The following is a 59,070-nucleotide window of genomic DNA, read 5'->3' on the forward strand; positions in this document are numbered from 1 at the left end:
TTTCCCAGGACATAAGAAAGCTGGTTGTTCACAGTTAAATTTCAAATGTTGTGTAACAATTAGTCTCGCAGCCTAATTATAATATTTAAATTGCCAATCCATCTCCTTAAAGTGAGTTTGTTACCGAGCCTCTATCACCCCTCCTCCATCTTTACGTGTCGGCAGGTTAGAAGTGTGATTGTGTCAGGATTCATGTTTTTGACACTTTAGCCTCTCAAGCAAACCATATTCTTCGGGGTTTTTTTAGTTTATAACTCTCCCCGTTAATTCTGTTTCTCCCACCACAGTTGTTGCCTGATCTGCTGAGCCATCCCCTACGGACAAGCCCTCCGTATACACAGGATCTGCTCGGATGAGGAGGATCGCAACAGACACCTCCAGACGCTGAAAGATGCCCTCATAAGAACAGGATATGGCGCTAGACTCATTGATCAACAGTTCCAACGCGCCACAGCGAAAAACCGCACCGACCTCCTCAGAAGACAAACACGGGACACAGTGGACAGAGTACCCTTCGTTGTCCAGTACTTCCCCGGAGCGGAGAAGCTACGGCATCTCCTCCGGAGCCTTCAACATGTCATTGATGAAGACGAACATCTCGCCAAGGCCATCCCCACACCCCCACTTCTTGCCTTCAAACAACCGCACAACCTCAAACAGACCATTGTCCGCAGCAAACTACCCAGCCTTCAGGAGAACAGTGACCAAGACACCACACAACCCTGCCACAGCAACCTCTGCAAGACGTGCCGGATCATCGACACAGATGCCATCATCTCACGTGAGAACACCATCCACCAGGTACACGGTACATACTCTTGCAACTCGGCCAACGTTGTCTACCTGATACGCTGCAAGAAAGGATGTCCCGAGGCATGGTACATTGGGGAAACTATGCAGATGCTGCGACAACGGATGAATGAACACCGCTCGACAATCACCAGGCAAGACTGTTCTCTTCCTGTTGGGGAGCACTTCAGCGGTCACGGGCATTCGGCCTCTGATATTCGGGTAAGCGTTCTCCAAGGCGGCCTTCGCGACACACGACAGCGCAGAGTCGCGGAGCAGAAACTGATAGCCAGGTTCCGCACACACAAGGACGGCCTCAACCGGGATATTGGGTTTATGTCACACTATTTCACATAAATATTTCTGCTTTTTTCCTCCTGAGTCTTTATCATGCGATCCTAGAATCAGAATTTATGTCACACTATTTGTAACTCCCACAGTTGCGTGGACCTGCAGAGTTTCACTGGCTGTCTTGTCTGGAGACAATACACATCTTTTTAGCCTGTCTTGATGCTCTCTCCACTCCCATTGTTTTGTTTCTTAAAGACTGGATTAGTTGTAAGTATTCGCATTCCAACCATTATTCATGTAAATTGAGTCTGTGTCTTATAAGTTCTGTTTGTGAACAGAATTCCCACTCACCTGAAGAAGGGGCTCAGAGCCTCGAAAGCTTGTGTGGCTTTTGCTACCAAATAAACCTGTTGGACTTTAACCTGGTGTTGTTAAACTTCTTACTGTGTTTACCCCAGTCCAACGCCGGCATCTCCACACTGCTGAGCATGTCCAGCATTTTCTGTTTTTATTTCAGATTTCCAGCATCCACAGTATTTCCCTTCAATGTGATTATTGCCCTGTCCACACGATCCCATTCACCTTAACTTAATTCCTCATACTAAGCGGTCTGTTCTAAATTCATAATTTTCATCAGACTAAACAAATGTTTTTTTTCAGACAAGTGGTTTTAATGCTGCAATAATCACAAATATTCACAGAAATTAGATCTTCAGAATCTATGGCAAGACAAACAATGGCATGTGAATGCAACTTGACTATTTCTACGCACAACTGTCTCGCTTAGTCTACCCAATGCAAGCATGCTGCCATCCAAAGCTCTGCTGCCCGTGTCCTTACTTGCCCCAAGTCCTGTTCACCCCTGTGCTAGATGACCTACATTGGCTGCTGGTTAAGCATTATTATTTTTTAAATTCTCACCATTGTTTTCAAATTCTTCCATTGCCTTTCCCCTTCCAGAATTCTGTAATCTCCTCCAACCCTACCAGCCTCCAAGATATCTGCATTCTTCTCATTTGGGCCTCTTAGGCATTCCTGATTTAATCCGTCCACCACAAGTGGTTGTGCAATCAGCTGGCTGGTCCCTGACAGTTTTTTTTAAAGTTTCTTTATTAGTAAGGCTTACATTAATGCTGCAATGAAGTTACTGTGAAATTCCCCTAGTCGCCACACTCTGGCGCCTTTGGGGTCAATGCACCTAACCAGCATGTCTTTCAGACTGTGGGAGGAAACCAGAGCACTCCGAGGAAACCCACGCAGACACGGGGAGAACGTGCAGACCTCACACAGACAGTGACCCAAGCCGGGAATCAAACCCAGGTCCCTGGCGCTGTGAGGCAGCAGTGCTAACCACTGTGCCGCTGTGTCGCCCTGGAATTCCTTCCATTAACCTCTCCACCCTATTAGCTCTGATTCCTGCTCCAAGATGCTCCTTAAAACCTACTTCTTTGACCAAATTTTTGATCATCTGCCCTAATATCTCCTTATGTGCCTCATGTCAAGCTTTGTCTTTTATGAAATGTCTAGGGACGTTCTATTATGTTAAAGGTACAGTATAAATCTCAGCTGTTACATGAGAAATGAGCAATGGTAATGGCAATGTTATATGGTTTGTATATAATGCTAATTCAGTGGGCGGACACAATCTGCGAGATCATCAGCGGGGGCTCAAGATCTGGCGAAACATGGAAATCGTGAACCTCACCACCGAGATCACGACCTCTAATTTTTGCCACCCCTCGTGTTAACCTGATTTTAATACATTTTAATAAATTTAAATGTAATCAAAAACCCCCACCGCCAGATTCTCCCCCCCACAAGATTTTTATACCTCGCCGCCATGATCACAACAGGTTCACCCAGACGTGAACCTGTTGAGGGGATCCCTCAAGGGGTGCAAAGGCCTGTATAGCCCCTGGAGGGGAGGGACATGGCCAGACACTGCCCTCGCAATGCCCCCAGCACTGCCCTGGCACAATTTGGCACTTTCAGTTGGCACTGTCAAGTTGGCACTGCCAGGTTGGCACTGCCAGGTTGGCACTGCCAGGTTGGCACTGCCAGGTGGGCGCACTGATCTCTGTGGAGTCTGTTCCCAGCTCTAAGAGCCCCTGCTCTGCTAGCGTGATGACGCAAACCATGCCCACTCTTTTTTTTGCAGTTAAAGGAAGAAGATCCAGAGAGAAAACTGTCCAGTGGAGCTGGCGACTTCCACACCAGTTTTCTCAGCAGAGCTGACACTTTGCTAAATACTCGTTTTATGTTTATCTTGCATAAAGAGAATACAGCAGTATCACAATACGAGAACATTGTCACACAACAAGGGAGTGCAATAATTCAGCATTTCTGAAGCAATGGAAAGTCAGCAGAAACTATGGACGCCATTTTCCAGCCCTGCCCGCCACTGGGATCATCCAGTCTTTTGGCTGGGCTACTGAATCTCCAGCAGCGAGCGGGTCCCACTGCAACAGGGCCGGAAAATCCCAGCCTGTGTCATAAAATTTATGAGACTGTGTAAAAAGTGGGAAAGTAGAGACAATGCTGAAATCAAGTGGCAGGACTATGGAAGTGATGTTGCATGATATTACATCGCAGAGGTGGCCAACTTGATTTTTCACTCCTGCCAAGACCGGGATAGGAGGAAACTTGCAGGGAAAATCCTGCACCCTGTAACACTGTTTTGATATTAAAAAGATAATGGGAAGCTTATGAAGAGCTTGAGGTTGACTTCAGGAAACAACATTTATATTCTGATGGTCACAATTCAGACCATTGAAACCCGAATAGCTTATTGAAGCCACTTATGTTATGTTGCATGTTATATATGGCGTTAATACTTTAAAAAGTGAAAGTTAAATTCCACCACATGGCTCAGTGGGAAGGGCGATTCCTGCCCCATGCAAACCAGGAAGATCCCAAGTTCAATCTCACATCTGTGAGAATACACCCCAGTGTTATTTTTCACGATGACATTCACTAGCTAATGCCAAACATTAGAAACAGAATAAAGTTCCTTCAGTCACACCTCCACAGTGTTTGTATTTGAAAGAAGAGCCGTAATTTAGCCTAATGCAATGTTTAGGGTTGGCATTTATCCAGCTCAATAGCTTATATATCACATCACGGGTAGTCAGCCTGAAAAGAAAGGTACCAAAATCAAGACCAATCCTGATGTGATAAAAACCTTCTTCATCACTGTTGGCTGTAAGGACCCTATTTGAAATTATTCTGAGCAGTTTCATCTAGATGCAGAAGATTGCACTCTTCTGCAGATAAAGCAACACTGTTGAGATTGGGCAGAGAGTCCTTTACTCTGCCTCAGTCTTGTGCTACATTTGATCATGACCAACTGGTTTCACAATTGGAACTTGCTCTATCCCCAGAACTGACATAAATCATCCAGGGTGACCTGCTCGAGGTAAACAAGATTATGAGAGACATGGACAGAGGGGATAAGGAGCAGCTGTTCCTCTTAGTTGAAGGATCAGTCACGAGGGGACATAGGTTCAAGGTGAGTGGCAGGAGGTTTAGGGGGGATGTGAGGAAAAGCTTTTTTACCCAGAGGATGGTGACGGTCTGGAATGTGCTGCCTGGGAAGGTGGTGGAGGTGGGTTGTCTCACATCCTTTAAAAAGTATCTGGATGAACACTTGGCATGTCATAACATTCAGGGGTATGGGCCAAGTGCTGGCAGATGAGATTAAGTGGGAGTTCAGGTGTTTCTAATGTGTTGGTGCAGACTCGATGGGCTGAAGGGCCTCTTTTGCGCTGTATGATTCTATGATTTTCACAGCATGTGTTCACATACTGTGCTTTCAGTGTGTTATTTGTTTTATTTAAATCAGTCCATATTAAAGATGGCTGCCAGATTCCAGAAGACAAATAACATCTCCACCTTTCTGTAATTTATTGAAAATACTCTGCAGGTTATGAAAAAAACAGCCTTACACAAATATACTTTTGCACGATATAATTTGGGTTATTTTTTGCATAAATAGCACGTGTCGAATAAGATTTTGGGCGGGATTTTCCGGCTGCACTCACCCCAGAACTGGAAAATCCGGCCCGAGGTCCAAAGATGTGTGGGTTAGTGGGTTGGCCATGCTAAATTGCCCCTTAGGGTCAGGGGGACTAGCTAGGGTAAATGCATGGAGTTATGGGGATAGGGGCTGGGTCGGTTGTAGTTGGTGCAAACTCGATGGGCCGAATGGCCTCCTCCTGCAGTGTAAGATTCTATGATTCCATGAGGTCAACAGACCTTTGCATGGTCCGCTCCCCCATCCGCTACGAATCCCGCGGCGGGCGGGAAGGGAAAATTCCACCCATTATTTTGAAAGGGAAATCAAGCGGAATTAAACCCATGGTCAAAATGGAAATCAATATAATTACAGGCAACTTATGGTGCTATCTGTAGTCCAATTAACATCCACATAAAAGGGACTGATACTTAAGGCTTAAATTGGATAAGTTTCCATTTTACTGAATCATATTTTTATTTGCCCATCAATTCACAAAACTATAGTGGAAAAATTACAGGTTGATTAATGTAGTTTGCGCATGCAAATGTTGTATGTTAACTTTGTTACAGTAGCAAACTCTAGTCTAAATTTACCAATTAGGAATGCTAGACGTTAGAAGATGCAGGAATGGCAGCTGCCCAGCCTTTAGTGTGGAGCGCCCATTATTGTGATTCTGTGATCAGCCTCAATACAAAAAGGAAAGTCCCTGGCTTTGTAAAGCCCCGTGATTGAGAGTTTGTCCATTTTAAGACTGGAAATTGAGTCTGCAGAACTTAAATGGCCAGCTCTTGTGGTTTGTTTTTAAGGCAGTGAGCTTCCTTGGAATTTCCCAACATCTGAAAGATGTTCAACAACATGCCCTACTTTTCAGATGATGCAGTAGAACTTGTGCCAAAGGAAGTGGCACGCAGGACAGCTGAGAACAGCTCTTTTTAGCTTGAAGTATCACAGGACCTTGATGTGAACTACATAACGAGAGTTGCACAAAATAGCTACCAGCTTGAATGCCACAAAATAGGCTACACATTATGATAACAATTATGTCCATAAATGTAGCAGGGTTCACTCTGCTTCCTGCCAAGTTGAAGCAGTTAACTGGAAGCAAGCATACAGATGAGCCCCCTACATTCGTGAACAATAAATAGGCAAGGATTTGGCCGTGGTGCCTCACTCTGATTTCTACTAAGTTTTGACCAAGTAATGTTTATTTTTCATGTGGACCAATTGGAAAAATCTAAGCTTAAGTGCTGGACGGCTTTGCTGTTGCAGAAATTGAGTTTGATAAATGAATATAATCTGTTTCGTTTCAAGGTCACAATTCTTTTGGCTAAAAAGTGAATAGAATTACAACAAAAAGAGTTGACAGAAAGACTGACAAACAAAAAGAAAGCTATTTATTTAATGGGAATCTCCAGGGATCTTAGGCATTAGGCAGAATTTTCCCTTCCCGCCTGACACGGGAATCATAGCAGGTGGTATACGGACCATGCAAAAGTCCGTTGACCTCGGGTGGGATTTCCTGTCCTTGGGGTGAGCGCGGCTGGAAAATCCCGGCCATTACCTCTGTGAGTAATTTCAATGTAACTAGCGAGGCAAGTGGAATAATAGTTTTGCACCCCGTCCAATATTACTGTACAATGAAGTCAATTATGTTATGCTGTGTGTTATAAATGATGTTGGTACAGTATTTGAAAATATAAAAGTTGAGTTTCCCCCCACGTGGCTCAGTGGGCAGGGAGGCTACTGCCCCATGCAAACCAGGAAGGTCCCAAATTCAATCTCGGAGTTGTGAGAACACATCCCCAGTGTCACTTTTCATGATGACATTCACTAGCTAAACTATAACATTAGAAACAGAATAAAGTCCCTTCAGTCACACCTCCACAGTGTTTGTATTTGGAAGATGAGCCATAATTTATGTTTAGGGCCTTTTAAGGCCAAGTTAAAGGGAAGGCGATGGCCTAGTGGTATTATCGCTGGACTATGAATCCAGAAACTCAGCTAATGTTCTGGGGACCTGGGTTCGAATCCCGACATGGCAGATGATGGAACTTGAATTCAATTTTTTTTTAAAATCTGGAATTAAGAATCTACTGATGACCATGAAACCATTGTCGGAAAAGCACATCTGGTTCATTAATGTCTTTTAGGGAAGGAAATCTGCCGTCCTGGACTTGCGGATAGCGAAGAGCATTGTCGGGCAATACAGCAGGATATAGATAGGCTGGAAAATTGGGCAGAGAGGTGGCAGATGGAGTTTAATCTGGATAAATGCGAAGTGATGCATTTTGGAAGAAATAATGTAGAGAGGAGTTATACAATAAATGGCAGAGTCATCAGGAGTATAGAAACACAGAGGGACCTAGGTGTGCAAGTCCACAAATCCTTGAAGGTGGCAACACAGGTGGAGAAGGTGGTGAAGAAGACATATGGTATGCTTGCCTTTATAGGACGGGGTATAGAGTATAAAAGCTGGAGTCTGATGATGCAGCTGTATAGAACGCTGGTTAAGCCACATTTGGAGTACTGCGTCCAGTTCTGGTCGCCGCACTACCAGAAGGACGTGGAGGCGTTAGAGAGAGTGCAGAGAAGGTTTACCAGGATGTTGCCTGGTATGGAGGGTCTTAGCTATGAGGAGAGATTGGGTAAACTGGGGTTGTTCTCCCTGGAAAGACGGAGAATGAGGGGAGATCTAATAGAGGTGTACAAGATTATGAAGGGGATAGATAGGGTGAACGGTGGGAAGCTTTTTCCCAGATCAGAAGTGACGTTCACGAGGGGTCACGGGCTCAAGGTGAGAGGGGCGAAGTATATCTCAGATATTAGAGGGATGTTTTTTACACAGAGGGTGGTGGGGGCCTGGAATGCGCTGCCAAGTAGGATGGTGGAGGCAGGCACGCTGACATCGTTTAAGACTTACCTGGATAGTCACATGAGCAGCCTGGGAATGGAGGGATACAAACGATTGGTCTAGTTGGACCAAGGAGCGGCACAGGCTTGGAGGGCCGAAGAGCCTGTTTCCTGTGCTGTACTGTTCTTTGTTCTTTGTCCTAACCTGATCTGTCCTACGTGTGACTCCAGAGCCACAGCAATATGGTTGACTTTCAACTGCCCTCTGAACAAGGGCAACTAGGGATGGGCAATAAATGCTGGCCAGGCAGCGACGCCCATGTCTCACGAATAAATAAACAAATGGAATGGAGTTCAAAAGGAGGATGACAACTGGCTCCATGGCTTAGGTTAAAATTGCCCCCTCTTGCCAGCAACAGAACAGACTCTTTGCCGTAATTGCAGGGATCCCGTCCCACAAGGATTCTTGTGCATTGCAACTCAGATAATTACAGACACTAACTCACTAATCTCCTAGTCGTCTCATATTTTGACAGCACAATACTAATTGGACATGCAGGTTATAAAAGCAGGTTGCTTGAGTAGGTGTAGTAAAATATAACCATACTGATCTTAGAGACCTTAATGGCAGCTACAGAAAAGAGCAGGGGGGTTTGAAGCCTCACTGTGTTCCCTGGAAGAACAGAACTCCACAACAGAGATCATTCTAACAGTCTCTGTGATACTACTGAAGCATGCTGGAGCCAAAAAAGAGCCACTAAAATGAATTCAACTTTCTGAGCTTTGGGAAGGGCAGCTTCATACTACTAACAATGGAGCTAAAAGGACATACAAAGCAGCTCAGAGGATTTCAGCTACTATAAATCAAGATAAGAGACATGAAACAATTTTAAAAACAGAATCCTGGAGTTTCCCTTCGATGGGCTTCCTTATTGTTTTCTAATAACAGTCCCATATTAACTGAAACATTGCTTATTTAGTTGTTCATTCATTTCTCACTGCTTGGTTTAATCAGGTAGCCATTAAAGGTGATGTAAGTATCAAAGCCATCACTGAAGATGGCGTTCTCCCGTTCTCCCTTAAACAAACGAACCCAGACTTCATCATCCTGTTTCAGATCTAACATGATGCTCTGGCTTTGCATGATGCTGCGGTCACTGGGCTGAGCATAGAGAATGACAATCTCCTCTTCATTCTTCATGATGTGCATGTAGGTTTCCTTCTGATTCCAGGTGTGGACATTCAGGCCAAAGTGATAAATGCCTGGGATGGAGCAGTAAAACTTCCCTGTGAACATGTTAAATTGATCGTACAGGTTGACATGCACGGTATCAAACACCAATATCTGGTAGTAATTGTTACTGTGTAGTTCTTTCTTTCGGCCAACGGAGAAAGCAGCGTAGTATACTTTGCATGGCTCCCCAAACTTTCCTGTATTTCCCTTTGCACCTTTTGAACCCGCTGGACCCCGCATTCCAGGCCCTCCTGGTTTTCCATTTTTGCCATAAGATCCTCGTAGCCCGTTATCACCCTTCTCACCTAAAAATAAATAAATAGTATGTTATAAAGCAGTAAATGATCACAGTCTGAAAGACCCGCTGGTTAGGTGCATTGACCCGAACAGGCGCCAGAATGTGGCGACTAGAGAAATTTCACAGTAACTTCATTGCAGTGTTAATGTAAGCCTTACTTGTGACTAATAAATAAACTTTCTTTGACCACGTATGTCTAACTGTATTCCTTTTCACTAGTTTAAGGTGCAACTATTGGAATCAAAAATTCAAGTTTAAGTGGAGTAATTATTAGATTCAACACCAATCTCCCTCTGTAAAGCGCTAATAGCCCAAAGCCCAAAGGTAGGGAAGTCTAAAAATAGATGGCATAGGTTTAAGGTGAGAGGGGAGAAAGGCAAAAGGGCCCAGAGGGGCAATTGTTTCACACAGAGGGTTATGAGTGTCTGGAACAAGCTGCCAGAGGCAGTAGTAGGGGCGGGTACAATTTTGTCTTTTAAAAAGTGTTTAGACAGTTACATGGTAAGATGGGGTATAGAGTGATACGGGCCAAACGCGGGCAATTGGGACCAGCTTCGTCGTTAAAGAAAAAGGCGGCATGGACAAGTTGGGGCGAAGGGCCTGTTTCCATGCTGTAAACCTCTATGACTCTCTGGCTAATAATAGTTCTCGATGATTAAAATAGTAGACACTGTGCTACCTCATCCCCCCTCCCCCTCACACCAAAAACATCAAGGGCAACATCTTCATGACTTATGTAATATTTTTCTTTAAAGTAGGGACCAAAAATGTTCCTTTAACAAATGTTCCAGTGGTTTCCTACAAAGTCAACAATTTATTTGTTCATTCACCTTTATTTGCTCTGAAACAGCTGGCTGATTTTGTGCTTTGCGTTGGATTTACTAACGTCATTTGTGCTATTTACCTGTCAAAAAAGATGAGATCTGTATACCCAGTGATTGATCTGGATTTTAATCGATGGATAAACAAAGATTAGAACAAGTCAACATGGTTTTATGAAATGGAAATCCTGTTTGACAAATTTATTAGAGCTTTTTGAGCATGTAACTAGTAGGGTAAGTAGTGGGGACCCAGTAGTATATTTGGAAAGACATTCAATAAGGTGACACAAAAAGGGCTATTACACAAACTAAGGGCTTTTAGAGTTGGAGGTGATATATTCGCATGAATAGAGGATAGGTTAATGGACAGGAAGCAGAGATTCGACATAAATAGAGCATTTTCAATTTGACAGGCTATCACCAGTAAAATGCTGGAAGAAGTAGTGCTGGCACCTCAACTAACTCAAACCTATAGTAATGACTTAGAGGAACTGACAGAGATCTGGCTTTGCTGATGATGCAAAGCCGGGTAGCAATGCAAACAGTTAGGAAGAAACAAAATGGCTCCAAAGCGATATAGGGAGGGATTTTCCAGCCACACTCGCCCCAAAACCAGAATATCCCGCCCAATGTCACTGGACCTTTGCATGGTCTGCCCCACCCCGCCCAATACAATTCCCGTGGCAGGCGGAACAGGAAGATTCCCCCATAAAGTGAGTAGTAATCCAGAGACCCAGGGTAATGGTCTGGGGACCCGGGTTCAAATCCCACCATGGCAGCTGATGAAATTTGAATCTAATATTTTTAAAAATCTGGAATTAAAAGTTCATCATCGTAAAAACCCAGCTGGTTGATTAATGTCCTTTAGAAAAGAAAATCTCACCTGGTCTGGCCTACATGCGACTCTTAAATGCCCTCTGAGATGGCCTAGTTCAGTTCAAGAGTAACTAGGGAATAAATTTGGAAATAATCATGGGGATAAAATGACAAATAGTGATCAGAAACGTAGGAACACTTATTTTAAAGTTTGGTGGGAAATGGGAAGTAAATTCCATCACTCATTCATTGCCATAGGAAGAGGTTGAAACGGCCCTCACATTTATCGTATATCAATAGAAAAATGATATGAGTGAAAGAAATAGATAGCTTGAATTTGTAGTGCCTTATATCTCCTCAGAATCTCTCAAAGTTAAATAAATAAATACCTTCGTGAAGTAAAACCTCAAGGGAGAGAAAGAGTGGTGAGGTTGTTGTGTAGACAAACATGGCAGCAAGTGTTCACTCAGTATGGTCCCACTTTACAACAAATGAGATGGGTTTCCAGCTAATCTGCACTAAGTGGTATTGATTGAAGGGTGAATGTTGGTTAGGAGAGGAGAAGAATTCCAACACCTTCTTCCAAACGTGCCAGGAAGCCTTTTACATCCCAACAGCTTGTCCGTAATGAAATATCTCATTGGCAAGATGGCACCTACGAAGCCTTCAGCCTGGATTATATATTCGAGTCTTATCCTAATATTAAATGATCTTAAGTGCGGTATCGTAATACCGATATACTTCAGGCCATTTCTTTAGCTCCTGTATTTTTTCCACTATTCTCGTTGTTTGGAAGTGAACGTACTTCAATTGTTGCTTGGAGAATTTGGAAAGTTTAAAATTTTTCCACTATTTTATGCTCACTGGTTTCTAAGTTTCCTACCGAGCAGCTGTCAGTTAATTAAAAACAACACATCCCACTGTAATGGAATCACTATGAAATAGTGTTTACACAAACAACATTTCCAAAACCAAGGAAAGAAGGCAGACGCACTCATTTGGCATCATGTCATATTTGCTGTTAGTATCAGTGAGTGAACATGCTCATCACTGGCATTTGGTTTTGTCACTCTGTTTTAGCATCACCTCATTTCATACACATTGTAACTGCTTCAGGTCATTTCCTGATTTGGTTCCATCCTTCATAGTTGCTTATAAGTTTTAAGTTTATTTATTAGTGTCACAAGTAGGGCTGCAATGAAGTTACTGTGAAAATCCCTAGTCGCCACACTCCGGCGCCTGTTCGGGTATACTGAGGGAGAATTTAGCATGGCCAATTCATCTAACCTGCACATCTTTGGAGTGTGGGAGGAAACCGGAGCACCCAGAGGAAACCCACACAGACACGGGGAGAGCATTCAGACTCCACACAGACAGTGACCCAAGCTGGGAATCGAACCCGGGGCCCTGGCACTGTGAGGCAGCAGTGCTAACCACTGTGTCACCATGCCACCCTCAGGATAATGTAGATGCCAAAGAGCCAATAATCTGGCACTTCATTGTTTTGACCTGTCCCCGCAAAACATTAAAAGGACCACAGAAGATTGGAGTTCCTTCTTCGATCTTGAGTTGTTTGAATATTTTAAGCAAACATTTTGTTGCACAACAAGTTGTCTTTTCCCCCACAGCCATGGCTTAGGTGCAATGTGATGATAAAGCCCCTGCCATTCCATATTTTGTTTAGAAATGATTGGGACATAACCCATTTGCTTTGTACTTTACAACTCACTATCACGGGAATGCACGTTATGGAAATGTAGACTTTCTGAAGCTGTGCTTGTTAGTGAGAGTTATAGAACTTTGTGGTAATATTGAAGACAAATTTCAGATATGCAGTTTGCAGCTTCACAAAGGGAGTCAGATAAAAAAGTTGGCAACCCTACATCTCACTGAAAAATGTTATCCTCCTTATCCCCAACAGCTTGGGCCCAAGCTTTCATACTACCAACTGCATTGGAACGGAGTCAGGGAATTTAAAATGGTGGATGTGACCCGACTCCACGTCCTGGCACCCCCAATTTGTGCTGGTGCAGGGTAAGGAATGAGGATGTGGGCAAGTGAGCCCACATCCTGCATTCTCAACCTGGCCGGCTCCATTGAGGGGAAGAGCATTTCCTAGCCCTCATAATTTTCATGGCATTGGATCAGCTGCTCCATGACTCAGTGTTCATGGACCTCAGAGGAATCATGAACCATAATCTATATTTGGAAACTTTTTGAAAGTTACGTTAAAAACATTTTACTCATGTCTCCCATACCCCCTCCATGCCAACCTATGTCCCACCCAGTCCCATGGCCCTTCATGCCATCCATGCCAACTAATGGCCCTACCATGCACATTCAACCAGTAAATACTGAGTACAGAACCATTGTATTCTACAGCACTTATGGTGTGTGTGAACTTGCTTTAGAAACACCCATTCATAAGTCTTTGGCAAAACAAAACTGATGCTCCTACAACTTTATAAAACTGTCAACCAAACCAACCATTGAAGTATCAATAACAGAAAGTTCACACTTCTTAAACTTATGCAAACAAATATGGGAACGTTGACAAAAGAGATCACAGAAAGCACAATTTATTATAACCACATAACCATTGTGTAAAACATCGTCCCAATCACAGAATCTTTTGATGGGAATCTAGACTCTCAGGAACTAACCACAACACCTCCAAAACAATCCAGAGTATTTCCAGACACTTCGCAATGTCTGAAGTTCATAAATAATATATCACCTGCAATTTAAACACTTGACTCTTTAAGAAAAGTTAGTGCAAGATCCATCCTGTCGCTTATTGTTCGCTGGTTGGTGAGTGATTGACTAATTTGTTGCCTGGACCTGTGTGGTCTGAATTTGATAAACTGACATCACATTCACATTGGGCTGTCTGTGTGATATCAGGACAGTATCATTTCACAGCTTTCTGGAGTAGACTTAGGGAACCCCAACTGTACCCTTTTCCTGACGCAAAGCTGCACAAAACCCACTGGAAGTGCCCAGTGGGCATCATGTTCGGGCAAAGTGGTGCTGGGCCTCTGCAGAGAACGTATTTCACACCTGAGCTCTTTTTCCTTAAGGACTGGATATGGTGGCATGGTGGCTCAGTGGTTAGCACTGCTGCCACAAAGCGCCAGGGACCTGGGTTCAATTCCTGCCTTGGGTGATTTGTTGAATTTGCACGTTCTCCCCGTGTCTGCTGATCGGCCATGCTAACTTGCTGTGTAGTGTCAGGGGGCTAGCAGGGTAAATACATGGGGTTACAGGGATAGGGCCTGGGTGGTGCAGGCTGCAAGGGCTTAATAGTCTTCTCCTGCACTGTAGGGATTCTATGGTAGAGGCTAGAAGTTCGGTTGATTCAGTTTACAAAATGAAACTTTGTTGATCTAGTATCTGTACCTGTTATCCATGCACATGTACATCATTCAGATCTGTGCTACTTTATGCCATTGCTGTGCTTATCTTCAATATTCTCCCATTCATTCAGATTCTTCATTCCAAGTCCGAGCAGAGTAAAATGTAACTTTTTGATTTATCTGATGAAAATTTCACAAGCTCCTTATTAGTGACCTTCAGGAGTTCTTGAGCACAAACTTAGTTGTATTTCTCACTAGCTTCTCCCGTTTCTGGAGGGGTAGAAGTCCTCGGCATAGTGCTCCAGACAGTAGACTCCATTATCACTTTAACCCTCACTTCATCGCTTTCTCACACACATCTTCTGTCTTTGCCACACTAAAAGAACCATCATCCCTTGTTCTATTAATAAGAGACAAAATGATGCTTGAGTGGTTTCATTCTCTCCAAATGCCAGTTTTGTTTTAGCAATAATTTGAAAATAAATTAAAAGCTGAAAATTTCCCATCTCGCCCGCCATGGGAATCGTAGTGGGTGAGACAGAAATATGGCGGACACATAAAGATTCAATAAGCTCAAGTAGTAATTCTGGTTTTGAGGCTGTGGTGAACCATCGTTGGTTCCCACTGGATAGTGCTGAGCCTGGGGCTGGCCAGTACTACAAGGATGTACATATGTTACTGTTGGATTGTGCTATTGTTGCTGTTGGGGTTAGGGTGGGGTTGTTACACCTTTGTACTGTAGTGTTGTGGCACATCCCAGTCGGGCTCCGCCTCCTGGGAGAGGTATAAGAGTCCCTGCTCTGGCCGGGACCCCTTCAGTCTGGGATAGTGTATATAAGTTCTGGTAGCTTCGTTAATAGTAAATAAAAGCCTTTCATTTACTGAGCTTCAAGCCTCGTGTCTGAATAGCGCATCAGAGGCATACATGGCCGGCAGGTTTCGTTCACCATCTAGAACTAAGCAGTACTTGAAAGTTACAAAAACAGAAAATGCTGGAAAATCTCAGCAGGTCTGACAGCATCTGTGGAAAGAGAAGAGCAACATAGGAGCGGGAGTAGGCAATTCAACCCTTCGAGTCCGCTCCGCCATTTAACTGGCTGATCTTATCCTGGTCTCAACTCCACTTTCCTGCCTGCTCTCCATAGCCCTTTATCCCGTTTTTGATCAGAAACATCTCTATTTCTTTCTTGAATCTAATAAAGCTAACGTTTTGAGTCTGGATGATCCTTTGTCAGTACTGGAAAGGTCAATACTCATCGACTTCACAAAAGAAATACACTTACCCACTGGCACTTTGGTTGACAGTGCATTCGGACTCCGTTAGGAAATACTTTTCGTCTAAAAGTAGGTTTATCTACCTTTTGCCTTCAGTTGATTGCCATTAAGCTAAATGGAGATCAATATCCTCCCTGATCCTAGATGATGATTCTGAGGTTGAAATGCAGACGGCTAACTGGGTCAGTCAGCCAAAGATAAGATAAGTAAATGGCAGATCTCCACTAAGCTGCATGGCCTTCTGCAGTCAACAGAGTTCAGACTGTTGACTGGGATTTTCCAACCCAGGATGGGATCGAAATTTATATTAACAACATGGAGACAATTTCACCTTTGATAATAAATATTTTTAACTTGTCTTTTTGGGGGAATATTCCAGAAAGTATTTCCTTCCTTCTGAAGAATAATGTGCATGACACCACAATGCAAAAATAAAATTGCGCAGATGAAGAGTCTGAGATTCACCTGACCAATTTTCTCGCCCTATGTACTGCTTTTGAGGCCCTTTTTTGGCATTCCCCAATATAGTGTGGAAATAGTCTTGTCTAAAACAGGCAAGCCAGAAAAGTAATGGATGCGATTTTCCCGCCCAGCTGCACTGGTCGGGTAGTGTAGCGGGGCGAGAAATTTCAACAGAAGACAAAAATCAGAATCACACCCAGCTTCCAGCCAGTTGCGATCTTCCCAGGCCATTTTTCCTGATTTAATCAGAAAATAGTTTAAAATGTATATACTCATTTAAATCTGTTGAGTGAGCCCGGGACGGAATTGTCCAGCCTCAACTAGCTTTCTGGCTTCATCGGTGGAGGTCCTTACCGGTGAGGATCACATAATATCCCCACCAATAGGGACCTGACATGATGGCCTTGCCGGTCGTACCGGAGGCCATTGAAGACCCCGGGTGGTTGGAAGCAGTGGGAGTGCTCCTTGGGCAACATCAGCCTGGCAGTGCCAGCCTGGGATCCTGGCACTGCCAAGGGAATGGGGCATGAGGGAGCGGGACCTCCTGGGGGCAGAGCAGATTGGGCAGAGCGAGATGGGGAAGGGGAGAGGTCGGTAGAAGTGGACGGAAGAGGGGTACTCTGCATCATGTGCGGGGGGTGGGGGGGGCAAGTGGTGGGGCAGCGATCACGAGACCAACAATCAGGGAGGTCTGTTGGGGGGGGGTTGAGGGGTCAGTGGGGAGGATCTGTGATGGGTGTCTGTGTGGGTGTCTGTGGGGGGGGATCTGTCGGGGTGTGTCGGGGGGGGGATGATCAGAGGGTGTCTGTGGCAGGCTCCATGGGGTGTATCAATGTCAGGGTGTCTATGGGGGGGTCTGTGGGGGGTTTGGTGATCAGAGAGGGGGTGGGGGGGGCGATGTGAGTTGTGGGAGGGGGTTAACAGATCTCCCATATACTCTGCAGACTTATACACAGTATATGGGAGATCAGGACACATACCTAGCCGTCTCAGAGCCGCAGGGCTCTGTACTGGGACCTCTGCTATTTGTGATATATATAATTGATTTGGAAGAAGGTGTAACTGGTGTAATCAGCAAGTTTGCGGATGACACGAAGATGGCTGGAATTGCGGATAGCGAAGGGCATTGTCGGGCAACACAGCAGGATATAGATAGGCTGGAAAATTGGGCGGAGAGGTGGCAGATGGAGTTTAATCCGGATAAATGCGAAGTGATGCATTTTGGAAGAAATAATGTAGGGAGGAGTTATACAATAAATGGCAGAGTCATCAGGAGTATAGAAACACAGAGGGACCTAGGTGTGCAAGTCCACAAATCCTTGAAGGTGGCAACACAGGTGGAGAAGGTGGTGAAGAAGGCATATGGTATGCTTGCCTTTATAGGACGGGGTATAGAGTATAAAAGCTGGAGTCTGATGATGCAGCTGTATAGAACGCTGGTTAGGCCACATTTGGAGTACTGCGTCCAGTTCTGGTCACTGCACTACCAGAAGGACGTGGAGGCGTTAGAGAGAGTACAGAGAAGGTTTACCTGGATGTTGCCTGGTATGGAGGGTCTTAGCTATGAGGAGAGATTGGGTAAACTGGGCTTGTTCTCCCTGGAAAGACGGAGAATGAGGGGAGATCTAATAGAGGTGTACAAGATTATGAAGGGGATAGATAGGGTGAACGGTGGGAAGCTTTTTCACAGATCAGAAGTGACGTTCATGAGGGGTCACGGGCTCAAGGTGAGAGGGGCGAAGTATAACTCAGATATTAGAGGGATGTTTTTTACACAGAGGGTGGTGGGGGCCTGGAATGCGCTGCCAAGTAGGGTGGTGGAGGCTGGCATGCTGACATCGTTTAAGACTTACCTGGATAGTCACATGAGCAGCCTGGGAATGGAGGGATACAAACGATTGGTCTAGTTGGACCAAGGAGCGGCACAGGCTTGGAGGGCCGAAGGGCCTGTTTCCTGTGCTGTACTGTTCTTTGTTCTTTGTTCTTTGTCTGCAGCCAGCTTCCCTGGTGAGCTTAGACTTCGCACATTCCTCCCCTGCAGGCATGAAACCCCCTACTGCCAAAAGAATTGACAGAGTGTGGGAAAATTGCATGGAGTAGCTCGCTGAAAAAACCGGGGTGAAACTTTTGTGACACTTGGAATTTTTTTGGGAAAATCCCACCTAATGTTTCCAATGCTGGATATTATTAAATCCAGCCTCAACAATCACAGGCATCATCAGAAATTCTTGCCCAAAATCAACAAACTTTTGGCTGGTCCATCATGGGAAAGAACAGAAAATCCCAGCCATAAACCCAGGGCGGGATTTTCCGGCCATGTCAAAGGCGACACCGCGTGCCGGATTCCCCAGCGGCAGGGTGGGCGAGCCACGTAAAACACCATAGACATCAGCGACACCAGAAGATCCCGCCCGTGGCCAATGGCTGGGCCGCCTCTGCCACCCAGAAAATCTCGCGCATTGACTCCACTGGCAGGCCGGTTTATCAAATACAAATAGCCTTCACGTTGGGCTGTACAATCCCCAAATCAGAATTAATGAGGTGCGACATTTCTGAAACCGCTAAGTGGTTTCCTTTGTTCTGGTGACTCACAGACAATAGCTCACAGACACAGAGTGAGCCATCTTAATAGTCTTTGTTCAGACAAAAACATCCAGTTTAAAATTAAGAAACAACAATGAGGATTTATTTTTATAAAAATATACAGTGTTAGGTTCTGTTGCGCCACAGTTAGTTTTGGGCTCCCCCAACATCGGGACCAGAGGTGGAGGTAGCCTGCTGACTAACACGCCCTTTTGTTGGCAATGACTTTTGCAGGCGTCCTCTGGAGGTCCAAGGCCAGGAGGACCCCAGCCTGCTTTGGGTTTCCTGCTAGAGACTGCTGCACTCTCCTCAGCCTGAGCAGATGGAGTAGATGGAGTCACAGGCAGAGGATACTGGGAATGCCTGGACACCAGTGGAGGGTGAATACTTGTCATCTGCCAGGCGCTCCTCCTCCCTTTGGGTGCCCAAGGGCCATTCCCTGACTTCTTGAGGAGAAGGGGCACCTGGAGGAAGGTCCAAGTGCCCCACCCCCCTCTCGTGTAACCATTGCAAAATCTCCCCATGGCTACAGCGATGGAGTGCAGGTCTGAGCACGTCTCCGGCACAGAGCTGGACCAAGTTCTCCATGGCATCTGCCATCCTCCTCATGGAGACTTTGGTGTGCTCACATGTCAGAGCCACTACATCAGACAGCATGCAGACAGAGTCTTCCCTCTGTTGAGGGCCTCTGACACCTCTGCCTGATGTTTCCCTGTATCTCGTTGATACTCCAGCCTCTTCTCCATGATCGCTTCCAGAGGCTCATCATCTGACTTTAACTTAGCAGAGGCCTCTTCTCCAGCAGTCCTCCGAGTGCCTGAGATCTTGACTGTCCCTGCCTCCTCCTGCTGTGGACACGTGTCTGTGAGGTGACCACCAGAGTGTGAGGCCAAACCTAAACTAAATCTATAAATGACAAGGTGTGTGTCTCTGGGTTGATGGAGGGTGCGAGTGAACGCTGTGATGGCTGCACCAATGCGAAGTTGTCGTCATCCTCCTCTGAAGCCTCCAGTGAAGTGGGGCTTACGTCGGGTGCAGGGACGGGCCTTACCCTCTTCCTACGGGCACCAGGCATGGAGAGAGGAGAGAATGAGTCACTACCCAGGCTCGCTCAAACTTGGCACTCATCAATCGCCTTGATTTTCCGAGGTTGTCTGGATTATGTCTGCTTCCTCATTGGATGCTTTGGGAAGGCTGACCTCGCTTTTGGCACAGGTACGGTCATGTTCCTCCCCTGCTAGCTCAGTAACCTGCTGTTCAAATGCAGTGAGGGTCAGGGACTCAGACTTCCCTCCTCCCAAATTGTCTCTCTCCATCTTCTCCTCTATAAAGACATATCGATGGATTGTGAACATGTATGATGAAAGAGCAGGTCACAGGTTCCTAATCCTGTGGCTGATAACTGAGCTTGTAACTCCCCAAATCCCAACCACCAATTGAGAAGTGAGAGGTAATATTCTCCACCTGTCTGGATGGGTGCAGCTCCAAGGACACCCAGGAAGCTGGACACCATCCACGGCAAAGCATCCCACTTCACTGCATCCCATCAGCACAATCAATATTTAGTCTCTCTGGCACACAGTGGCAGCAGAATACACAATCAATAAGATTCTCTGCAGCAAGTATCAAAGCTCCTTGAACAGCACCTTCCAAAGCTCTACCAGCCAGAAGAACAAGGCAGCAGACACATGGGAACAATACCGCATGCAAATTACTCTGCACTCCACTCCATGGCTGTGCACTCACTGAGCTGGGTGAAAATCCTGCAGTTGACCTGCTAACAGCATGGCACATAGACTGGGGGAGTTCAATATGGCAGCGTCCACCATCTTGTCAAGGACACTTGGGGGTGGGCAAGAGATATGCTGGCCTTGCCAGCGATGCCCAGGTCTCATGAGACAAACACTAACGAGTGGTGATGTGGATTGGGCGAGTCGGGGGTTCACTTCCCCTAGAGGCATGGATAGGGTTGACCTGTTTCCTGCACTGCAGGTCGATCCTCCTCTGCACCCACAGGCGCTGACCACCTGGTGAACTCCTCCCAGGCCGCAGTGGTCAGTTGGCAGAGCATCCCGGGGAAGAGGACTTTCCTGTACTGCCTCGAGGAGATGCACCAGGGATGTATCACTGACACAGAGGAGCCACGGCTTACTACCTTTCCTGCTCACCTTTCTTCCTGTCAGTGAAGGCCTATCCGGGTGCCTTTTAAATATGATGACCGGACCTGACAGGAGAAGCACCTGACTCCCTGCCTGCCCTGCCATGAGACTCGATGCAAAACACGCATATGCATGACTAATGAGGTGGGGAGCGAGCAATTGCAGATAAAAACCAGCCCCACTTCATGGCAGGAATCACTCTCAGTAACTGATCCTGTGCTATGCAATTCCCCGCATTAGTCCAAGTCTCTGTCCACAAAAATAATATAACTTCTCAAATTGCTAAATATCATTTAAGAAAAAAATGAATGCAATAAATTACAGCAATATTGCAATTGGAGGCCAATTGCAAGAAATTGTTTTTTAAATCTTTATTAAAATTTTTAAAATTCTAATAGGAGTAGACAGGATGGATTTGGAAAGAATGTTCCTGATAGTGGGGGAGTCCGGAACTAAGGATCATAGTTTTAGGACTGAGATGAGGAGAAATTTCATCACCCAGGGTGTGGTGAACCTTTTTCATCCTTGTGGTGTACTCCTGCTTCTATTTTCTATGTTTGGAAACACTTGTTAATAAACACACTATTGCTGTGTAAATTCCATGTGTGAGGGAGATGGGAATGGGGGTGAGGTGAAAGAGTGAAATAGACATAGAATCCTACAGTGCAGAAGGAGGCCTTTCGGCCCATCGAGTCTGCACCGACCACAATCCCACCCAGGCCCTATTCCCATAACCCCATGCATTTACCCTAGTGAGTTCCCCTGACACTAAGGGGCAATTTAGCATGGCCAATCCACCTAACCTGCACACCTTTGGACTGTGGGAGGAAACCGGAGCATCCGGAGGAAACCCACGCAGACACGGGGAGAATGTGCAACCCCCACAGAGACACTGACCCGAGGCCGGAATTGAACCCGGGTCCCTGGTATTGTGAAATAGCAATGCTAACCACTGTGCCACCGTGCTATCCCACATTTGAAGTATAAACGCTGTGTGCCAACTGTTGGGCCTGTTTCTGTGCAGCTGATTCTGTGTGATCCCGAATAGCAGTGGAAGTTTGTATGCTGAGAGGTGACATTACCAGCAGACTCATGGTAAAAGCATGTTGCTGTCTTTAGGGCCATCATTATTGTTTTCCTCTCTCTGTGCCTGATGAAGAATTGATATCAGTGCTGCAGTGAGTCACCCTCTCTGGAGAGACTGCCCAAGTACTTTTTCTATTTGTTTTCCATCCCCGATATACATTATTGATTGTGCAGTAAAGAGCTATGTGTCTAAATTTGGATGTGAAGATTCCGGCGTTGGACTGGGGTAAACACAGTAAGAAGTTTAGCAACACCAGGTTAAAGTCCAACAGGTTTATTTGGTAGCAAAAGCCACAAGCTTTCGGAGCCTTAAGCCCCTTCTTCAGGTGAGTGGGAATTCTGTTTACAAACAGGGCATATAAAGACACAAACTCAATTTCACAAACTCAACTTCACAAATTGAGTTTTGTGTCTTTATATGCCCTGTTTGTGAACAGAATTCCCACTCACCTGAAGAAGGGGCTTAAGGCTCCGAAAGCTTGTGTGGCTTTTGCTACCAAATAAACCTGTTGGACTTTAACCTGGTGCTGTTAAACTTCTTACTGTCTAAATTTGGATCTATGATTCCAACCCAAATTTTTTACTGACATCAAGAGCTAAAAGAATTGGTGAAGCAAAAACAGAAGATGTCCAGCAGCACCTGAAGAGGAAAAGAAAGCCTCGTATTTATTTATCACTTCTCATATCCGCCTGATATGCAAATCACTGATGAAATGTGGTCACTTTTGTATTGTGGGCATAGGCAGCAAGGAACAAACAAAGTGATAAATGACCAGTTAGCTATTTGTTTAACTCTTGATTGTGTTATATCATTAAATCTTTCTACTTCCATCTGAACAGCATTAATGTTTCATCCTGTAGACAATGCTAAACCCTACTGAAATATTGATGTGGATTTGCCGGCGTTGGACTGGGGTAGGCACAGTAAGTAGCCTCACAACACCAGGTTAAAGTCCAACAGTAACCTGATGTTGTGAGACTACTTACTGTGCCTACTGAAATATTAGCCTACATTACATGCTCAGGTCTGTTTTGGTGCTTCAAGCTTCTACCTTCTGATTCAGAGGTAAGAGTGCTGCCACTGAGCCAAGCTGACACCTAGATCCAGATTTGAAATGTCCCCAGTGGGCAGAAATTGGGTGAAGAGGGCAGCTACAATAGTCACCCTCACCCATCCCGTTTCATTCCCTATGGTTTTGAGCAGGTGGAAAGGACAAGCAGAGGAAGGAATCTGGATTGTGTTTTACACATGGCAATCAGTCATCAGAACCTGAGGTCCAATATCAACCACGGGTCTGATTGAGGAGAGATCTTTTTCACTCCTCCTTTTGGCAAAAGCTGCTAGGAACCAGAAGAGGTGAAGGAGTTTAAAATGTATTTTTCAGATGTCCTTGTGAACCAGGAGAGACAGAGGCCTCCTGGCCTTGCAAAGAAGCCTTGGGCCTCCCAGCAGAGAGAACGGATGTGGATCAGCTGCCTGCTGAATGGAGGTGGGTAGTGATTTGAAATAACCAAAGACCCTCGTAAGGGCAATTTTCCCACTGCATGAAGCAGCCACCAGCTTCAGGGAGGTAGCCTCCCTGCAGCTTTCCCAGGGCCATTGAAGCTGGAAGCTCCAAACCCCAAAGTGGGAGCCTGAGACAAGGAAGGCCTCACCGTGGCTCTAAGGGGCCATCCAGAGTGCCCTGCCTACCTGGTCCCTCAAGTTTTTAATTCCTGCTTCCCTATCCCAGTGGTGCAGTTGCCGAGGTTTCAGGGCTGCCAGATCTCTGATAAAACTGGCAGTGTCTACATCCCAGGTGCTATTCGGAATTGAACAGCAAGACCAGAGATGGCTAATTAGGAGGCCACCCCCGAAACAATTCCTGAGTACATCCCATTGACAGCAAGTACAGACTTGGGACCCTACGTGATCCTCATGTTGGGGTCCTAAAGCCTTTGGAAAAACCCTGACAATGTTTCAGAGCTGTGATCTCTCATCATCCTGCATCCGCCTCTCTTTTATAAGTTAGGTCAGCACATTTAAGACCAGAAGCTCAGTTGGAATTTCAGGAACTACAGTAGGAAAATATGACTCTATGCTACTCCCACCTCTTACTTCCATGAGAGAATAGCCTTCATTTGTAATTTTGACCTTACCTTTGAGAATCGTCAGATTGATTTGAGGGATAGCTTGAAACTCTGGTGGATCCTCGTTGTAGTGATGATAACGCTGCTTGCGGCGTGATGGGCGATCACAACATTGGATGCATTGGGCAGTACCAGTCTCCGCAGCCTTGCTTTTAGGCTGATTGGCTTCCACATTAAACCAATCCTGCTCGGGTTCATATACATCCGATTCAGTATCTGAATGATCTTGTTCCATTTGCTCAACGTTCGGCTTATCAGTCTGTGGCATTGGTGAGGTTCCAGTTAAGAATCCATCAATATATATCAGGCATACAGAGACTTCAACAGTCAGCAAGAAAGCAAAATGGACATTCATGTTCAACCACATTACAACCTGTTATAAAGAGAAAATAGCATTATGATTACTCAGAAACACAAAGAGAAAAGTAATTATCTGACATGACTGTAAAAGATAGACATGTACAAGAATGGGACTGAGAGAAATATCTTACGGGGGGAGGCAATGGCATCATGGCATTGTCACTGGACTAATAATCCAGAGATCCAGAATAATGGGGTCCCAGTTTCAAATCCAACCATGGCAGACGGTGAAATTTGAATTCAATAAAAATTTGGAATTAAAAGTCTAATGGCGACCATGAAACCATTGTTATAAAAACCGATCTGGTTGACTAATATCTTTAGAGAAGGAAACCTGCCATCCTTACCTGGTTTGGCCTACATGTGACGCCAGATCCACAGCAATGTGGTTGACTCTTAACTGCCCCTTCGAGGGCAATTACGGATGGGCAATAAATACTGGCCAGCCAGCGTCGCCCATGTCCCATGAATGAATTTTTAAAAAGGATAAACATACATTTTGGCTCTCAAATTAAACAGACATACACTACACTGGAATCAATATAGGGGTGGTGGGAGAGGTGGAAGGGGAGGGGAGAGGTTTGTCTGCATGTGGAGGCTACCTCCATCTTTTTGGATGATACCACCAGGGACAGCATGACGGTGAGGAAGAAGGCACGGTAGCACAGTGGTTAGCACTGCTGCTTCACAGCTCCAGGGTCCCGGGTTCGATTCCCGGCTCGGGTCACTGTCTGTGTGGAGTTTGCACATTCTCCTCGTGTCTGCGTGGGTTTCCTCCGGGTGCTCCGGTTTCCTCCCACAGTCCAAAGATGTGCGGGTTAGGTTGATTGGTCAGGTTTAAAAATTGCCCCTTAGAGTCCTGGGATGCGTAGGTTAGAGGGATTAGCGGGTGAATATGTGGGGATAGGGCCTGGGTGGGATTGTGGTCGGTGCAGACTCGATGGGCCGAATGGCCTCCTTCTGCACTGTAGGGGTTTCTATGATTTCTATGATTCTATGATGAAGAATGCAGAACTTCAGGAATACAGTGCAAGGATGAGAAAAGGAACCACTGCTGAAGATACTCAGAAAGTAAAACAAAGCATAGGGCACTGCCACTGTGCTGGACATTGGAGAGGTGTTGGAGGAGGCTGATGTGGTTGACTGTGGTATATATAAACATTTCACTTACTTTTGCAATTGAAGCTAATCACTCACACATGCTCAGTTATTGAACAGCTCTCCTAATGGGTCAGTTGTTAAAACCAAAGTAGAGTGAAGTCATCAAGGTTAGAAAATTCTTGGTTTAATTCCTGGCCAATGCTGAATTATATGAGACCAGATCTTCCAGTCTCAGCATGGTCTGAGACTCGACATACCCTAGAAGCAATGCTACAGAATCCCTCAGAAGTCCCAGCGAACTGACTCCATGAGAATTGCCCAGGGAGTTTAATTTTCCAGTGGACAATTCCCCTGCTCCCTGGAATCATCCAAAAAAGTCTCCAACTCCGAGTTAGAGTCAGGAACTTTGCACGGTTCCGACTTACTTACCTGGATCCTTACCAAGGAAATGTGGCAATGATGTGGAGATGCCGGCATTGGACTGGGGTGGGCACAGTAAGAAGTCTCACAACACCAGGTTAAAGTCCAACAGGATTATTTGGAATCACGAACTTTCAGAGCACCGCTCCTTCATCAGGTGACCCTGAAGTTTGTGATTCCAAATAGACTTGTTGGACTTTAACATGGTGTTGTGAGACTTCTTACAGGAAACATGGGACAGAAAGAGCCTAGTCTAACTCCTCGGTAACTGCACAACTGACCTCCCAGCCCCACCCCTAATCTCTCACACTCTGACTGCCCCAGACTCACGACTGACCTGAAATGACGAGCCCCGACCACCCAACCAACCCCCCTTACCCCTGCCTGACTCCCCCTTGACTCGTTCTGACTAGACCCCGACTGAACCTTACTAGCCCCCACCACCTTCCCCCGCTGACCCCTCAAATCACCTCCAGACTCAACTGCCCCCTGACCCACCTACCCATTCACCCATCTGCCATCTTACCCACCTGCCATCCTACTCATATACCACTCTACTCACTTGCCATGCTACCACTGAACCCACTTGCCACCTCACCCACCTACCATCCTACTCAGTTGCCATCCTGCCCACCAGCCACCCTTCCACCTCATGTACTTGCCGCCATGCCACCCTACCCCCTCATTCACACTATGTCCTGACACACCTAACCCCCTTATCCATTTATCTTACTCCCTCTACCTCCTCCCCTACTTACCTCACCACCCTATGCAGTCAACCATCTTCCCCACTCTAACCCCTCACCAACTCTACCTCCTTCCCACCCTCACACCTCATTCCCTACCTTCCTATCCACCCTACCCTCTTACCCATCTGTCGTACCTGCCCAACTCGCTCACCCAACCTATCAACTTACCCACCTGCCCCTTGACTCACTTACCTTCTCTGCATAGCTTTTCAAAGAAGCTTTGGGACATTCAAACTCCTTACTTACCAGAATAAGGCAGCTTGTGCCATAGAAAAGGAGCATGGCTTGTCTTCCCCCGTCAATCCAATGCTATGAAGAAGCGGTTCCTTTTCTACTCATCGCATTTCTAGAGAAGCTGGGATCAGAGGTTTTGGCCAGAAATGTGGAGCTCTGGCCTAGTGGAGAAAAATAAAAGCAAAGCAACAATCCGATGGTGATTGTCACTCCTCAGAAGAGGCGGCCACAATATTAGCTGGAATAGTGGGAACATCACCACGATTGGTCTCAGTTTCACTGGGTTGGGAAGAGAAAACTATTTCAAGTTCTCACTTCTTCTCAAATAACCACTGTGAGATAGAGCATGCATGTGGAGATGAGTAACTGTGAAGCGTCCAAAGTCAAATAGCCTGTTAACATTTGCTGCCCAGGGTCACACTTAAAAGCTCCCTTTGCTGAGTTATCAGCAAGTGCCTCAAGCCTCTGTAACATCCCCTTGAGATAGATGAGGAGAAAACTGACAGGGTAAATGGCCTTTAGAATAAAACATATTCTGTTTTTCACATATATTGGATCATTTTTCAATATTGAGGCATCCATTAAAGAGAAGAATGACTGCCTCTTGCAAAATGGCACGAAGAATGAGAGAGTGAGACCAATTCTTCATACTCTTTGGAAAAACTGCAAATTAGAGGGATTCTGTAGCAGAGATGATTCATCAGTTTGCTCACTAGTTTAACATTTCTCTTTATTTTGATGAGGTTTTGACATTTTGCTGATGCACTCATTCTCACCTGAGATGCATTTACTCAATGTACAGTACTTTGTGTAGGAAGCAAAAGCAAAAGAGGAAGATCCTCAGAGTTTCATTTTAACTCTACTTTTATTCAGCTTCCAACTAAAGTGACCACAAATCCATTAGGTATTATAAAACTGCTTTGGGGCTTTCCATGTAGAACTCTGTTTTTGTTTGTGCAAATAAATGGATCTTTGGGCCATACTGGGCTTATAGAGTTCATTCACCTTTGAAGCCTCTTTGTAAATGCACTCTGCTGGTGTGCTAATGTTAGTTTGTTACAGTAATAACACCCATTATTGGACATCGCTCCTGGGGCTAAAGGGACCAAGGGATGAGGGAGAAAGGTGGGATCAGGGCATTGAATTTGATGATCAGCTACAATCAAAATGAATGGAGAAGCAAGCTCAAAGGGCCGAATGGCCTACTCCTGCTTTTATTTTCTATGTTTCTATTTTAACAAGCTAAAGTCTCTGTTAAATCAAGAATATCTCATGAATCTGTTCAATTTTCATACTCAGTCATTTCTATTCTCATACAGTTAATTTGTTGATTATAATAGGGATTACTGGAAGAACTCAGTTGGCGTCAGTTTTGACCTTGGGGGATGGTCATAGAATCATAGAATCCCTACAGTGAAGAAGGAGCCATTCGGCCCACCAAGTCTACACCGACCACAATCCCACCTATCCCTATCCCCGTAGCCCCACATATTTACCCTAGCTAGTCTTCCTGACACTAAGGGGCAATTTAACATGACCAATCAACCTAACCCGCACATCTTTGGACTGTGGGAGGAAACCGGAGCACCCGGAGGAAACCCACGCAGACACTAGGAGAACGTGCAAACTCCATACAGACAGTGACCCAAGCCGGGAATCGAACCTGGGTCCCTGGCACTGTGAGGCAGCAGTGCAAAACACATCCTGGTGACTCGACCATTCCCCTCTCCCGATGAATTAAACTCGGGAGAGGGGTTTTGCTGATCAATGAGTTGATGACTGGATTTCTCCGACTTCGCCCGCGGCTGGGATTCTCTGATCCTGCTGCAGTGATTGGAGATTTGGCTAAGTGCCAAATTCTCCGTTCTCACAGGCAGCGATAGTGGGGCGTGCGAGACCGGAGAATTCCGGCCGATATTACATTCTGCACGACCACTCTAAGTTAAAATGGCTTCAGTGGCATAAAGCATTACCAAGTTTCACCAGTTTTGACAACAGCTTGCAAGCTTTGTCCCTGGTGTTGTGATTAGCAGTCTATGAGAGAATGGAATGCGTTCCATCTGTGTTATAATGTCAGGTAGCCATCAACATTTTTAACATGAGGGTCTCCAACTTGAAAAAAATGACAGTAATTTTCAGGAATTAATTGTTTTGGATCATTTTGCATTAAACAGATGCAAATATCCTTTGGGGTGCTTTTGGAAAGTATAGTTGCCACAGTGATAATGATGGTGGGTTACAATGCAGTCAAGTCACCACTTGGAACCAGTGCCAGGAAATCTCTCCGAAATATGAATTGTAATTTTTACAATTTGAAATGAAGTTCTCTTGAACCATTTTTTGCATTTTCTAAGTTAACCTTTTCAAAATTAAATGTTTAGATCTTTACATTTGCCACGCGGGTGATAAAACAAAAATCATAAGCTTACCAATAGTCTTTGCTCAAATCACTTGCCCCATTCCATTCCCCCATCTTCTCATAGGCCTCTGAATGTCCTAGGATGTGGGTACATCCTCTTAGAGTAGAACAGAATCATACAATCCCTACAGTGCAGAAGGAGGTCATTCAGCCCATCAAAACTGCACCAACAACTATCCCACCCAGGCCCTAACCCCAGAACCCCACGCATTTATCCTACTAATCCTCCTGACACTATGTGGCAATTTAGCATGGCCAATTCACCTACCCACATCTTTAGACTGTGGGAAGAAGTCAGAGCACCTGGGGGAAACCCACACAGGCATGGGGAGAAAGTGCAAACTCCACACAGATAGTGACCCAAGGCCAGAATTGAACCTGGGTCCCTGGCACTATGAGGCAGCAGGGCTAACCACTATGCCAATGTGCCACCTTGGCATCATGGGTCTCACCTGGAAAGCAGGCCTCCCATTATCAGTGTAATCACCTGTGTAGTGGCCCTGATGCAAAAAAGAAAAATGCCGAAAACCATTCCCAATCTTTTCTGACCCTCAAAATCCTCCTCCGGTTCCTGCCCGAACACCACAAGATTGTAACATTCAGATATCTAAACTAGATCTGGCAACATCTGCGGAGAAAGAAGCAGAGTTAACATTTCAGGTTAATTACCTAAAAATGTTACAGATGAAACAGGTTTAATCCACAACAGAGACAGGGAAAGGGGCGAGAGAAAAATGTACAAGAGGAAGACAGGAGTGATTAAATGAGAAAGAGATAACGGTGCAAGGCCAAAAGAGATAATGATGGGAGAAGAGTCAAAGGTTGAGCCTAGAGGACATGTAAATGGGAACAGCAGAATTATTACCTACAGCTACTGTCCAAAAAAATGGGAGCAGAAATGATGATCTGAAATTATCAAACTCAGTGTTGAATCCAGAAGGCTGAAAAGTACCAAACCAAAAGATGAGGCTTTTTCTTCAAACATCCATTGAGCTTCATTGGTACATGGTAAGAATTTGAGAGGGAAATCACAGCAGAAGTGGAGCGAAGCATCACAATGTCAGGTGACCGGAAGCTTAGAGCTAAACTTGCAGCATGAAAGGTGGTGTTCCACAAGCAGTGACAGAATCTGTATTTGATCTCTCCAATGTAGAGGAGACGGCACAGTGAGCAGTGAATGAATGGAAAGGAATGGCTGTTTCATCGGGAAGGAGTCTGGGGGGCAACGGGCAGTGAGTACAGAGGAAATAAAACAGCAGGTTTCGCATCACCTATACTTGCATTGGAAAGGAGCTGTGTGAAAGAGAGGAGCTATTAGAGTGATTGGGGTGTGGATCAAGATATTGTGAAATGAAAGGTCCCTTCAGAATGCTGAAAGGGGAGGGGAAGATGTGTTTGGTAGCATCACATTGGAGATAGCAGAAATGATGTAGGATGTTCTTAAAGTTTATTTATTAGTGTCACAAGTTGGCTTACATTAACATTGCAATGAAGTTACTGTGAAAATCCCCTAGTCACCACACTCCAGCCCCTGTTCGGGTACACTGAGGGAGAGTTTGGCATGGCCAATGAACCAAACCAGCACGCCTTTGGACTGTGGAAGGAAACCGGAGTTACTGGAGGAAACACACACAGACACAGGGAGAACGTGCAGAGTCTGCAAAGACAGTGACCCAAGCCTGGAATCGAACCTGGGCCCCTGACGCTGTGAGGCAGCGGTGCTAACCACTGTGCCATTGTGTGGTCCATTGAATGCAGAGGTTGCTGGGGCGGAAGGTGAGGACAAGGAGATTTGGAAGGGAGAGGAAGGAATAAGAGCAGAAGTGTGGGAAAGGGAATGGACCAGGTCAACGATTTACACTCCGGGACTCAACATTGAGTTCAGCAATTTCATAGCCCTAAATTTTCCAGTGCCACCTGCTACAGGAATCGTTGTGAGTCTGAAGGAAAGTTGAACAGACCAGTAATAGGTCCACTGACTTTGGGTGGGAATTTGGGACTGGAAAATCCTGCCCATAATCCCTGCTCCCATTTTTTCTAACAGCTATTGGCAATGGATCCACTATTCCCATTTAAACTTCCTCTAAACCCAACTTTTGCTTCTTGTCTCATTACCATCTCCTTTTGCTTTGCATCATTGTCCATTTGCCACTTAATGCCTCCTGCCTCTCCTTCTTATTCTTTCCTCTCTTCCCCTTTTTCCTGCCTCCCTACTTGCTTCAAGCATGTTGCATCTCCAACTTTTTCCAGTTCTGATGCAAAGTCATCAACTTGAAACCGTCAATTATTCTCATTCCACAGACGCTGCCTGGCCTGCTCTGAGCCTTTCCAGCTTTTCCTTTCTCTCTTTATTTCAGACTTCCAGCATCTGTGGCATTTTGCTTTTATAACGGTATAATAATCTCTCCTGCTGCAGAGTGTGAATGTTAATGCAAAGTACGGAAATAATAATCATTGGAATTCAACACTTTCATTTATTAAATTCATTCTTGGGATATGAGCAGCACTGACATGGTCGGCATTTGTTGCCCATCTCTAACTGCCTTCGGTGATGATTAACCTCCTTCTCGAACTACTGGTGTGGGTACACCCACAGTGCTGTTAAGGTCGAAAGCCAACTCAAGAAGGCACAGTACAGCGAGATGGAAAGTCCTGGGAAAACCCAGTTTTCTAAATGATTGAAAATGTTTCATAGTGCAGCCAGAAACAATCATCTCCCACGACCATATGGTCTAAAAGCAGCAACAAAATGGCACGCAGCAGAATGCAAACTTCCAACTGTGCAAATGTTCATTATGTTTACTGTAGCGTAAGGGAAAATTGATGGCGTAGGATGTAACAAAGTCAAGTATGATACATAAATTGTAGTTAATGTAATTTATGATTGCTGTAGAAATGCATTAGAAGCCATCCTTGACTGCAGTGTTTTAACTGTTTACTGTTAAGAGGCAATGCCAGGGGAATGTGCTATACAACAAATGAACAGTTTTTTTCTGATTCAACTCAAAGATATTTAACAAATATATTTAAATTATAATTTGATTTTGTGGCAGATTAGGAACATGTGTAATGGCGTATGCTGCATTAACTGTTGGCTCATTCAGCTCCAGCCGCTAAATACAGCATTTTAACATCAAACCCTTGCCACAGCCCCAGTTACTCTTTTTGTGCATATCGCAGTGTAATAAGAGGCAGCTAATCTCTACGGCTGGTCTAATTTACCTACAGGGTGTAGCTCACTGCTGATTTCAGCAATGGTTCAATGGTCACATCTTTGCCCCTAAAACGTGAAGGTTCAGAGTTCAAGTCCACCTCAGAGCACAAAGTAATGGCTGTAGTACTGAGGGAATGCAATACTGCTGAAGGTGCCATGTTTCAGAAGAGATACTAAACTGAGGCCCTATCTGCTGTGGAAGGTAGGGCCTCAGGATGCAGGCCATCAGGTCCGGGAGACTTACCTGCCTTTAATCCCATTAGTTTATTCAATACCCTCTCCCTAGTGATGGTTATTGCATCACGTTGCTCTGTATTAACTAAAGTTTTTGGAAATTCTTCATTATTCTCTACTATGAAGACAGAAGCAAAGTAGTGGTTTAGTGCCTCCGCCATCTCTGTGTTACCTATTAATACCTCACCTGTTTTGTCCTCTAAAGGACCAACATTTACTTTAGCTATTCTCTTCCTCTTTATATATTTGTAGAAGCTTTTGGCATCTGTGTTTATGTTTTTTGCTAGTTTCCTTTCATAGTTCATCTTGTTCTTTTGATTCAATTTTTAGTAGTCTTTTATTGAACCTTAAAATTCTCCCAATCTTCCAGCTCGCCACTAGTTTGGTATGCCCTAGTTTTTACTTTTATGTCCTCTTCGACTTCCTTATCTAGCCATGGAATGTTTTTCTTCCTTTTACAATTCCCTGTGTGAAGGAATGAACTGACCTACTGCTTCTACTCTTTGCTAGGCGACACAGTGGCACAATGGTTAGCACTGCTGCCCCACAGCACCAGGGACCCGGGTTCGATTCCAGCCTTTGATGCCTGTCTGTTGGGAGTTTGCACATTCTCCCCATGTCTGTGTAGGTTTCCTCCGGGTGCTCCAGTTTTCGCCCACAGTCCTAAGATGTGCAGCTTAGGTGGATTGGCCATGCTGAATTGTCCCTTAGTGTCCAAAGATGTGCAGGTTAGGTAGATTGGCCTTGGTAAATGCGTGGGGTTACAGGGATAGGTCAGGGGAGAGGCCTGGCTAAGATACTCAGTCAGAGAGTCGGTGAAGACCCAACGGGCTGAATGACCTCTTCTGCACTGTAGGGATTTTATGATTTCTATTCCATAATTTCTGAGTAATCCCGAAGCTGCTTCATACCTTAGGAAGTTTTCTCTCCATGACTTCCAATTTTTACCTCTCTACAGGCCCTCAAAACTTTCAAATGGACAGGGTAAGGGCAGTGGCTGCTCACCTGGTACTGTCATCAATACTGCTTCCCTGTTTATTGCCGACTTAAGAACGTTTGCAGATTCTTGCTTGTCACAGGTTTTCTTTCAGTTTCGCGCCGTGGGCGTCCATCAATGGCAACAGCCCTTCGTTAGATTGGTGTCACCACCACTGATACCATGTTTCGTATGTTGGTTGCGTGGTCTACTTCATCCTGAGTAACTGTGGTCTGACTCCGGAGAATTACTTCAAACTGCTTTATTTACACTCTATACATTATGAGCTGCTAGGTAGGCACACCTCCCATGAGTACAGACTGTTCCATCTCCTCTTCAGAGGCCCTAGCACATGATTGCTGATGTCACTGTTACAGCATGATATACATGACTAATTACCATAACTATTCCATTTACCCATTATACTACATCCCCCTCTCTCAAGTATATTGTCAACTTCTATAATAACAATGCTAAATTATTTCTTAAACTTTTTACATTGCACTTGTCCTACCACCACTTTCCACACCCCCCCCCCCCCCCCCCCCCCCCCCCCCCCCCCCCCCCCCTGTGAGCAATGTCCCAGACAGATTTGGAAGTTTTGTCTTCCAGGAATATACAAAGATTGGGATGCATTAGCAGTCACCACACTTGGCAATGTTGGATCATAATATGCCAGTACATCGGAAGAGGTGAGCTTTTCTTTTATGCATCAAAATGCATTGATTTGCTCAATGTCCCAAAACCATTGTTGGCCCTTTCATGAAAGATCGCTTAAAGGTTCAGCAATGGTGGCTAGGTTTGGGATAAATTTGCCAACCTGATTGACCATTCCAAGGAACCTCTGGGCATCAGTAACACACTTTGGTTGTGAGCTTTCGAATTTGAGGGTTTAGCATTATCCCCTGTCTTTGGATGATGTGCCCCAGGAACTTGACAGCAGTTTTGGTGAATTCTCATTTAAATTGAAACCTGCCTCTTGTAGGGCTTTGAGAATCTCCCAAACCTTGTTGTCATGCTCCTGTCTTGTTATTCCATGGATAAGGATGTCATCCATGTGACAAATTACTGCTTGTTGACCTTCTAGAATATTTTATACGTTTTGCTGGAATATCTCTGGAGTTGATGATATCCCCAATAGGAGGCAGTTAAAGCAGAAGCATCCAAACCGTGTGATCAATGTTGTTAACAGCCTGGACTCCTGGTCGAGGGGGTTTTTGCCCAAACCTGCTTTTAGCATCAAGTTTAGTGAAGAGGACACTGTTGGTGAGTTTTCCAAGCTGTGATCCACTGCCGCCATCGGATGGATTTCCCTATGGACCGCTTTCTTTAAATGTGTGAGGTCCATGCGAAGCCTGAGCTGGCCATTCATTTGGGGACTGTTTCAAGCCCCGAACACTTCTCGGTTGGCTCAATGGCAGGTGATATCTGTTGAGTTCCTTTTTGATTTTTGGTAACAGTTGATGTAGTACCTGGGGTGTATAGGCATAGTGGTGTAACATTTGGGAACAATATAAGGTGCTAGTCCCCCTGACACTAAGGGGCAATTTAAAATGGCCAATCCACCTAACCTGCACATCTTTGAACCGTTGCCTCATTTTTTTACATTGGCATGAAACGAAATTTGTACATCTCATCAGATTTTCCACTCTTGTCACCAATCCCGCCCAACTGAAACAGGGGCAGAAAATACTCTTTTAGTAGAATTAACTTAGGCTAGATGTCAGATTGCAAATAATTATCCACAATGCTCGTGAATGGAGGAGAAAGAAAGTCATCTGTGCTCCCACTCTGACTGTTGTCCACTCACCCAAGTGTAGGTGAAATAACCTGGAACCCTCTCAGTTTGCACGTGTTGACTGATTGGCTCCCAATGAGCACTTTAAAAGCTGCTGGGGGCCAATTTTAATGCAGCAAGGCTGGTAGCATCCTCAAAATGACATTGGTAAATTTACTAACGGGGCGGCACGGTAGCGCAATGCTTAGCACTGCTGCTTCACAGCTCCAGGGTCCCGGGTTCGATTCCCGGCTCGGGTCACTGTCTGTGTCGAGTTTGCACATTCTCCTTGTGTCTGCGTGGGTTTCCTCCGGGTGCTCCGGTTTCCTCCCACAGTCCAAAGATGTGCGGGTTAGGTTGATTGGCCAGGTTAAACATTGCCCCTCAGAATCCTAAGATGCGTAGGTTAGAGGGATTAGTGGGTAAATATATGGGGGTAGGGCCTGGGTGGGATTGTGGTGGGTGCAGACTCGATGGGCCGAATGGCCTCCTTCTGCACTGTAGGGTTTCTATTATTTTCTATGATTACTGTCAAATCCATACGCTCTCTGACCACTTGACAGGAATGCTGGCCCCATGCCCTCAGCGAAACAGCTGGAGAGATCCTGAAAAGTTATGTTTGAAAGTAATATTTATGGAATCTGGCGGAGCTGGAGTGTGAACGGAACCAGGATGTCTTTTTGCTTGGGGTGGTTCACTGACTGCTTAAGTGCTGTCCAGGCCTCAAGGGGACTCTTGGCTGTGGGAGTGGGTGGGCTACCCAAACTTTAAAATCTCCCCCCACCTTCAACCCCACCAGAGTCAGTGGATAAATATCCCACCTTCAGCCAGTAAAAGCAGTGTGAAAATTTAGTATTTAATGGGGATGGCATGGTGGCACAGTGGACCCGGGTTTGATTCCCGGCTTGGGTCACTGTATGTGTGGGAGTTTGCACATTCTCCCCATGTCTGCGTGGGATTCCTCTGGCTGCTCCAGTTTTCTCCCACAGTCCGAACGACGTGCTGGTTGGGTGCATTAGCCATGATAAATTCTCCCTCAGTGTACCTGAACAGGTGCTGGAGTGTGGAGACTAGTGGATTTTCACAGTAACTTCATTGCAGTGTTAATGTAAGCCTACTTGTGACACTAATAAATAAACCTTAAACTTTTCCAAATTCGTTTTCAATCTGGGATAAGCTGTAGGTTTGAACCTGTCACCACATTAAACTAGAAGAATGCTGTTTACATGCCTGTTGCACAGGCAAATTCCCTTGGCATTGCTGTTTAATAACAGTCAAACCTGGTGCAGTGAAAGAGACCTTTTTATATTACTATTAGTCCAATGCCAAAATGATGCAAGACTCCTCGCAGCTATTGATACTGATCTGTGACAGTGACTTTATCATTTTACTATCAGCAGTAGCCGACTGATAATCTCAGAATGATTCTGATGTTAAGGGTATAATATAGAGGCAGCTACAGATAGAAAAGTGATGGTTTCAATGATACACATTTTGCTTTTTATCTATAAGAAGGTATCAATTATCTAACTAACCTAATTTGTGCGGAAGACATTAGAACAATTTGCCATTGGGGTATCTTTCAAAGGTCACAAAAGTTTTGTTGCATTTCAAAGCATGTTTTAATCAGAGTAATAAAGAGGTCGTAAGGCATTTGAGAGGTTTCTTGAGATTTTGTGAAAACTGCCCATTGAGCATTGTCTGGTCACTCTATTATAGAAAGGATATTATTAAACTAGAAAGAGTGCAGAAAAGATTTACTAGGATGCTACCGGGACTTAGAATCATAGAAATAGAAACATAGAAACCCTACAGTGCAGAAGGAGGCCATTCGGCCCATCAAGTCTGCACCGACCACAATCCCACCCAGGCCCTACCCCCACATATTTACCCACTAATCCAAGCATCTCAGGACTCTAAGGGGCAATTTTTAACCTGGCCAATCAACCTAACCCACACATCTTTGGACTGTGGGAGGAAACAGGAGCACCCGGAGAAAACCCACGCAGACACGAGGAGAATGTTCAAACTCCACACAGACACTGACCCGAGCTGGGAATCGAACCCAGGACCCTGGAGCTGTGAAGCAGCAGTGCCGCCTTGATGGTTTGAATAATAAGGAGAGGCTGGATATATTGGGACTTTTTCCCTGGCGCATAGGAGGCTTAAGGATGATCGTATAGAGGTCTACAAAATAATGAGGGGCATAGATAAGGTAGATAGTCAACATCTTTTCCCAAAGGTAGGGGAGTCTAAAACTAGAGGACATATGTTTAAGGTGAGAGGGGAGAGATATAAAAGGGTCCAGAGGGGCAATTTTTTCACTCAGAGGGTGGTGAGGTCTGGAACAAACTGCCGGAGACAGTGGTAGAGGCGGGTACAATTTTGTCTTTTAAAAGCATTAGAAAGTTACATGGGTAAGATGGGTATAGAGGGATATGGGCCAAACGCGGGCAATTGGGACTAGCTTAGTGGTAAAAACTGGGCAGAATGGACAAGTTGGGCTGAAGGGCCTGTTTCCATGCTGTAAACTTCTATGACTCTATAGGGGACCTTTCTGCTAACAGAATCACGTGAAACTTCAGGAATAAGGTATTATAATATCATGCTAATTAGCTCTTGTAAACTGGTCCACCCCTTTATTTAACAATTTTCACTAAGGTTTCTGCAAGTTCAGTCCCCTCAATGAAGGGAAGTTGAAGAGTAAGGCCTGAACATTAGTTAAGGATCATTCTCTTCCTAAACACATTTGATCAGTCTTACTTTGCTTGATTGTGAATGGACACTGCAATGATACAAATCATCTTGAAACATCATTGTGTCACTCACGCACAATATCACCACAGCTCCTCTCCCTCCCCAAACACTTTTAAAAACTAGGCACTATTAAAACATCAAAGATAACCTTCATTCAGTGAGATATGAATGCATTAACAGAATTTCATTGTGGAAGTATTGGTTTTCAATGGCGCACAACTGAGAAAGAGCTTTATAAATCACTCATGACTGGTGTTCCGTTATTTTACTCATTCTGTGCCTTCCCTGAGCATTCTGCTGAGATAATGGTCTCTTTTACTTCAACGGGCCTGCAGTGGAAGAGCACCACATTCCTGACGCTATGAAAGAATGTTCAGAATCCACTTCCTTTCCATCATTGTATTTCATGTTAATATCACTGTATCTCTTCTGGGAAACTAGAGTTCATTTCACAGAATGTTGTAGAACTGTATAATGGCAGAAAACTGCACTTAAACCAGACACGCAGGCTTGCAGAACCCTGAGAGCACTCAAAATCTCATCAATCACATTGCGGTGGAACCCCAAGTCATTATTGCCATTTGAAAGATACATTCTCACATGGCATATACCACAAAGCAGTTAAGCAAACCTTTATCTCCATTTCAGAAAACCTCTCACAGCACAGTGGCACAGTGGTTAGCACTGCTACCTCACGTTGCCAGGGACCTGGGTTCAATTCCCAGCTTGGATCACTGTCTATGTGGAGTTTGCACATTCTCCCTGTGTGTGTGTGTGGGTTTTCTCCAGTTTCCTCCCACAGTCTGAACGGCATGCTGGTTAGGTGCATTGACCCAAACAGGTGCCGGATTGAGGGGCTTTCACAGTAACTTCATTGCAGTGTTAATGTAAGCCTTGTGACTAATAAATCAACTTTAAAAAAAAACAAAGGCTTTGTCAGCTTTCAAAGCAAAGCCACAAAATCAGGCCACCTCAAAACTTAGAGGAAACAATGACAGTCTTGCTGCTCACCTTAGATTTTGGCCATGTATCAATTTCTTGCATAGCATCTTTGAAAAAAGATGTGTGATTATTACAAACATCGAGGGGCACGAAGTGACCACTGGAATTTCAGTATGCCTGGAATGTTTAGTGTTTATTGGTAAAGAAATGAAACCTCTTTAATAATTAATTAGATTATAAAATTAACACACTTTTGAAAAATGGATCTGCTTGTTTTTTCCGTAAGCAGTCATTTGATCCTGTGCCAGTGTAATCACAGACATATCCTCAACTCCTTTCTTTGTAAACATTTACTGGGAAACGCAATATTTCTTCCCGATGGACTGAGCCATAACTAATGGAGCAGTACATTATTTAAGTCTTTATCATACAACTATCATTTGGTGGATAATTCTTCCAGTTTTATATATATATATATATATAGCAATTTGACATGCATGACTATAGTTCTGTCGATCTCAACTGTTAGCCTGCCTTTAGGAAATAACAACTGACCAGGGTGAAAACACGCTTGGATTGAGTAACGTAATACAAAAGAAATGTTCCTGGAACGTTTGCTGCATAATTATATAAAGCCTCTGTAAACTAATGTTACCAGCGGTTTACAGGGCACTGCTTACCTCGGTACCAATACTCCAAGCTGAAAAAGTTTTCTCTTCCTCCGATAGGAGTGCTTGCTCCGAATGTTTTTAAGTCACATCTCATCCCTTTGTCCCCAGACTCCTTGCTGGCTCCGAGTCCTGGATCCGGAGCCAGGTTCTAGAGTATAGAGGCGGAATCTGAGACTTATGCAACTCGTAAATCCCCTTCAACACATGCCATCTGCTTACACTTCCCAGATTGACAGCAGGGAGGATCAGAATGCAGAAGATTCAACACCTGGACAAAAAAAAAAGGAATTGTGAGAGATAGAAAGAGAAAATATGTGTCACGGGAATACAGTGTCAGAAAAGAGTTGGTTAAAGAAGTAAAGCAAAGGCAAGAATCATAAACAGGAAACGAATAAAACGAATAATGATGGATCGGTCTTAGCAGAAAGACAGGGAATAATAAGTGTCCAAGAAGACAAAATAAAAAGGTATTGTGGGCATGTAAAGAAAAAGAGAGGACGAGAGTCTCTGAGATTTAGAATGCAGTTATAACTGTGTGAAATGGTTGTCAGTGAGTATCAACATGTTTAACTTGGCTGATCTGACTTCCCACCACATTAAAGCAGGAGCTAAGACCACACATCATGGGATGTTCCCACTGGATACAACATAACCCAACCCAGCCATTTTCAAAGTGCCCAGTACACCCATTGGACCTTCTGGATTAGATAAGTATGCTTTTAAATGTCTTAATCTCAGGGGAGAGCAGAGGCTGCTGCCCATCCTCTCATAACATCAAAAGTTAGTCAGAAAAGCGCTGGCAGCACAATGTAGGTCTGGAACAAGAAAGAAGTTTTAAATCGATCAGAGCTGGAAAATGCGGGGGAGACATTTCAGCATCTTCTATCTTTATTTCAGATCACAAGCATTTGCCCTTTTGTCTTGTTATTAAGCATCAGCCACTTGCAGGAGGGGTTAGGGCAGAGCACAACTAATTCACCTGAGGATTTATCCATAGTCACTAAACTCAGTGCACGGTGCAGTCAACAATATAACTCAGGGCTGCAAATTGTGCATCATTCTGGGTGAACCATTTTAAGTCATTCCGCTTTAACCTTGGTCAGTTAATGGAGCCTGTATTCGTGTTTAATGTTGGAGTTGGATCAGGGAGTGGAGAGGCCACAAACCCAAGGGTTGGCAGTGAGAGGAGGGTCAGGGAGTGGCAGAGGCCACGAGCCAGCAGTTGGAGGAAGGAAGGGTTCGCAGCGACCAGGAGGGTCAGGGAATGGCAGAGGCCATGGGGCTGGCAGTCAATCAGAAGAAGGGTCCGCAGCGACTGGGAGAATCAAGAAGCCACAAACTGGAGGGTCAGCGAGAGGGATGGTCAGGGAGCAGGGAGGGCGCAGGAGATAAATAGAAAGATATAAAAACAAAAGCAGAAACAACTCAGCAGGAATGGCAGCATCTGAGGAGAAAGAAAATGAGTTAATGTTTTGAGTCCGTATGACTTATTCTGAGTTAAAGAGAGGGAGAAATGTGATGGATTAAATACTGTACAATAGTGGTGCAGCAGCTGGAACAGAGTAGAAGGTCAGTGATTGGCGGGAGCTAGGAGAGATTGCAACAAAGGTGTGTAGGTGAGGAGACGGAGGAAGTGTTCAGAGGAGAAGGTGCGAGTAGTTGCATAAGATAAGATATCGGAATGTGTTAATGGGAACATAAAGGTCAGTGCTCAGTAAAAACAAAATTAAAAAACAAGAGCGGGGGGGGAGAGGGTGGAGGGGGAAGGAAGTGGAAGGGGGAGGGGTGGGGAAGGGGTGGTGGGGGGAGGGGGTGGGAGGGGGTGGGGGGAGGGAGGGGAAGGGGTGGTGGGGAGGGAGGGGGGGGTGGGGGGAGGGGAAGGGGTGGTGGGGGGAGGGGGTGGGGGAGGGAGGGGAAGGGGTGGTGGGGGAGGGGGGAGGGGGAGGGTTTGCATTGCTATAAAAAAAGTTTGGATATTTTTTTAAAGTGTCAAGGTGGAGGAGAAAGATTATCATATTTCTTTTATAGTTTGAAATTCATTTGGTTTTAAAAGTTGTTTAATTTTCTAATATAGGATTTTAGCGATGTAAAGTAGCTCAACTTACAGAAAACGATGTTTTCGTTTTATTTCTTATGATAAAGATCCCATAGAACCTAACTGCAGCTTTTATATTGGTGTTAATAAGAAAATCTGATTTCATAGAATCCCTACAGTATAGAAGGAGGCCATTTGAGTCTGTACCAACCACAATCCCACCAAGGCCCTATTCCCGCAACCCAAGACATTTACCCTACCAATCCTCCTGACACTAGGATCAATTTAGCATGGCCAATCAACCTAACCCATACATCTTTGGACTTTGGGAGGAAACCGGAGCACTCGGAGGAAACCCACACAGACACGAGGAGAATGTACAAACTCCACACAGACAGTGACCTGAGGCCAGAATTGAACCTGGGATCCTGGCACTGTGAGGCAGCAGTGCTAACCACCCAGCACCGGTGAATATACTCACAACGTGGTGGGTTCAAAAAGTAGGGAGGCGCTACTGCTGGCATGCACCCACTGCCCCCCACCCCCCCAAGCCCATCCTCCATAGATGGAAGGGTGAGCCCTTCACCCTCCCCCTCTTCCTCCATCAAAGCGCACCCTTCTCATGCCGAATAGTGTTCTCTAGCAATCATCGTGTGGAGAGGTATCGCAGGTCAACACCAGCTCCTCAGACCGGTTAGAATGCACTAACAAGTTTGAAGAATGCAACAATTATTTTACTCTAATGAAAGCTTCTTTCAGGGGAGTAATTCAAGATCAACGCTGATGTTTCTTTAGCAGAATATGCAAGGGGGTCAATAATGTCAACAAATTTGGTTAAAAAATGCCCATAGTTATTTACTATTCCCAAAAATGATCTGAGCTCATATGTGACTATGGGACCAGTGCCTCCTTTACAGCAAAACCTTGTCTTCCATGGTGTGTAATCCTTCTGTATCTACACGGTATCCCAGGCAGATTACCTCAGTGACTTGAAAAGTACATTTCTTCTTCTTGAGGTGAACTCCAACTTTTTGAAATCTCTTCAGCACCTCCTCTAAGTTTGCTGTATGTTTGGCTTCTGTCAATCCAGTTATAAAAACATTATCAAGATCTACCACAACTTGTGGCAGCCCCAGCAACAGACTTTCCATTGTCCTCTGGAAAATTGTACATGCTGAAAACATGCCAAAAGGCAGGCGCATGTATTGGAACATCCCTTTGTGTGTGTTTACCGGGCCATAACCTTGGGAAGCATCGCCTAATTCGAGTTGTTGATATGCATGACGCATTTCCAGCTTTGGATAAGATTGACCTCCAGCCAGCTTTGCGTACAGGTCTTCAATCTTCAGGATTGAATATTTATCCAACTTGGCAGCCCGATTATCTGTTAACTTGTAATCACCACAAATGCGGACGGTCTTGTTCAGTTTAATATGGGAACTATGGGTGCTGCCCATTCCGAAAACAGAACTGGCCCCGGATGATGCCCAGTTCTTCTACTCTCATTAATTCAGTATCTACATTCTCTTGTAAAGTGTATGGTACTGGTCTCACCCTAAAGGATTGAGGGATTGCCTCTGAGTCCATATACATCTTCACATGAATTCTGATTTTTTGATTTGATTTGATTTATTATTGTCACATGTATTAACATGCAGCGAAAAGTATTGTTTCTTGCACGCTATACAAAGCATACCGTTCATAGAGAAGGAAACGAGAGAGTGCAGAATGTAGTGATACAGTCATAGCTAGGGTGTAGAGAAAGATCAACTTAATGCAAGGTAAGTCCATTCAAAAGTCTGATGACAGCAGGAAAAAAGCTGTTCTTGAGCCAGTTGGTATGTGACCTCAGACATTTGTATCTTTTACCCAACGGAAGAAGATGTCTAGGGTGCATAGGGTCCTTAATTTTGCTGGCTGCTTTGCCGAGGCAGCGGGAAATGTAGACAGAGTCAATGAATGGGAGGCTGGTTTGCGTGATGGATTGGGCTACATTCATGACGTTTTGTAGTTCCTTGCAGTCTTGGGCAGAGCAGGAGCCATGCCAAGCTGTGATACAACCAGAAAGAATATTTTCTATGGTGCATCTGTAAAAGTTGGTGAGAGTCGTAGCTGACATGCCAAATTTCCTTAGTCTTCTGAGAAAGTAGAGGCGTTGGTGGGCTTTCTTAACCATAGTGTCAGCATGTTGGTGATCTGGGCACCTAAAAACTTGAAGCTCTCAACGCTTTCTACTTCGTCCCCGTTAGAAATCATAGAAATCATAGAAACACTACAGTGCAGAAACAGGCCATTCGGCCCATCGAGTCTGCACCGACCACAATCCCACCCAGGCCCTACCCCCATATCCCTACACATTTACCTGCTAATCCCTCTAACCTACACATCTCAGGACACTAAGGGGCAATTTTAGCATGGCCAATCAACCTAACCTGCACATCTTTGGACTGTGGGAGGAAACCGGAGCACCCGGAGGAAACCCACGCAGACACGAGGAGAATGTGCAAACTCCACACAGACAGTGACCCAAGCTGGGAATCGAACCCAGGTCCCTGGAGCTGTGAAGCAGCAGTGCTAACCACTGTGCTACCGTGCCGCCCATTGATGTAGACAGGGGCATGTTCTCCTTTACGCTTCCTGAAGTCGATGACAATCTCTTTCGTTTTGTTGATATTGAGGGAGAGATTATTGTTGCCGCACCAGTTCACCAGATTCTCTATCTCATTCCTGTACTCTGTCTCATCATTGTTTGAGATTCGACCCACTACGGCGAATGCATTTATTTTGCCTAACTCATTCCTGAAGACGCTCTTATATTTCTTCATCAGTTTCAGCAGTCCTCCTTCCTACACTTGGAAACTCTCAGTCGAATTTAACATGATTTCCCTTAGCCAGTCACGGCCAAGAGGCTTGGTCCTTCGCCTGTCACTATGATCACTGGGAGTTGGGCAGACTGTTGCCCGTTACAGGCACCATTGCAGCGCCCACTATTTTTATCGCTTCTCCTGTATAGGTTGTTAACTTGGCCACAGTAATCTTTAAATACAATGGTTGAACTCCTTCTCTCAAGTACCGATATGCACTCTCACCTATCATAGTAGCAGATGCCCCTGTATCAAATTCCATCTTAAGAGACTTCCCATTTACCCAGAGCATTACATTAATAGGGGCTATTTTGCCCACTTTTATATTAAACAGTGAGTGAATATTTAAATCATTGGTGCTCGACTCCTCCACATCGTATATTGGTGATGCATTATTTAATCTGCTACTCGGTGGACTTGACTTGACTCTGCACCTATGCCTTAAGTGGCCCCCCTAAGAGAAAAAAAATACTCAGTCTCCTTATACCTGCAGGATTCAGGAGAGTGGTTACCTCCACATTGGTAACATTTCACTTCAAACTTTACTAATTGATTGCGTCTTCTAAATCGCCTTATTTTATTTGTGCTTGAACTTGTTTCCCACCCTATTGAGTAAATAGGTTGTGATGAATGAGTAAATAGGTTGTGATGAACAAAGCATCGTAGCTGCGAGGGACAGCTCGGTGGATAGGATATTAGGATGTAGATAGGCTGGAAAATTGGGCGGGGATCCTGGATTCAGGATTCAATCCTGGACCGGGGAGCGGCGCGGGCTTGGAGGGCCGAAGGGCCTGTTCCTGTGCTGTTTTGTTCTTTGTTTGTTCTTTGTTTTGTCTTTGTTTGTTCTAACTGATGATTGGTGTCATTTTGCACACTCTGTAACTCTTGTACACGTTTTCCGGTGTTTTCCATTGCCTGTGCTATCTCCATTGCTCGTTTAAAATTTATATCGACCCCAGCAAGTAACTTCCATTGAATTGTCTCATTATTCACCGCCACAGACTAATCTGTCATGTAACATATCATTTTAGGTGGCTCCAAAATTGCAATACTCCGATATCTATTTCAATTTAGTGATACAAGTTGCAACCCTTTCACCTTGGGCTCCTTGGATTAAATTTGAATCTCTGGGGTATGACTGATGGTTTAGGCTGGAAATATGACTTCACCAATTCCATGAGCTCACTGAATGATGTGGAGTTGGGCACGCTTGGGGTTGTGAGACTGCACATCAGATAATATGTTTAGGTTCCACAAGCACTCAAGAGAATTGCCCAGCATTTCACCTCCTCACAAAGTAGAAAGGGTCGAGAGCTTCAGGTTTTTCGGTGTCCAGGTCACCAACAACCTGTCCTGGTCCCCACCATGCCGACAGTATAGTTAAGAAAGCCCACTAACGCCTCTACTTTCTCAGAAAGCTAAGGAAATTTGGCATGTCAGCTACGACTCTTACCAACTTTTACAGATGCACCATAGAAAGCATTCTTTCTGGTTGTATCACAGTTTGGTATGGCTCCTGCTCTGCCCAAACCGCAAGGAACTACAAAAGGTCGTGAATGTAGCCCAATCCATCACGCAAACCCGCCTCCCATCCATTGACTCTGTCTACACTTCCTGCTGCCTCGGCAAAGCAGTCAGCATAATTAAGGACCCAACACACCCCGGACATTCTCTCTTTCACCTTCTTCCGTCGGGAAAAAGATACAAAAGTCTGAGGTCACGTACCAACTGACTCAAGAACAGCTTCTTCCCTGCTGCTGTCAGACTTTTGAATGGACTTACCTTGCACTAAGTTGATCTTTCTCTACACCCTAGCTATGACTGTAACATTACATTCTGCATTATCTCGTTTCCTTCTCTATGAACGGTATGTTTTGTCTATATAGCACGCAAGAAACTATACTTTTCACTGTATGTTAATACATGTGACAATAATAAAGCAAATCAAATCCTCCCCTCTTTCATTGCTTGGAAGTAATACCCAAGGCACTACGCACTGTGTCTCTGTGGAGTAGTCAAATGGGTCTATCCGTCCAAAGAGGGGCATCTTGTTAAGTATTCTTTCTAATTCTCAACTTCACTCACCTTCAATATAAACTGGATACTCAAAGTCCGAGGATATTTTTTTAACCTTCATCACCAAATATAAAGATGCTCATTCACCAGTTTAGGAAAAACACAACTCATTTATTTGCAGGTTAAAACTATACAGAGGCTTGCAGTCTCGTGGCTGCAATCAGCTCCCGAGATGAGTCTGAGTAAGAAACCCATGGTTATCAAGGTGATCCCCCAACCTACTCCACAATTGGTTCGTTCCCCAGGTCATTTGATCCTTACTCTGCAGATTAATCCTTAAAGAGACAATCCCAGTTACACTTTCCAGGAACTCAACTTCAACTTCAAGTCGGGACTTACTTTTTGACTGCATCCCTGATAACTGCATTTTATTTTTATTGCTTGTCGAGCTATTAACCATGTGAATTCGATACTGATTTCCAACAGCTTTATTCTATCTATCCCCATTCTATCCTGCATTAAAATTGTTTGATTCAGAAAAGCTGCAGAAGTTAAGGTCCTTTCTGTTACAAACTGTAATGTAAACCAGCTAGTGAGCCTGTTGAGAAAAGAGCACTCAACAATCGCAGTAAATATAACTTCAATCAACAATCTGTCATTTGTAAAGTTTTATTTTCATTTGGCGTTTGAGGGATGTGAGTGCTTGTTAGGATGAGTTTAGTGATCTTCAGTAAGAGCCAGAGGAAACAATAACAAAACAACCCAAAATTCTCTGAGCCAATATGTGCAGCACAACAGTATATATCGTTTCTCCCAAGCCCTTCTTTCTTGTTTTAGGCGTTTTCATAGAAAAGAAATCATAGAAACCCTACAGTGCAGAAGGAGGCCATTTGGCCCATCGAGTCTGCACCGACCATAATCCCACCCAGGCCCTACCCCCACATATTTTACCCGCTAATCCCTCTAATCTACGCATCCCAGGACTCTAAGGGGCAATTTTTTTTTATTTTTTTTTTAACCTGGCCAATCAACCAAACCCGCACATCTTTGGACTGTGGGAGGAAACCGGAGCACCCGGAGGAAACCCACGCAGACACGAGGAGAATGTGCAAACTCCAACAGCTTTATTAACAGTTTTATGAATTCAACCACTGTGTCGAGCCTGACATAAATCAACAGCAATGTAAAATCGTTCTAGTTTGCATTGGCAATGGACCCAGATTTGGAGGAAGGTCCCACTGTTAAATGGGACTTTCCATTCCCCTGCATCCATTATTTTACAGTATATAAAAGTCAGATTGCAGGAACAATATTAATACAAATCAAGTACAAACATGCCGTGCCAATTTGGATGCAGGGAGAGGCAGTTTGGACTTAAAAACTAATTTCAAATCCAATCTTTAAATGGAACCTCTGCCCCGTTTAAGAAAAGGAACATTTCAATAGCTTACTCACATGATCCACTCTCTGCCAAGCTGGTTCAACATGTGTTGCTGTGTTGTTAAAACTATCCAACTTACTGCATTGAAATCTGCTGGACTCCATGCCATCATAGCATTGCTATGTGTTTTTGCAGTTGCTAAATGAAATTTACCACAAGGGTTTTGTGTATAAAATGGCTGACTATCAAGTGTGAGTTCTCTAAAGGTGTGCTGTGAAACTGTGGTTCAATGATAATAATTACTGAGCAGGAAGCTAACAGCACACCAGCACATAGTTTACAGCAAGTTGAACAGGATCTGTTTTATGAGTGTTAAAATGTTTTCTTTGCCTTGCCTGGCACTGGGCTCTACGGAAGTTGAGGCTTCCAGATTTTGGTGCTTTAACCAGGCCAAGTTAGCTGATTTCAGCGTGGGGAGGCAGTGGGGTAGCGGTATTGTCACTGGACTAGTAATCGAGAGACCCAGTGAAATGCTCTAGGGACGCGATTCAATTCCCACCGCGGCCGATGGTGAAATGTGAATTCAATAAAAATCAGGAATTAAAAGTCTAATGGCCTATCCATTGTCTCAAAACCCGACCTGATTCATTATTGTCCTTTAGGAAAGGAAGTCTGTCATCCTTATTGTAGTGAACCATCGTTGGTTCCCACTGGATAGTACTGAGCCAGGGTCTGGCCAGTACTACAAGGATGTACATATGTTACTGTTGGGTTGTGCTACTTGTTGCTGTTGGGGTTAGGGTGGGGTTGTTACACCTTTGTACTGTAGTGTTGTGGTACATCCCAGTTGGGTTCCGCCTCCTGGGAGAGGTATAAAGGTCCCTGCTCTGGCTGGGACCCCTCAGTCTGGGATCGTGGATATAATTATTGGCTGCTTCATTACAGTAAATAAAAGCCTTTATTTCCCGAGCATCTAGCCTCGTGTTTGATAACGCGCATCAATTTTATTTACTGTTGTTAAACTCTCGTCGAGGAAAAAAAAAAGAGAGTATGGAGCAGATCCTGAAGCCGGAACGCCTTGCACTGGATCCACGTGCGGTGGGTGCCTCTAACACCTTCGACCACTGGCTGAAGTGCTTCGAAGACTACCTGGCAGCCTCCGCAGCGGTCACCACAGATGATGACAGACTCCGGGTCCTCCATGCGAGGGTAAGCGACACTGTCTACCTCGCGATCCATGCGGCCACCGATTACACAAAGGCCCTCGAGCTTCTGAAGAAGCGTTATATCAAACCGCCCAATGAAATACACGCTCGTTACCTCTTAGCCACTCGACGACGGCAGTCTGGCGAAACGATGGAGGAATATGCGAACGAGCTCCTACAGCTAGCCAGGGGCTGTAACTGCAAAGCTGTGTCGGCTGAGCAGAGCATGAACGACCTCGCCCGAGATGCGTTTGTGGCGGGAGTCGGATCGTCGTACATTCGACTTAAACTATTGGAGAAAGGTAACCTTGACCTTACCCAGGCAATCGAGCTAGTGGAGATGCTGGAGACGGCCTCCAAAAGCTTAGTATTGTATCCGGAAGACCACGTGGAGACAACGTGGCAGGAGCAGTCGCCTATCCCTCCTCGTCCCTCGGGTTCGAAATGCTGCGTAATGGCGTGCTCACACTCGGGCCAGACGACGGCAGCAGCTTCGGGCGGCCCGCGGTGTTACTTCTGTGGGGGAGCGAAGCATACTCGGCAACGGTGTCCCGCTAAGGCTGTGTTGTGCTCCGCCTGCGATAAGAAAGGGCACTATTCGAAAGTGTGCCGATCTAAATCTAGGAACGGCAGTGCAGCCTGCGATTCTTCAGAGCTCGGCTCTTCGTCGTCGAAATCATCGAGGGGTTCGTCCACGTGCGAGGCCAGGATGACGCCATTACGGTCGACGGAGTCGGAGGTGTGTGACCACCAGGGTTCGCTGAGTTTGGCGCCATCACCCACGTGCGACCTATGGGAGCAGCCATGTTGGTCGGCACCGACCACGAACGACCAGCAGGGGTCCTCCTCGTCGATTTCAGCTGCCTGTAGTGGCGCTCATGAACCAACGGTGGCGTCGATCATCCTGGACCAGGCCAAGCCTCATAGACTTGACAAATCTATGATGAACATCCAGCTTGCCTGAGTCCAGAGGATGGTCGCCACTGCAGGGCGTGTCAGGACCCCATGGACTACCGTCACCTCAGGGTCAACCGGCCTGTGTGTCCGTGGAAGAACAGCTGGACGCCGCCTTGGGGAGAACGCCACCGCAAGTGCCTACTCCGGTGTCACCGCCGGTATTGAGGAGGTCACAACGATGGTGCGGTCCCCCTGACCGTCTGAACTTATAGACTGATGACACTTTATTCTGTTTTTTTGTACCCCGCCGGCCTTTGTTCTCAAAGGAGGGGTGAATGTGGTGAACCATCGTTGGTTCCCACTGGATAGTACTGAGCCAGGGTCTGGCCAGTGCTACAAGGATGTACATATGTTACTGTTGGGTTGTGCTACTTGTTGCTGTTGGGGTTAGGGTGGGGTTGTTACACCTTTGTACTGTAGTGTTGTGGTACATCCCAGTCGGGCTCCGCCTCCTGGGAGAGGTATAAAGGTCCCTGCTCTGGCTGGGACCCCTCAGTCTGGGATCGTGTATATAATTATTGGCTGCTTCATTACAGTAAATAAAAGCCTTTATTTCCCGAGCATCTAGCCTCGTGTTTGATAACGCGCATCACTTATATTGGTCTGGCCTACATGTGACTCCAGATCAACAGCAATGTGGTTGATTCTTAAATACCCACAGAAATGGGCAATAAATGCTGGCCAAGACAGCAACGACCAGGTCCCATGAATTAATATTTTAAAAATTGGTCTCCCAATCTTGGACCAAGAGGAGGAATATCACTTCCAATTATAAACATAGAGGGTGTATGCGTGGACAGAATCAGGCTTACGTGTGATGCATTATCTTGTTGAAGAGCCTATCTGAGATCTCAGAGGTAAAAGCACTGAAAAGTTGAGGCAGTGCACATCTGCTGGCACACCTGGGAGCATAAACTGGCAATCGTCAGAGGAAAAGAAGTGGAAGGAGCCTTGAGTGAGACAATGTAAAAATTTGAAATCTACTTGTGGTCCCAGTTTAACCTGTAAAATAAACTCTTCGGGCGGAATTTTATGGCCTCGTTCAACGCAAGACCGGAAAATCCCACCCGAGGTCAAAAGACCTTCCCATTGTCCGCCCTTTGCCCACTCCAATTCCCGTGGCGGGCTGGGCGGTAGAATTGCGGCATTAATTTGCAAATGTCGAGGTTGCAGAGGAACTTTGCAAAGGTCAGCATTTTAAGGGCCAGTGGCACCAGCCTGCACACATGTGGTGGATCAATGTTAAAATGTTGGAGCAGTCCTGGCAATGACTCGATAACCCGAGCCAACACTCAGAGAGATGGAGGCAACAGAAAGGTCCGCTGGGAATTTGGAAAAATAGCACACAAGAGAAAGCAGCTGATCCAACCAGGATTAGCTGTTCTTAGATTTTCATGATGTGGAGATGCCGGCGTTGGACTGGGGTAAGCACAGTAAGAAGTCTCACAACACCAGGTTAAAGTCCAACAGGTATATTTGGTAGTAAATACCATAAGCTTTCGGAGCACAACTCCTTCGTCAGGTGGAGTGGTTATCTGTTCTCAAACAGTGCAAACAGACACAGGAATCAAATTACAGAATACTGATTAGAATGCAAGTCTCTACAGCCAGCCAGGTCTTAAATGTACAGACAATGTGGGTGGAGGGAGCATTCAACACAGGTTAAAGAGATGTGTATTGTCTCCAGACAGAACAGCTAGTGAAATTCTGCAAGTCCAGGAGGCAAGCTGTGGGGGTTACTGATAATGTGACATAAATCCAACATCCCGGTTTAGGCCGTCCTCATGTGTGCGGAACTTGGCTATCAGTTTCTGCTCAGCGACTCTGCGCTGTCGTGTGTCGTGAAGGCCGCCTTGGAGAACGCTTACCTGAAGATCCAAGGCTGAATGCCCGTGACTGCTGAAGTGCTCCCGCACAGGAAGAGAACAGTCTTGCCTGGTGATTGTCGAGCGGTGTTCATTCATCCGTTGTCGTAGCGTCTGCATGGTTTCCCCAATGTACCATGCCTCGGGACATCCTTTCTTGCAGCATATTAGGTAGACAACGTTGGCCGAGTTGCAAGAGTTGGTACCGTGTACCTGGTAGATGGTGTTCTCACGTGAGATGATGGCATCCGTGTCGATGATCCGGCACGTCTTGCAGAGGTTGCTGTGGCAGGGTTGTGTGGTGCCGTGGTCACTGTTCTCCTGAAGGCTGGGTAGTTTGCTGCGGACAATGGTCTGTTTGAGGTTGCGTGGTTGTTTGAAGGCAAGAAGTGGGGGTGTGGGGATGGCCTTGGCGAGATGTTCGTCGTCATCAATGACATGTTGAAGGCTCCGGAGGAGATGTCGTAGCTTCTCCGCTCCGGGGAAGTACTGGACGACGAAGGGTACTCTGTCCACCGTGTCCCGTGTTTGTCTTCTGAGGAAGTCGGTGCGGTTTTTCGCTGTGGCGCGTCGGAACTGTTGATCGATGAGTCGAGTGCCATATCCTGTTCTTATGAGGGCATCTTTCAGCGTCTGGAGGTGTCTGTTGCGATCCTCCTCATCCGAGCAGATCCTGTGTATTCGGAGGGTTTGTCCATAGGGGATGGCTTCTTTTACATGTTTAGGGTGGAAGCTGGAGAAGTGGAGCATCATGAGGTTATCCGTGGGCTTGCGGTACAGTGAGGTGCTGAGGTGACCATCCTTAATGGAGATGCGTGTGTCCAAGAATGCAACCGATTCCGGAGAGTAGTCCATGGTGAGTCTGATGGTGGGATGGAACTTGTTGATGTCATCATATAGTTGTTTCAGTGATTGCTCACCATGACTCCAAAGGAAGAAAATTTCATCGATGTATCTAATGTATAGCATCGGTTGAAGGTCCTGTGCGGTGAAGAAGTCTTGTTCGAACCTGTGCATGAAGATGTTGGCATATTGAGGTGCAAATTTTGTCCCCATGGCTGTTCCGTGTGTCTGGATGAAGAACTGGTTGTTGAAGGTGAAGATATTGTGGTCCAGGATGAAGCGGATGAGTTGTAAAATTGCATCTGGAAACTGGCAGTTGACGGCATTGAGTACTGAGGCCGTTGCAGCAATGCCATCATCGTGGGGGATGCTGGTGTAGAGTGCCGAGACATCCATTGTGACGAGGATGTCTCGGCACTCTACACCAGCATCCCCCACGATGATGGCATTGCTGCAACGGCCTCAGTACTCAATGCCGTCAACTGCCAGTTTCCAGATGCAATTTTACAACTCATCCGCTTCATCCTGGACCACAATATCTTCACCTTCAACAACCAGTTCTTCATCCAGACACACGGAACAGCCATGGGGACAAAATTCGCACCTCAATATGCCAACATCTTCATGCACAGGTTCGAACAAGACTTCTTCACCGCACAGGACCTTCAACCGATGCTATACATTAGATACATCGATGACATTTTCTTCCTTTGGAGTCATGGTGAGCAATCACTGAAACAACTAAATGATGACATCAACAAGTTCCATCCCACCATCAGACTCACCATGGACTACTCTCCGGAATCGGTTGCATTCTTGGACACACGCATCTCCATTAAGGACGGTCACCTCAGCACCTCACTGTACCGCAAGCCCACGGATAACCTCATGATGCTCCACTTCTCCAGCTTCCACCCTAAACACGTAAAAGAAGCCATCCCCTACGGATAAGCCCTCCGAATACACAGGATCTGCTCGGATGAGGAGGATCGCAACAGACACCTCCAGACGCTGAAAGATGCCCTCATAAGAACAGGATATGGCACTCGACTCATCGATCAACAGTTCCGACGCGCCACAGCGAAAAACCGCACCGACCTCCTCAGAAGACAAACACGGGACACGGTGGACAGAGTACCCTTCGTCATCCAGTACTTCCCCGGAGCGGAGAAGCTACGACATCTCCTCCGGAGCCTTCAACATGTCATTGATGAAGACGAACATCTCGCCAAGGCCATCCCCACACCCCCACTTCTTGCCTTCAAACAACCACGCAACCTCAAACAGACCATTGTCCGCAGCAAACTACCCAGCCTTCAGGAGAACAGCGACCACGACACCACACAACCCTGCCACAGCAACCTCTGCAAGACGTGCCGGATCATCGACACGGATGCCATCATCTCACGTGAGAACACCATCTACCAGGTACACGGTACCTACTCTTGCAACTCGGCCAACGTTGTCTACCTGATACGCTGCAAGAAAGGATGTCCCGAGGCATGGTACATTGGGGAAACCATGCAGACGCTACGACAACGGATGAATGAACACCGCTCGACAATCACCAGGCAAGACTGTTCTCTTCCTGTGCGGGAGCACTTCAGCAGTCACGGGCATTCAGCCTTGGATCTTCAGGTAAGCGTTCTCCAAGGCGGCCTTCACGACACACGACAGCGCAGAGTCGCTGAGCAGAAACTGATAGCCAAGTTCCGCACACATAAGGACGGCCTAAACCGGGATGTTGGATTTATGTCACATTATCAGTAACCCCCACAGCTTGCCTCCTGGACTTGCAGAATTTCACTAGCTGTTCTGTCTGGAGACAATACACATCTCTTTAACCTGTGTTGAATGCTCCCTCCACCCACATTGTCTGTACATTTAAGACCTGGCTGGCTGTAGAGATTTGCATTCTAATCAGTATTCTGTAATTTGATTTCTGTGTCTGTTTGCACTGTTTGAGAACAGATAACCACTCCATCTGACGAAGGAGCTGTGCTCCGAAAACTTATGGTATTTGCTACCAAATAAACCTGTTGGACTTTAACCTGGTGTTGTGAGACTTCTAACTGTGCTTAGATTTTCAGTCAGCTGTGAATAGTGCAATGAAGTATATCCATTTCTAAAATATTTTTTGTTTATATGAATGCCGGATAAATGGAAAGAAATTTCTCAGCGGAGTAATCCGCCCCTCCCTCAATTTTAAAACTGCTGTAAGTATTCCTTTGTGAATTTTTTTAAAAGGTTCATTTTCTCAGCACAATGTTGCTGAAGATCTCTGAAGGTTGCCACTCAAGTGGATAGAGCTGTGAAGAAGGCCTATAGTGTGTTAGTGTTTATTAACAGGGGGTTGGAGTTTAAGAGCCATGGGGTTATGCTGCAACTGTACAGCACCTTGGTGAGACCACATTTGGAATATTGTGTGCAGTTCTGGTCACCTCACTATAAGAAGGATGTGGAAGCACTGGAAAGAGTGCAAAAGAGATTTACCAGGATGCTGTCTGGTTTGGAGGGTCGGTCTTATGAGGAAAGGTTAAGGGAGCTAGGGCTTTTCTCTTTAGAGTGGAGGAGGTTGAGAGGCGACTTAATAGAGGTTTATAAGATGATGAGGGGGATAGATAGAGTGGACGTTCAGAGACTATTTCCTCGGGTGGATGTAGCTGTTACTAGGGGGCATAACTATAAGGTTCGTGGTGGGAGATATAGGAGGGATGTACGAGGTAGGTTCTTTACTCAGAGAGTGGTTGGGGTGTGGAATGGACTGCCTGCTGTGATAGGGGAGTCGGACACTTTCGGAACTTTCAAGCGGTTATTGGATAGGTACATGGAGCACACCAGAATGATAGGGAGTGGGATAGCTTGATCTTGGTTTCGAAAAAGGTTCGGCACAACATCGTGGGCCGAAGGGCCTGTACTGTGCTGCACTGTTCTATGTTCTATGTTCTATAATGTTGGCCAGATTATTCAAGCCGTTCATTTCCCACTGCCACTTCCAGCGAGGACGGGGAATTTGGCACTCAGCTGAATCTTCATTCATTGCAGCGGGGCGAGAGAATCTCGCAATGGCGTGAACAGCCAGAGAATCCCGCCTGTTATTTTAGATCCCTTTGTTCCCTTCCAACCGACACCCAAAACCCCGGGCTGAATGAAGCAGCGCGTCCAACCCCAGAAACTGCGTTGGTTTTGTAGTCAACACACTCGACGCTGACCCGTCCCGCCACCATAAAGCGCGCCACAGCCGACCAGCAAAGGCCGAATGGGACTTCCGCCCCACACTGGGGGAGAACACTCTGCCCCCTTGGAGCTGTCAGCCAACAGCTCCATCAGTTCCAGCAGCGCCAGGGAAACATCAGTGGCCACTGCCGGGACTGCAGAAAGAGAAGAAGATGGATTCCCCAGAGCATGGGGGCTCGGAGGGTTTGAATTGGTGAGGGAGAGGAGTGGGGGAAGAGGGAGTGGGTTTAAGGGGTTTATGGGAGAGAGCAGTAGGAAACATGGAGAGGTTTGACCTAAGTGGGAGGGGGGGGTGGGGGGAATCATCCCATGATTGGCAAAGGAAAGACCAGCAAAGAGTGACCCCCCCCCATCAAATTCTTCCTACCTTTTAAGAACTTGAAAAACCAGGCGTCCTGCTCCTATCTGACCGCCCACACCAACTGTCTTATGACATGAGCAGAGTGTTATCAGGGCCAACTGGATTGATAAGTCAAATCGACTCTTAATTGTTCATTTAAATATCCCCACTGACAAGGAGAAGTCACTTCTGTTCTGGAGCAGCTCCATTCATTTTAATGAAAGTTGGGCCATTGGACAGGATTGAGAGATGCTTAGAAGCAGCTGACATTTGGCACTTCGCCAGCAAGCTTTGCCCCAAGGTACTGACTGGGACAACCATGACTCCCTTGATGGCTCCTTGTGTCAAGCAATTGAGTCTCAGAGCTGTGTGGACAAGGAATGTCCCAGATTCAATCCTGGTTGACAGACCACTCAACTGCAGGAGGCATCACCACCATGCTTTACTTCCATCCTTACCCAACATCCCCGCAGCACGATTTCAGCAAGGGCTGCTGAATATGGGTCAGGAGACGGAAATCTGACCAAATCTCCCTCCGCTCAATAAGCGAATACACGAATTTGTAGTTCTCCGCTGTGGTTTGGGCTGGGGCTGATGTGGATCGAAACTCTGTCCACTCCAGGCACACAAAGACCAGGAGGCAGAGTTGATGACATGGCTCCACACCCCCACTGGATTTCCAGTAGCCGTACCCCAGCCTCCCCGCGCCCACAATGTGTTGGCAGGACCCGGCCTACCTACCTGGCAACGTCAATTGTAAAGTGGCTCCACAGGTTTGAATGAAGCCAGTTCAAATCTGACACATGTTGCTGCAACGTTACAGCAGCTAATCTGCATCCAAGACAGTTAAGGTCACCTCTGTCTTCCAGTGTTTTGCTATCACCTCATACTACACACTGCTTTGCTTTCCTGAGATGTACCTGTCCACCTCATGCAACAACAAGGTCAATTAGCTGTTCCAATGTTTACGTGAAGCAGTGGTCTCTTTGACTGGCTTCTTAAAGTTAATGAATCTTTTTCCGGCATTGCTCTACGTTGTCTTATGGTGGGAAGCCACGTTCAACTGTCATGTCACCATTTTGCAAGTGCCACAATGGGCTCTGAGATTTCGCACGCCCTCTTCAAGCTCTCCAACTCCTTGCTTGCTCTTAAATAAAGTTTTAAGTTTATTTTATTAGTCTCACAAGTAGGCTTTTATTAACATTGCAACAAAGTCACTGTGAAAATCCCCTAGTCCCCACACTCCGGCGCCTGTTCGGGTACACTGAGGGAGAATTTAGCATGGCCAATGCATCCAACCAGCATGAGTTTCAGAAGGTGCAAGGAAACTGGAGCACCCAGAGGAAACCCACACAGACACGGGAAGAAGGTGCAGACTCCGCACAGATACTGTTCCAAGCCGGGAATCAAATCTGGGTCACTGGCGCTGTGAGGCAGCACTGCTAACCACTCCAGGCTACAGAAGGATATAGATAGGCTGGAAATTTGGGCAAAGAAATGGCAGATGGAGTTCAATCCTGATAAATGCGAAGTGATGCATTTTGGTAGAACTAACATACGGGGGAGCTATACGATAAATGGCAGAACCATAAAGGGTGTAGATACGCAGAGGGACCTGGGTGTGCAAGTCCACAGATCCTTGAAGGTGACATCACAGGTGGAGAAGGTAGTGAATAAGGCATATGGCATGCTTGCCTTTATAGGACGGGGCATAGAGTATAAAAGTTGGGGTCTGATGTTGCAGATGTATAGAACATTGGTTCGGCTGCATTTGGAATACTGCGCCCAGTTCTGGTCGCCACACTACCGGAAGGACGTGGAGGCTTTAGAGAGAGTACAGAGGAGGTTTACCAGGATGTTGCCTGGTATGGAAGGGCTTAGTTATGAGGAGAGATTGGGTAAACTGGGGTTGTTCTCACTGGAAAGATGGAGGATGAGGGGTGACCTAATAGAAGTGTATAAAATTATGAAAGGCATAGATAGGGTGAACGGTGGAAAGCTTTTTCCCAGGTCAGTGGTGACGTTCACGAGGGGTCATAGGTTCAAGGTGAAGGGGGGGGAGGTTTAACACGGATATCAGAAGGACATATTTTACACAGAGGGTGGTGGGGGCCTGGAATGCGCTGCCGGGCAAGGTGGTGGAGACGGACACACTGGGAATGTTTAAGACTTATCTAGATAGCCACATGAACGGAGTGGGAATGGAGGGATACAAAAGAATGGTCTAGTTTGGACCAGGGAGCGGCGCGGGCTTGGAGGGCCAAAGGGCCTGTTCCTGTGCTGTATTGTTCTTTGTTCTTTGTTCACT

At 45.7% G+C, this 59,070-nt stretch overlaps 1 protein-coding gene across 2 annotated transcripts; it reads right to left on the reverse strand.

The window, feature by feature from the left end:
- Positions 1-1,392: 1,392 nt before the first annotated feature.
- On the reverse strand, positions 1,393-40,162 carry c1qtnf1 (C1q and TNF related 1). Of its 2 annotated transcripts, none has more exons than XM_078225538.1 (3): positions 40,029-40,162; positions 24,175-24,538; positions 1,393-9,484 (listed from the first exon to the last, which is right to left on the reverse strand). In XM_078225538.1, the coding sequence occupies exons 2-3, from the start codon at positions 24,530-24,532 to the stop codon at positions 8,934-8,936; spliced, it is 909 nt and encodes a 302-aa protein (XP_078081664.1). In that variant the 5' UTR covers positions 24,533-24,538; positions 40,029-40,162; the 3' UTR covers positions 1,393-8,933. The 2 variants fall into 2 exon arrangements, with proteins under 2 accessions (XP_078081664.1, XP_078081663.1); XM_078225537.1 differs by lacking the exon at positions 40,029-40,162 and adding an exon at positions 27,042-27,127.
- Positions 40,163-59,070: the final 18,908 nt, after the last annotated feature.

This window comes from Mustelus asterias, chromosome 12, assembly GCF_964213995.1.
Source record: "Mustelus asterias chromosome 12, sMusAst1.hap1.1, whole genome shotgun sequence".
NCBI classification, from domain to species: domain Eukaryota; kingdom Metazoa; phylum Chordata; class Chondrichthyes; order Carcharhiniformes; family Triakidae; genus Mustelus; species Mustelus asterias.

Bases quoted from the DNA above. Each gene is read 5' to 3' on its own strand.
- c1qtnf1 (XM_078225537.1), bottom strand. From the start codon at position 27,077: ATGCTCCTTTTCTATGGCACAAGCTGCCTTATTCTG. The intron at 24,539-27,041 runs GTAAGTAAGGAG...TCTTTATAACAG, and splicing joins GCACAAGCTGCCTTATTCTG to GTTGTAATGTGGTTGAACAT. The intron at 9,485-24,174 runs GTAAGGTCAAAA...ATTTATTTTTAG, and splicing joins CAATCTGACGATTCTCAAAG to GTGAGAAGGGTGATAACGGG.